Consider the following 61325-nt stretch of genomic DNA (forward strand, 5'->3'; position numbering starts at 1 on the left):
TTACGTAGGTCAATATTTTAGAAACGTGACAATATTTGTTTACCATAAATGTTGTGTTTCCTCCATAACTTTAATTTTAGTTGGCCAGGAGTTCTCCGGGTTTTTTGCACCCGTGTCCTCCACAGCAGAAATGCCAGACGGTTCTTTCGGGTGTTTCCTAGTCAGAAACTTCATCCATTTCACGCTTGGTTAGCTAAAGGAGCAACGCAGCTTTTTGACTGGTAGCAAATCAGAAAGATAATCATGGCAAATAGCATTTCCTTAACAGATTTTAACTTACATTTTGTAATGATTGAAAAATAGATAAAATTTTATTCTTACAAATTTCAATAAAAGTATGCTTGAAAAAAATATTGGATTCAGTTTTTTCCCCCCTCCATTATTTCTTCTAATCTGAGGGTTAGAGTTAATGCCCCTCTGGCTCCCCCTGGGGGGTCACCGCTTTAAAAAAAACAACAACAAAAAACACTGGTTTTCTTAAATAAATGGATAGTCAGGTGTTGGAATGGCGCAGTCCAGATCTAAATCAAATTGAGAATAAAAATTTGTAAAAGGAAGTTTAAAGATGCTCTACATTCAACCTGAGTTTATTTCGTTAAAAAAAAAAAAACAGTGAAAACTTTGGTCCTTTGAAACGTAGAAAACTAAGGTAGAGAGGTAAAGAATGCAAATGTTCATTTCCGAATTTTAATCTTTGTAGAAAATTTTGGCTTTGATGTATCGTTTTCCTTCCACTTCAAAGATTTATTGTTTTTCGTTAGTCTATCACGCACACAAAAAACACACAGATAACTATGTTGTTAAAACGTTATAATGAAAACAAAAGTTCAGAAGGCATGAATACATCACAAATGACCAAACAATCAGCGTGGATCTCTGAGCAAATGACGGCGAGTTAAAGTGTTTGTTGAAGGCTCTATCTATCGGTCCCCGCGGACCGAGGCTTGCGGAGCTGAATAATGTATGTCCGCTGCCGGAGTAATGAAGTGGAAGCGATGGGGAGGAATACGGCTGGCCTCCCAGGGCTCAACTCCAAACTGTACACACTCTTAAGAGCTGCCTGTAGCCTGAACCCGCCTCAACATCGTTCTGCATCTGCTTCTTTTAACACGCACACACGCAGACACCCGCGCGCGCGCACTGCGCAGCGGCTAAGAGGATTAGCTTGTCTCTGTTCCGGTGTCCTGCATCATTGATGAGGAAGACCAGGGCATTTATAGCCTCTCACTCTGGAGTCGGACGGCTCTACCGCGGCGCTCTTATTAGACGAGAGGGGGGCGGAGGCAGATGCTAGCATAGCTGCTGCTGCTGCTTGGTGGTCAGACAGGTTGCTCGGTGTTGGCAGGCTTGTTTGTGGAGCACGTTGAGGCTTCTTTGCACTTGCTCGCAGGTGTGTGCTTTCGTGGTTAACAAGAGGCCGTGTCTTGTGGTCGAAAGAAAAGAGGCTACTTTCATATCTCATTCAGAAATGGTTATATCTTTCTTAGTATATATATATATATAAATAGAGGATAAGTGTGGTCACCTCATGTTACCCCTCTGCTTCCTGGTGTGCGGAGTCATCCCATAAAACAAACATGCTTTGCTTCAGAGTCAGAAGTTTGTGAAAAGGTTGTAGCCTTTTCATAGAGTGGAAGTAAAAAGGTGCATCGGCAACGGGGATAATCGCAACCTCGAGAGGATTGTCAAGTAAAATCCATTCTAGAATTAGGGGGAGCTTCACAAGGAGCGGGCTGAGGCAGAAGTCAGCACATCAGTTCGCACAAATGAATCCTGAATTGGAACCAACATCAGAAGTTGACATGGGCGAAGAATAAGAACCGGGCTGTTTCTCGGTGGTTCAAAGTCCTCTTTTTCAGATGAAAGTAAAGTTAGGATTTCATTTGGCAATCACGGCCCCAGAGTCTGGAGTAAGAGTGGAGAGAAACACAATCCACATTTCTTAAAGGCTACAATATTTTCTTTAGGAGCACAGATGCCAAAAAAAGAAGCTACTTCAAAAAAGATACTTCTTATTTCTTTCTATAGAACCAAACATGCTTGGTTCTATAGTGTGGACGCTGACAATGGTCTTTTCCAGCGTCCAATCAGATCGTTTCATTAAGTAAAACTGAACCCCCAGTTGGCCAAGAGAAGGAGCTTTGTTTTTTGTTTGCTGATGTCGCTTGTGCATCAGATTTATGGCTGTACTAGAAACACACAAATACATGGGTTCCAATTGGAACCACTGTATGTGAAAACAAACAAACAAAACAAAAAAAAGTGAATAATTGTGTTAAAAAGTTTCATGTTAAAAATTATGCAATAACTGAATCAAAACCAACATGTTAAAGTCCCAGTCCTAGTTGTCACTTATACATAATATTTGATTATCTCAACTGGTTAGAACTAATACAAATTGTCCAGTTTACCATTACGAACAATAATAATAATAATTAAAAAAAAGAACTGCAAGAGGTCGGTTATGACCTGGACAGGGCTGCTGTCCATCCGGGGGAAAACCCAGACATTAAACAACTTCTCATCCACTCACACCCAAGGGCAACTTCACAATCTCAAATTAACTTGAGCGACTGCAGGCTGTGAGAGACACCAATATATTTGATTTCATTCTGGAAACAAACAACAACCAAAAAAACAATGAAAATAACCACTCCACTTTCCCTCTACTTTCATCTGTACCCACCTACCCCCATCCCCCCCTTTTTTTTTTTTAAGGTGAAATAGCTAGAAAACAAGAGAGAGGCTGAAAAAGCATCTACATGTTAAACAGATTAAAATTGCATAGATTTCAAACTTAAGGTAGGAAACGCTCAAACACGAAACACGCCGTGATTGAAGGAACTTGTGATTGGAGTTGTTTGGCTCTTTCCTGCAAACACTTTCCTCAGCGCTCATCCCTCCTCTGCCGCTCACATTAACACGCTTCTATCATTAACCCCCCACCTCCACCCCCACGCCCTCACCCTTCTGTATAATAGCTGGAGCTGCAGGACGGAAGAGCGAAAGAATGAGTTTCCTCCCTTTCCTTTTTTTTTTTTCTGTGGAGCATCTAGAATGAATGATTGATGTGAGGGGAGCGAGATCAGAAAGAAATAATCACGGTCTGACGAACGCAGAGCCTTAAGAAATATATACTAGAGCTGTGGCATAAATTTATAAACAGACCATATTTTAATATACAAGTAGTTTATTGAATATTCAGAAAGAGGGAAATAGCATTACCCGCGCACCTCTTGTGTGCTATGCGTGCATTATAGACCCTCCTTGGGCAGCAACCTGGAAGAAAAAAGATCAACTCCATCTACAGTCTGTTTGCCTCTGTAAACCTCACAAGTTATTTCACCATAAACACCAGCGAGATAAAGATTAAACCCAATCATGTTCATTGTCAGCGGCTAAACAAATTGCCATTTTCTTTGAATGACATATGTTTTTGTGTGGAGACGCGCAACGCCAGCCCAGGGAGATAGCTTCATTTCCGAGCTTTGAGCACAGATGAGGGGGAAGACAGTGAGTCCATGTTCGGTATATGAGCACCTTTCACGGGACAAATGGAATGTCAATCAAGGACCGGTACACAGATGCGCCGTCCCCAGCGGGGGACCAAGATGCTTTCTGTTGATGCAGCTCTGTTGTTCCGCCCTCACTCTGGGTGCTCTGGGTATATTTTTGTCCTTTTACCTCTCCACATCCCCTCGCTCCATTTCAGATTCCCCCGGCTCTTAACGATTTCTTCGGCTCCCCAAGTTTGTCTCTTTTTACGTGCGTCCTTTTCCCTTCATCCACTTTTTAACTTTGGAGCCTTGCACGAAAAGCTCCTTACTCAACTCTCCCAAGACTACTCTTTTTGTTTGTCTCGTTGCTTACCCTGCATCCAGAGTTTTTGTCAGAAACTGCCACTGAAGTCCTACTTTTCTACTTTTTCAGAGGATAAAAAGGGTTGTGTTCACCATTTAAAGTTTGTGTGTAAAGAAATTAGTTTTCATAGATTCCCTGTAACCTCTCAACAATTCCTGTTAGTGTCCCAACAAGTGGAAGTATATGGAAGCCAAGTTTTGACTTGTCTTTCCATCCTAAGTGTCTGTCTTTCTAGAACTTGAGGACATTAGTACATTTGTTGAAAACAGGAAGTTGAGTGTGGGTCAACAGTCATCAGATAAATTATCCTTTCCTGTCTCCTTGTGATATTAGAGGTAAATTTGAATTGAGTGCCATAAACAAAATGCATTTGGCTACCAGAGAAATACATTTTCTTGATCCTTTGGAAGGTAATAAGGAGCTTGATCGTCTTTTCACAACACATCGTAGTGGTGAGTTGAAAGCTCCAAAATCTTCCACCCTTGAGTTCTCTGTTTTCAACCTACCAGTATGATGTGATATGAAAGGACTGATCAAGCTGCTAGAGCTAGTAAATCCTGTGTGTTGTTAGATTTTCAAAAGTCAGTGGCACAAATTCACCTACATCCAATGTGCATGGAATGCAACAAAGATCTTGAGCGTTGAAGATTCACGCAACTCTTGAAAGACTGAGGAACCAGCATTAGTAACAGACCAACATGTTTTGGCTTGCGCCATTCATCAGGGTCATTACAAAACTCCAGAAAGTTTGTGTTTAAGTAAAAAGGAGGCCATCGCGCATTCACCAAAGATTTGTCAAGCATTCACATTCATGGGGACGGTGCTTGTTGAGCCTAAGCCTAAACAGGCTCTGGGCTAAACCACATCAAAGTTAAAGGGGAAGTATCTAGAAGACAAGGTTAAAGTACACATAGATATTACAAGAACTCTATAACAGAATTTTAACTGGTTGGAAAAGATTAAAAAAAAACCCCAAACAAACTGAAAACAGCAGTATTTAGCTTTATTTGTGAAGGTCGTTTTAGAAAAATATACATTAGAACATCTAACCAATCAGAGAAACTCATTAATAGACTGATATTAATTTGTTCAATATTCAGTTAAACTTAGAAAATTGTGGCTAATACATACAGTGTTCTAACATTTTGTTGTGGCTTTAATATGCTTTGTTGAATTTCCTTTCCTACGAAAACCCCAAATTTCTACCACAGAAGGGTCTTCAGCGCTCCATCTAGTTCTCTCCAGAGATAGTCAGCTTTACTGTGTTTCCTTGAAATCTCTAACATTTTCTAAGAAGAATGTTTTATATCATTGGTGCGCAGACATTTGCCTTGGCTTATGATTCTCAGAACTCTGAACAGCAGTTTTTACTCAGGGTTGCTTTGGAGAGTCACCTTTGAGTCCATTATAACCACACTACAGAAATAATCCTACTACCTCCTGTTGCCCAAAAAGCCACACAGGAGTGTTGCATTGGTCCATAATTGGAAGTAAAGAGATAAAAAAAAAAAATAATTCCCACCATAAAATACAACAGAGCTTCAGGAAGCTGCTCCATCTCCAACTGGTTGATTGATTTTATAAAAATCAGGTGTTGAATAAAAAGAATATGTTGATTCAACATGTTGAATCAAGATATTCTGCCACCATTTCATTGAAATGTCACCATTTATGACTCACCATAACTGGTAAACTAGAAATTACCAGCAGAGGCGGGAGTCACTTCTTCTGAGGTTTCTCTGCACAAGAAAGTGATGATTGCTGCCTCCAGGTCGGCGGTCAGTTTCTGTCTCAATGAAGGAATTCAAGAATCTTGGTGCCTTGTAACAGAAATTATGGTAGGATGAAGTAGGAGACGGATAGATGTGGTTCATATCTGCAGTCATGTGGCTTATTTTCAGATATGATCTGGCGAAGAAGGACCTGAGTCAAAATGCTCTTGATTTACAGGTCCATCTAGATTCTAATTGCCTCCTTGAGCCCATCAATGGGGAAGATGGGCTCAAGTATTGAAATAGGCTGAGATGTGTTCCTTCAAAGACCTAAAGTTCCCTTTTAGCCTGTGATTCCCTAAGGACTCTCCAGAATGAGGTAGAGTGTTTCTGCAAAACAATATTTAGGTTTTCACAACAACCGATCTCATAAGTGGAACGGGTTGATTGTTCTTAGCTTTTACCGAGCTAAAGTGGGGTATTGTAACGTTATTCCCTCATCACAGAGCGTCCCTCTTCCACTCAGTTCCTTCAGACTAGCCAGCAGCAATTAGCAAACACCTGATGGAACTGCACATCTGTTGAGCTCTTATGAACTTCTTCACAGTACAAAGCTCCTAAGAATGGCTGTCAACGGCATCATGGACAAACATTGTGATGACGTGCTAAACGCAAAGCGTTAGAGCAGAAGCTTCTTAAAAAGACGCAGATTTCAAGGCGTCAAATTGCAAAGTCAAATTTCTTTTGATCCTCTAATGGTCTTAAGAGACGGGGTCATTTGAACCCCACAAGTTTTTTATTGTGTGTATGGGAGGAGCTGCACTGATCCTGTGTGCGCTTTTGCTAGTTTTTTTTTTCCTCTCTTGGCGAGTGGTTTTGGTAACTGACGGTCTGACAGGACGATCCTCCTCCCCCATTGCTTCCCGGCTGTCTGATCGACATTTGCCTAAACGTTGTACTAGAACTGTGGGAGGGCTAAGATATGTGTGATATTTACAACAGCTGAAGGTAACAGCTACTTGATTGTGCTATAAAATGGCACTATGGGCCTAGAAAATACATAATACTGCCCATTTAGAATATTTCTACATAGTACAACACATATAAACAGACTAGCCACTTGGAATAACAGTTGGCTGCTACATCTACTCTATTTAAATAACTTTACAACTCCCCAAAATTACCTTTTATAGTGTCTAGCAAAAAAAGAAGCTTAATAACTGCTGTTTTGACTTAGTTTCTCACAACTTGCTTTGTTTCCCCTTATTTTATCCACAGGATAGCTCAATTATATATACACGTTTTACAGAATATAAACATTGTTGCATTTTAAATCTACCAATCTGCCCATTTATCTCCTCAATTCTCTAAGACCAAAAAGGCAACAGACTGAAGAAACAGCGTTCCCACTTCCTCTAGCGCATCTTAAGACTTGGTTATTAAAAACATGACAAGCCATTCAGCTGCTAAAGGTGCTTACTCAAGGGAATGCGTGGACTGTTCATTGTTTGATTAATTTGCTCGGGGGAGACCTGAAATTCCCCCCCTCCCTTTCCATTCCCCACTCATGAATATGTGGGTGACAGCGAGATTTCTCCGCGGTGACAAGTTATCTAAACTACAGAGGCAAAAACGATTATGCTAATATCAGGTTGTAGTCATCAATCATCCCCTGTCAATGTGGTGTCAACGCATCACCGTCCCTCTCCTCCGGAACGCTCCTCTGGCCACGCGAGGTTGTAAAATGTTTGTAGCGCGTGTGCAAACATCGCAGCTGTGGGTGTTTGTTTGGAGAATTGATCAACGCGCTCTTTGCGCCCTGGGGGGACTGGATCTGAGAGGATCTGAACTGTCCTCTTGGACGGAGGGGCTGAAAGGAAGCTAGGAGGGAATTAATTGGGCGCGTTTCTTCGTCCTGATGGCCACATCGGGCTGACGTCAGAGGAAGACGCGCCTTAAAATCTAAAGAGCGCATCAGGGGGAGACGCGTGCTTAGATCACACACATACACACACACACACGCACGCAAACCAAAGCTTGATGGTTGTAAGAGAGCGGGGAGGCTGTAGAGAGCTGCGGCAGCGGAGAGAGTAAAGCGGAGAAGTTGCTTCCTGAGGCGCGCAGGGATGACAGTTGCGCGTAAACGTCTGCGCGCCACGACTTGGGTCAGAGCGTTGATGATTTTGTGATCTTAAAAAAAAAAAAAACGGAACGTAAAAGTGTCTCTGAATTAGTGTCCGTGGGAAAACAAGCTGCGGGTGGTACGGATGCCGTTGGACGTGCCCACGCGGTTTTCTTCCAGATTTTGCGTTTTTTTCCTACTTTGAACCATGGCGTATTCGCAGCTGGGATATTCCTACTCCACCACACCACAGGTGAGGACTGCTCGTCAAAAAGTTGTTTGGATTTATTAGCTTTATTACTACGTTGATGGAGAAAAATGAGAAAAGTTCTTTTTGTACGTTCATTTGAGTAAATAATGCTTCGTTTATATTTCAAAGATTAAATAGAGTTGTGCAGTAAATCCCTCTATACTCACTTCACCGGAACTAATTGTTTTGTTTCGCATCTTTATTAGTTTTTAAAATTTCTTTCTATTATCTTACCTTTTCTGTTTATTTTCATGTTTTACTTATATTTGTTTTTTTTTTACTGGCCACTTTTGGTTTGACTTTATATTGGTTTGAAATAACAGTTTTGTGTTTATATCTTAGGCTTCATTGTCATGAATTTTCTGTAATTTGTTTAACTGGATTTACTAGTTTCCACGAGGCACTTTTGAATTTATTTTCTTGAATGATCAAAATGACAAAAGTGCAATATTATTATTTTTGAATAAACTGTTAGATAGCTTCTGAAGGTTTTAATTAATTAATTTATTTAGGTACTTTTTGTTAGAGTTTATGTAGATGTTGAATAATTGTATGTATTTGTTTTATTGTGATTAATGTAAATGTACGTTTTATCTTAATTTAGTTTTCACTGGAATCTTATAGTTTTGACTTCATATTGGTTTGCGTTTGTGATCAATCAACTGTTAAAAAATATTCACAGGACTTAGTGGTTTACTTTTTCCCAGGCAATTTTAGCTTGACATTATGTTGGTCATGTTTTATCTTTTTTTACTGTGGTGATTTATAGCTTTTATATAGCAGCTTAAATGACATGCAGATTTTAGTTTTTCACTTTGCAATTGCTTGTGTTCTTAGTTTGAACCTTGTTACCTGGAAGCTCTCCTTAGAGGTGTTATGTTTAGCATCGGTTAGTTCATTTTGTCGCTTGCTGTTGTTTGGATATGAAAACTGTTAATGTAACTGAAAACAAATTGATTGGTTATTAGTAGTTTATGCCATTGTATTTGAACATTTGAATAAAAATGACTGATGCTGATTTCTCCATAGTTTCTGATGACCTCTGGTTCTCCTGCGTCCCACCCGGTGCTGCGCTCCCCGGGTCACCAGCTTCCTCCTGGAAGCGGCATCGGGGTCTACGGCGGCGCTTACCCAAAGAGCCAGAGCTACTACAACACGTGCGCCAGCGACGCTTCCTCCCTCTATTCCAGGGTGAGTGCCAGGCCTCACTTTTATGCTTTTAGCACTGATACAAATGGAAACCACTTTGCACAGGTCAGGAACGAATGTAGGGAAATTGTATATCTGATATTTAAACTTTAACACTTTTAGGGGCCACTAGATCCCAAAGAAACTGCACCCGTGCATTTGGGGACATCTCAGAGCGCCGCCTATTATCCTTATGAATACACATTTGGTCAATATCCTTATGACAGATATGGGTAAGTTAACTCGTTCTCTCAGCTTTAACCATTTACTTTACCTAGTAAATGGTTAAATGATTTTAACCATTTACTAGGTAAAACACCTGCTGCTTAATATATAATTATAATGCACTATATTATTATCATACGTGAACATTGTAAAACTGTCTGAATGTGTCCATGGACATGAAAACGTTTGATTGATGAATTTCAAGACTATTTTTTTTGTGCTAAATAGAAAGAAAAAAAAACAACAACATTTTTTACAATTTTCTCTCCGTTGCCCACGTCTATTGTCGATGGTTCAGGTATTCCTGTTCGGATAGCTCCTCCCGTCGTAAGAATGCCACCAGGGAGACCACCAGCACCCTGAAGGCCTGGCTGCAGGAGCACCAGAAGAACCCGTACCCCACCAAGGGGGAGAAGATCATGCTGGCCATCATCACCAGGATGACGCTCACACAGGTGGGCTTTTTATTCCCAGGAATGCTCAACACTTAATGGTTATTACCTGAATACTTAAACATGAAACAATTAATCGAATATATATATATATATATAATTATTTTATTTTTTTTTACAAATAATCTGAAGTCAACGTTCCAGTCCAGGTTGGAGTCATTATTAGATGACTCCAACCTGAGTCAAACATCTAAATCTAATGCTATAAAAGAATAAGAAAATGCTCCTTTTTCATGTTTACACAAAGAGTTTCTGTTCTGTGTAGAATCGATAAGTCTGTGTAGTTTTGACTTAAGCTATTAAAAACGCTAAAACACAGTCCAGATTCGCCAAAGAGCAGAATTAGGTTTAGCGCTGATGGTTATTGTCTTTAGTGACTAATGGATATTCTCACAATGCTGATAAAATCATTCTCATTGTGTTTTGTCTCGTCACCGATGACTTTCTGTTCTCAATTATCCAAAATCTTGCCCTCCAAACAATTTAAAAGGTGAATGCCACTTCAGCAAGAAATCTTGAAACGTTGACAATCAACATAATCGGACAGCTATTTGGAAAGGGAGTTGATGTCTTGAAAAATCTAAACTACTTGGAAAACTAACTTGGAAAGAAAAGATTCAATTTAACAGCTTTACTTAACCAGGCAAAGTGGCATACTGATACAATCAGGACTTGGATAGAGAAATACTGCAGTACATTACATCTCATAACACCTATAATGGTAATGCTTCATTCAATTTTTTTCTTAGCGCTCCACAATAAATTGAATGGAAGTTTGTGCAATAGTATGATTCCAAAGACAGCTTGGAAGCAATATTTCATGGGCTACTTCCTATATGTACCATTGATTCAAACCCTGCCAATTGGATGGACTTTCCCAATCCTGTGTACTTACACAAGATTGGGCCAAGACGTTAAAGCTTAAGAAAAAATGGTGTACATTTTTTCCCCAACATAAAAATGCTGGGAAAAGACTATGATAATACAGAAAATTTGGCAATATTCATTGCTGTGTTATGTTTTCTGAATGTCATGCAGATATTTTCTACTTTGGGTGGTCTTTTATTAGAATTTTCCTTCATCTGGAACTCATTTCAAGTGCCTCTCTATGTCCTTCAGGTGTCTACGTGGTTTGCCAATGCACGCAGGAGACTAAAAAAAGAGAACAAGGTGACATGGTCACCAAGAGCCTGTAAAACTTCTGATGAGAGAGGCTGTGATGAGGACAGCAGTGAAGCCGAGAAGCCGCTTAGAAGTAGCACACACCTTCACGGTAAGAAAATCCAGAGCCAGTTCCTCATCTTTTGGATGCAATTGGCAATCAGTCTCCCTGTTGCCTGAACTGATTGTCTTTTGCAGATCAACGATGTGGAGAACTGCAGAGTGACCTTGAAGACTTCGACATGGTGGAGTCAGATGCTTCTGAAAGTGACCCGAAGTCACATGTTCTACCAGAGGGCAAAGAAGCAAACTCAAACGCAGAACACCCACGTGGGCAAAGACTGTCTGCGGATTGCCCTAAACTAACACCAGTCAACCATCAAAGCAGCTCCTTCTACATGAATCCCAACCTTCAAAGTCCAAAGCCCAAAATCTGGTCTATCGCGCACACTGCTGTTCCCCCAGAAGCCGGCTCCCCACCAGACTACCCCCCATGCATGCTATCGTCGACCCGGTCCTCCTCTCCTGTGTACTCAACAAACATGGCGCTCACCAGTGTGGACAGGCAACAAGAGTCTCCAGTGGCCACACTGAGAGAGTGGGTGGACGGAGTGTTCCACGGTCCTCCGTTTCAGCAGCCTAAACCAGCGGAGGCGTGGAAAAGCCTCAACGACAGCGAGACGTCTGTTCAGTCCTTTGAACTCTTGCAGTCTACACCGTGTTTGTAGTCTATGAACATTGTAGCACTGGGACGTATGGACTAAAAACAAAAGTCTACATTTTGCTTTCCATGACGGAACGGAGGGACTGCAGTTCTCCAATACAAGGTTTCTTGCAAAAAAAAAAAACAAACAAACAAAAAAAAACTTTAGAGTCTTAAATGGGATTTGTTTTGCCACCATACTGTAAGTCATAAAGAGCTTAATGGTAAAGAAATTATTTTAGCTCCAAAGGAAAAAGTCAGCAGAATTTTCCTTGTAGCAGTGACACAACCTCCAGCCATCCTTGTGTCTGCTTTATACTGTAAGGCTGGTCTGGTCCTAAAACACTCCTACACTCTCCTCCCAAAAAGAAATTCAAAGTTTTGCTTGATGAAAACTGATGATAAAGTATGAATTACATTTGTAGTTTAGGTATTAAAATGAGTTTCTGTGAAGGCTTCAGCAGTAAAGCTCCCCTATGTGTATTCAAAGGGTTTTTACCTCAAATCTGAGAAAAAGTGAAGAAATCCTCAGACCGGTGAAAGGCTGATAGCTAGTCAGACGGGGGTCTCAGCTCAAGCTGATCTTGTCCATTTAAAACGACTCAGATTTATAAAACGTTATACTAGCATATGTTAGGTATCTACACATTTTCGCTTACTCAGCTTGTTTGTATTTAGCCAAATAGCATCACTGTTAAGCTAAAAGAATGGTGGTTAGGGCTGGTAGCTGTGTTAGCCGGCTTGATCAGTTTGCTCTATGTTCTCCAAGAACAGAGCAAACTTTTGGATTTCCGACCATCAATTGTGCGAGGTGTGTACGATAATGTAACTTTAACAAAGCTAAAGTTACATTGAGAAGCCCTGCTGGTTGTATCGATACATCAGCTGTGATTCAGCAGTCTGCTTTAAATCCACCTGGAGTGGCAGAAATTTTTAGAATGTGTAAATGGCCGTCGGGTTGGTCTGCAGCATCAAAGATGGTACATACCAAATATTGTACAAGCGACTCGCAACTAGGGGAAGGCTAGCAAGCTATTTACACAGACCCCAGTCTTTAGTGATTTAAGAAATTTAAGTCAAACTAACAAACACTAACTTAGCTAACATCAATGCAAGCTAAGCTATCTTAACAACCATTGATTACTTTAAGAATAGGACATTTTTAACAAACATTGCCTGTGTTACTATGCATAAATAAGCTTCTAGAAGCTGCTAGATATCAATCTGCCTGACTGGCTTATCATGAGTCTGGGCAGATAATTTCCAAGCTATAAAAAGCAAAGGAGAATACTATCTGCAATGTTATTGCGTAAATGAAGAGATAACCCCGCAAATCCTAAATTTGCGGGGTTAGAGTGGATTGAGTCTATGGTGGCGGGGCATATCAATACAGCTGGTGGCATTTGTTAGCGTAACTAGCAGATGCCTCTGCTCAATACCATGAGCGCTGTTCAGTTTGGAAAAGTTGGTAATAGTTAAAGCGTAGACACACAATATATCCCAATCGAGGATAACGTTTTAATATTCAATGATTTCAAATTGGTCATATAATCTAAAATGGCTAGCAGTTAGATCTCAATTTCTCTGAGATTTTTTTCACTTATGTCCAGACTTACATGCGACGTCTTTGACCTAAAGCTAAGGGAAATATTATTGCTATTTTAACTTCACAGAACATTTTCTTTTTTTGAGAAAAGCTCCTTTATAGGAAACAGTCAGTGAGGAGCACCTGATCCTATTTTAAAAACATAATAATCCTCGACTCTTTTATAACTCGTAGGCTCTAATGCACTTCAGCGACCAGAGTCAAATCCTGCACAGTTTCCACTCATGAAATGAAAAACACATGACTGTACACTTGCACCACGGCCTGCACATGCACTAAGTCACAAAAATAAAAAGTGTATCCTGTAGCATGGCAATGTTTTTGGTGTGTCCTGGCGTAGTAATGGAATCCCTTTAGATGATATAAAGCCTTCTCTGGAGCTGAGGGATACACCTCTGAAGCTTTGGCTAAGTGTGTATGTGCGCCACAGAGTTTGTTTGTGTGTGTTTGGACGGAGTGAAATGGGGCGGTGTGAGAGTGGGTGCAGGGGGGGGGGGGAGTGGGTGGTATTCAGCCGTGACTAATGGAAACACACAGAGGAGGGTGCTGCTAAATTGTTAAATCGATGCCACTTCCACCTCGGCTCCAGATATAGCTGCAATCAGCGATGCGTCTCTTTTCATTAGGCGCTTTTTGACTTTGTCAACCTTGGACAGCAGGAAGATCCTTCCCACAAATAGAGAAAAAAAAAAATCATAAAAGCATCTGGATAATACGAAGTGTCACACCTTTATCTGAAACATGATATTTTTTCTACCTTTGCAGGAAACAGAAATTGTTCAAATTCAAATAGTTATGTTTAAAGGCCAGAAAGTTTTAGCTTTTTTCTAAAAAAAACAATGAATAAAAACAATTCTCAACCACTGCATAAAGAAACGCAAAGAACTTGTTTTCCCATCTTTCTCCTTTTCCTGCTCCTGTTTTTTTTCTTCTTCTTTTTCTTATTTAGAAGCGGTAATAAAGTATTTATCAGAACAGAGGAGGGATCTGCCTGGGCTTTGTATGGAATTAACCATTTCAGATTAAATAATTCAGGATGAATTCAACCGAGAATTTTATTCTGTTTCTGCTTCATGAATAAGTAAAACTTAAGATGATAAATAATGGCATCTGTCTTCTTATTTCGATAAAACTTTTCTTTCTTCTGCGATCATCCTGACAGGACCTTCGCTTGTGGCTGGCTGCTAATTTATCTTTCATAGTTACGATGAATTTCTTTTTTCACTTTGTCTAAATTTAACAGACCAGGAACAACACAGTTTTGTTCCCGTCTTGGAATCAAGGCAGATTCGAAGCGGCGGTGTCGTTAAGAAACTGGCCTGGAGAGCCGTATAGAAGTTATGAGAAGTAAACTTGTTCTCACCTTTTGCTGTTTGGGTGACGCGCTTTTTTTTTAAAATTTGTCCAGAAAAGATGGAATAAACAACCAGTTTTAGATTTTTAAATGGTAGACAATGAAATAAATCTTGATTAAAAAACTCCCAAAAGTTTCTGATTTTGCCTATCTGACCACACTGGACATCAATAGATTTTAAGCGGTTTGCGATACCATGTAGGATAGCAGTACTATGCAGCAGAACTGCATTCTGGGTACAAAATAATCGTCATTTGCTGAACCGCATCCCGGGTGGAGGGTATTATGAGAGGAAACAGAACTGCAGGGTAAACAGTCTTCACCTACTTCAAAGAATTGGTAATGGTCGATTTACTGCAGAGTGCATCTGGAAAGTTTCCATGGGGGCCACCCACATGCTCAACTCAATCGGTCTTTCCAGCACCATAAGATGAGTCACCAAGACACATTGAAGTAGAGAAATAACTGGTCAACAACAAATTTCTTGCTGTTTTTGCCCCCACAAAGATATTTTTTGACACTGTTGATCATGACAGCTGAACAGAAACAAAACTGAAGTTATAATCTTTGGACCCAAAGAGTAACAATCTAGAGTCAGCAAGCAGCTTCAGCAGAAACTATTTGATCAGTCCCTGAATCCAGATGGACTAACATCTTCAGAGTCACATAAAGACAGCTGCAAAGTTGGCCTTCTACCACCTGAAGAACACTACCAGGATTAGACGACTAATGTCTCAGCAAAATCTAGAGAAACTCACTCATGCATTTGTCTTTAGTTGTATTGATTACCGCAATAGTTTCTTCACAGGTCTGCCCGATCCAAAATGCTGCTGCTCACGTTCTCACTAAAACCAGTAAAACCCCAGTCCTAAAGTCCTTCCACTGGATTCCTCTAGATCAGATAGTTTATAAATCACTGAGCACCACAACACATTAAAGATCTGCTGTTGTATCAACCTTCCTGAACCTCTCAGGCCTTCTGGTTCTGCTCTGCATCCCTAGAACCAGAACCAAACATGGCGAAGCAGCATTCAGCTTCTGTGCACCACAAATCTGGAACAAACTTCCAGAAAACGGCAAAACAGCTGAAACACTGACTTCCTTTAAATCCAAGCTACAAACCCACCTGTTAAGAGTTGCCTTGGATTAGTAGTAACTGGAACACTGATCAACATATTTGATGATTTTAAGGATGGCAAAATGTAATGTTTGTTGCTTGTTTCATAATTGATGACAGTTTTTATGACGCAAGGCACTTTGAACTTCCTTGTTGCTGAAATGTGCCATACAAAAAAACCTGACAACGTTCAAAGTGAAACAGGATGGATAAACTGATGGCGTTCCAGGACAGTTCAGGCCACGTTAGACCCAAAAGATAATTAGAAAGAGGTTTTTTTCTAAGTAACTCAGACTGGTGTCTGTTAGCTGTGTATTTTTTTTCTATGCTTTGAAAAAATTCTGATGGAATGTCTTAAAACAAAATTCTGACAACTTCAAATTACTCCCCTCTGCACTTTCAGTCTGACACCTATTTCCTTTCAACACCATCTGAGCCTCTGTTGCAAATCCAAACACGCAAACACACCCACTGGCATATATACACTCACAGTTCCAAGTCTCTTGTGTCGTGTCACACACACTTTGTTTTTTTTTTGTTTTTTTTTCCCGGAGCTATCAAAGCGCTGAGTGCAAACTCTGTCCTCCAAATACCGTCTCGTGTCGCCAGAGGTGTCTCGCTCCCCACGGTAACCCCCTGAGCTCTTGGCACAAGAACAAGTCATTATTTTCATGGTAAAGGTCAGAGGCTCTGTCACCTGACCAAAAGCTGAGCCGAGTGGAGTCGCCTCGAGACAATGACCAAAGGTCAGCTTTCTGATTTGCCTCTCTCGCAGCGAGCGTGGACTTGAGGAGGATGGGGCTGCTCCCAGATCTGCCCGTGAGCCCCCTTTCGGGTCAGGTTGGCTTCCGGACGTGGAGCCTCAGATAATTGGAGTTATGGAGCTCCATAATGAGCCTGGGGCTCTGTAATGTGACACATCTTAAAGTAGAAATATTTTAATAGGGCAATTACAGAGAAGAGGAGGATGTTTTGTGTGGAGTGAGTGATTGTTGTGCGCAGGACTTTGTATTGAGGAACTCCCTGGCATTTAACTCCATTATCTATTGCTCTGCGTTGGGGACATTTCTAATGTGATTAGTCTCATTTGAGCGTATCTTTTTCTGATTCTTCTGACCTGGCAGTGCGGGTCAAACTACAGGCAGAGCTGTATTTGCAATTACCCTCTGATATTATGCAGAGGGACAGAGGTGGGCTGGATGTAGTGGTAGACCCTGCGCTGATTTAACCACTCAAAAAACCAAACCCTTCAATGAGTCCAACCGCAAATTGGTTGAATGTACAATTATAACCTGGACTTACTTGACACATACACTGTTGGGGAATACGATAATATACTGGGTGATGAGTCTACAGCGTTCCTACACATTCCTAATGCCCAAATTCCAAACTTTTCCGGCATTGAATTAGCCAAATTCCCATCCCATTTTAAATCTCCTTTGACCAAATATAAGCACAAAAGTTGAGAGAAAATTAACACCTGACATTTCAATACGAAAGTGGCAAATTGAAATGAATAAAATTTGCCACCAATGAATGAATGATGGTGGAATAGACAAGTGGAACATAGACAAATTAATCAAATGAGTGGATTAACGATGGACACACTGATGAATGACGGACAGATGGACGGTAGAGAAACCGATGGATGGATGAATAGATCGATAGATAGAATAGATACTAATAATGAATGGAAAACAGACAAAAGGTTGATGAGAGACAGACAGATGGAACGACAAACGCTTGGGCAGTTGATGGGCAAAGAAAGTGATAACTGATGGACGAAAAACAGATGAATGGATAGACAAATGGACTGGTAGACAAACATATAGGTGGATGATGGACACACGGATGAATGAATAATACAGCAAATGACCAACTGAAAAATAGGTGGAAAGGTAGAGATAATGGAATAGGCCGATGAATGGATGAATATTGGGAAAAATCTATAGATGGGGAGACATGGATAGACAGATAAATGTAGAGACAGAACTACGGATGACAAACAAATGAGTGGACAGAAAATGGGACGGATGAATAGATAAACCAGGTGCAGAGATATAAATACTCCTTAAACACCTGAAAATACTTCAATGATTCCAGACTTTTCCAGGGTGAACAGAAAGCATGTTTAATACCAGTGAATAATTTAAAGGTGCAGCAAAACGTAGCATAAAAAAAAAAAAAACACTACTCTGTCATTCAGCTCATCTCGCTCAGTTTCATCGGTAAGACTTTGCTGCCGGCGATGCCTACAACTCAACCACCCGTCACCTCCGAATCAACCAGACGCACTGACCGCCAGACCAAGCAGTCGTCTCCCTGACACCGACCCGGCTCACATGCCTCGATTTAACAATGCACCCCACTCCCTACCCCTTCAATCATCCACTGTGGTCTGCCTGGAGATGAGGTTAACTACAGCATCAGGCGTACTTCCAGGAGCCACCAGGGCCAATTATATCAGCCTGACAACTCCCGCCCCACCCGACCTGAGCCCCGTGGAGTGGAAAAATGCAGTTCCACTGGCTGCATCACCAGGGACCGAACACACCAACAGTGTCTGGAGCCTGAGCCGAGCACGGGCCAATTTGGCATGCAGGGGTCTATGGAGAATAAGACCTGATGAAATATATATATGATCTTCTTCAAACATGTATCGTTCCGCTCTGCTGTGTCTCTGCAGGAAGGGCCCGGAGTTTTCCAGACAGATCATACGAGAGGAGATGCATTATGAAGCTAAAGTTCTCTCTGCAGGCATGAGCCTAATCTCTAATAGACAAGATTAATTTTGAAAGTTCAGAAAATGTTGTGAAAGCAATGTAGATTAACATATGTTGTTCTTTTATTTCATACCTATCCTTTTAAAAAGCAACAACAACAAAAAAGCTACAGTTTGAAGCTAAAAAGCAATTCACTGTTTGGACAGTCAGCTGAAGTACATATGTAGCACAGCACTGACCTCTGTTGGTCAAATACTAGAACTGCATTAAACAGAATCCAGGAATCCAGTAAAATTCAACCTCTATTTTTAAATATTTATAAGTATCACATTCCATTTTTTCCCTCGTTAAAGAGAAGCTTTGTTTTTTGGGGTTTTAAAAAAAAAAAAAAAAAGCTCTCCCCGTTAGACAACATAATTTATTTTATACAGAGAAGCAAATACAGGGCTGATGCTTCAGTGATGATGCTTCTGCTTGAACTGCAGTCCACAGTAGCCACACGTCCCCACCTTTGTGTCCTTATCCTGAGTGGAAACAACAAGACGCCTGTATTAGTGGAAACACTGTGTGGGCCATATACATTTACGGTGCCATACACAACAATCTTTGCAGATTTTTTCCCCAGACTCGAACACATTACAAACACAAACTTCAAAAGATTTTACTAGGGTATCCACTACGAGAAACTAGGACACGTCGATACCGGGAAAACACTTCATTGCAACACGGCATTCTGAAAATTACAATAGTTGCATTGATTATGATTATTAATCAACATTAATGACATTTTTCTTTCTTCACAACAACACAATGTCGCCATTTCGGGCATTAAATATAAGCATCAGTGGTGGCCATTATACAGGTGGCTGGAATCCATCCAGCTGGCCAAACATCCATTAACGTCTGGACTAGGGCTGGGCAATAAGTTAATTTTATCAATAGCTGAAATTTGGAAAATCGGGATTTTATTTTTCTTAACCAATGCACTCATTGGGTTTCCATAGTTCAGAGTGATGTCAATACGCTCAGTGCCAACCATTTTGTTCGACAAGCAGGTTTCATAACTTCTATTTATTTTGACTTTGAATTCTGGCCAACTTCACAATGAAATGCAACAGGCTAAATGTTTCTTCTCTTCCCGTTACAAGAATAAAGTTATAACATTATAAGAATACGGTCATAGTAATTCAAGAATAAAGTCAGATGACAAAAAAGTCAAAATAGGATGAGAAAAAAAGTTGTAATAATAGGAAGAATAAAGTAGTAATTTAATGAGAACTCCAACAAAGAAAAAAAAACCCACTAAATCATCCAACCTTTTCTCTAATTAAAACAACTTTTTTCTCATAATTTTAAGACTTTCTTCTAGATAATTTACGTCTTTATTCCGATGATATCTTGACTCGTAATCCAACAAAACTCTTGTAGCACAACTCAGAAGGGATGACTGAAATAAAAGCCATTATTTAAGTCATATCGCCCAACCCTCGTGTGCAAAGTATAGAAATGCTTCAGTAACATTTAGTTGTTAGCTTTATATAAGAAATTAACACATGACAAAATGGAGGGTTGTTGCGAAGACAAAAAAAAGTGGATCATTCCTCTACTGTAATTTACGGCTGTTTGTTCCTTAGAATTCACCTTTTCTTTGGTGGAAAACATATTCCTTGTACTTATTTCACACAATTTTTCATTATATTAGCAATGACATACATAAATCTTACCAAATTGATGTAGACTTTGGGATGTCCAAGTGCTCCTCCGCCTCCATCACAAGACACCACTCTGGCCTCCAAGTGTGTCACTGGCTCTTCTGCCACAAGGTTGATGGCAAAATTCTTATTCACCTTAACACAGTACATAAATAAATAGAAGAAAACGCTACAAATCTCCAAACAAAGCCACCAGCATATGTTTTAACTGCCCAGAAGCAACATTGGGGGTTTTATTTTTTTCTAAAATGTAGTTCTTATGATGAGAAGAAGTCATTAAACAGAATATAAGAATAGAAGAGATGAAATATTAGTATCAGTTCAAACAAGTTATATTAAAAGGAAGTTGAGAGCAAATTTTCTATCAAGATATTTAAAGAAATATCTTTTCTTTTGTGTTCTTTTGTGTATGCATATTCACATAGCAACCAAAAATTACTACAAATTTGCCTTTTAACCAGTACCTAGTTAAATAAAAGGGCAACAAATGAATAAAAATATTCAGTGACACATTTCTGGTATTCTTTACTTTGGATTTTCTGGCTATATATATATATATATATATATATATATAAATTAAAACACTTCACAGCAGCCATGACAAGCTATATGTATTTATTGATTCAATACAATTATAAAATTACAAACTTTTCTGGGACCTCAGCTAAGTTATTTTAATGAAAAAAGAATAATCCTGTTTGCGCTCATGCAAGTTTATGGTCTTTTCCATTTATGTAATTAAATTTCATATCCCTGTTTTAGATCTTATCATCTGCAGACACATATGTATTTCAACATGTCCATTTAAGTATCTAGTGCATCTCATTTCATGTGATAGTTTGTTGCAGGTTGTTGCATTGACTACTTGCCTCTTTCTGTCTTCCGACAAACCGAGCTCTTCTTGGGTCTTTATCATCAAACACCTAAAGGAAACGACATTCCAGTCAGGCTTTACATTGATTTCATCGAAGTCATCTATATCACACGCTTGGAAATTGAGATAAAATGCAATTCTTTTAGTGTTTAATGAATGTTGAGCAAAATAAGTAGCCCATATCCTATAGCAAAGGTGCTGTCCGATAATGGAGCTATAGCAACATTTGAACTTGGCTAAGGTGAGCTAACAGTGGGCCTACGTTAAAGCACTAAAAGCAGGGGACGTTTTGAACCTACCTGGCCGGTATGAGTGATAGGCTCGCCGGTACTTGAAACCTCCACGCTGTATCGGTGGACGGGTACAGCAGTCAACCTCACTGGCTGAACGAGCACCTTAGCGTTCCTAGTGAAGGACAGAACTCTGCACACAGCGGCCGCCATGTTTACAACAGTCAAGCTCCTGTGGTTGGGGAGGAGACTTTGGAATATTTTTCCCGGGGTACTGCCTGTAAGGTACAAGTACAAACTGGAGGCTACAAATACATTTCACTGAAATTTGTGCATTTAAAACACTACATTGGTAAAATAAGAAATAGAAACTAACAAAGAATTATTTTAGAGCATAATAAACCTACCGTTGTTTAAAAGCCACGCAGTTAAACAACCTTAAAAATCAGACTGCGGGAAACAATAGTCACCAACACTTAACCCGGAACCGTACATTGAGACACAAATGCAAGAGTAGCATTGTGGTCTTGTTTCGACGTTTCAAAGGCAAATATCGGTGCTATAACGCATGCTTTGAATCTACTCAAAATTATCAGGTGGTGTGTTTTAATTTTTGACTTCTTAAATGAATAGCGTTATGTGCGAGTTTATGTTTAAGCCTTATTTATCCAAACTCTGAGCCGTCTGGTTTACATCGCGTAGCTGTTTATGCACGTTTTACAAATACTTAACATATAGTTATACTAAGGGGAATTAATTTATGTATGGTTGTGTTTTATATTTAACCCTTTAATGCTGTGTTGAATAGTTACTTCCACCCCTTCCCTTTTCCCGTTTTGTCATTGGAAACACAGACTAACGTGTATTTTATTGGATTCAATGACATTGACAAACACAAAGTAGCGCATAATTATCATGTGGAAGAAAAAGAACCTCAGCATCCCATGGATTAATGCTGCCATCACCGTGTTTTACCATGAGTTTGGCATGTACACGATATTGTTGCCATTTGCAATGCAGTTTGTTATCTAACGGAACAGCTATACATGCTATTCAGGAATGAAATTATCTACTGAAGGCTGTCAGAATAAATTGTGTTGAATCCAATGAATGCATGCCACACTTTACAGTCTTTTTTTTTTCTATTTATTTTTTTTAACTGTATTTTTTTTTAGCTACCTCTACAGTTATGTGCTCTGTATCGGTCTGTCGCACAAAACTCTTTTAAAATACATTGAAGTATACTAAACGTTGAAAAATTCAAGGTGTAAAATGTCCATATTTTTTTCAGATAAACCGTATAGTCGCCTAAACCGCGTTTAACCTTTTTCACTTCTAATTTTCCTCATGAATATCTCTGCAGCCTCTGTCACCATGGGTCCCCTCTTGCTGAAGCACCTGGCTGCCTCGCTGAGTCGACAGGTTCTCCAGATGAGCCGTTTCAATCCCACCGTCTCCACGGCAGCGGCGAGTGCGTACAGGTGTCTGTGGACGGTCGCGGCCGCCCCGCGCTCGATGCTCCTGCTGGCGGCCAGAGTTACGCCTCTTCCGTCGTCTGTCCTCCCGGTCCAGGGCGCGCCGTCCCTGCTGCGTCTTCCCGGGGCCCATCCCTCGGCGGGGATGAAGACCAAGTCGGCCCTGAAAAAGCGCTGCAAAGACTGCTTCTTTGTCCGAAGGAGGGGGCGCTTGTATGTGTACTGCAAGACGCACCCGAGACACAAGCAGAGGCAGGGCTGAACTGTTGAGAGCGTGCCGAGAAATGTACGAAGGATTTACCGAATCACTGCTGTCATAATAAATTGTCACAATGTTGTCATTGGGATTTATGTGACTTCTTTTAAAACGCAACAGAGGAGTCGAATATATTCACATTTTTTACATAAAGATGACTAAGAAAACAAATTAAACACTCATTAAATAGAAAATATGAAGGTTTTCTGTAGGAAACTTATTTTTCAATTTATGTTTCAGATTTGGAAGCCTTGAGATTCGCTTTGAGAAACTATTTGCCCTGTCAGACATTTCTCCCATTTTGTTTGCCCCTCCCACACACACACACACACACACTTCAGTGTTCCACTTTTGAAAATTTTTGTAACCTCATAAAGCACTTTTTGAAGTTTTTTTTTTCAGTCATGAGGAGGGAGAGAAGCGCCAGCATGACTGACAACGCTAATTCCCGCCTCCTGATTGATTGTTTCCAGCTAGCATTGAGAAAAGGTTGAGGAGCTCCAGTTATTCACAGATTATCTGTTTCATATGCTGTCACAACATAGTGACAGTTTCAACAAATATATATATATAAATTAAATGTTGCAGCTTTCAGTGTAACAAAAATAGCAAAAGCAGAAGAAATGTGCAAGGGACTATTTTTTTTACATGGGTTTATGTCACTGTTAATCCACAAGGGGGTGCCAAAGTCGCTTACATATCAACCCAAGACGAAATTGAAGGGGGCGCAAAAAAACCCATAAAGACGGTCTTTCTTTTACTCTCTTCTCTTAAATGGATTTTCTTTTGTTATAGTAATGTAATAAATCATTTGTTTATCCTGAAATATTGTAGCTGCACCCACTGCCAGTTGGTGTACACTGAATGGCATTGAACCTTCCTCAGTGTGCCAGCAGCCAGGTTGAGCTCCAGCGCTTCTTAATTCCAGTCCTCAGGCCACCCCTGCTCTGCATGTTTTAGATGTACCTCTATTCCAGAGCAGCTGATTCAAATGATTGCATGACCATCAAGTGCTGCAGAAGCCTGTTAATCACTCGTAGATTTAATCCAGGGGTGTGACAGAAGGGAAACACCTAAAACATGCATGGCAGGAGGGCCTGAGGACAGGAATTGAGAAACACTGAGCTAACCCAACTGGCTACAAGATGTTTGGTGACAAACGAGAGTACACATGGCTCTGCTTGAATGAATTTCCAAACGGTCACTATTTGCTGATGGTGGAACACAGAACAATAAAACAGTCACATGAATAGCATTACATATGAACACACAGCAGTAGCTGGCTACCTTTTAGAGACCACATTATGGGGGAAATTACAAACCTTTGAATGAGTGAAAAAGCGTTAAAATCCCCCGTGGGATGCTAATTAACAGCCTTGCAAGTTGAGGATGTCTTTTTTTTTTTTCTTCCTTTTTTTAACTGGCTGGTTTGACTCCACCTGTAAATACTGACTGATGCCAACTTTTGATGTGGAGCCGATGACCTGGTCCGCTAAGGATTTCATTGTAGATAGCAGCCATCTGTGGCTTTGAGGCTCAAACAAAGTCTGTTTACATGGACAGTTGCTGCCGTCTAGAAAATAAAAGAGAGCTGAAATTAGTGGGCGGATCAAATGTGGAATAAACAAAGCATCAGATAAATGTACTTCAATGAGGGCCAATCACCTGGAAACATCTACAGCGCACATCCTCAGCTTGTTAGTGAGGCAGACTTTCTGGTTGACTTGAAAAGCCACTTTCCCACAACAGCAGACATGTTGTTTTAGAGAGGACGAGTGTGCGGCTGTTTATGCATGTGTCTTGTGATGCAGGCTTTTATACTCTTACCTGTCTAATGTTTCAGTGTTGCTTTTCACTTTTAATCATTTGAAAAGTGAGACAAGATACAAATTTGGGGTGAGGTACGCTGGATGTCTAGAGTGTACTCTCTCACGTTGAAGGGACAGTGTTGCGTAAAAGCTTTTTTGAGCTTCACATCATGTTATGAAGTTATTCCCTCATCAGAAAGATACCTGGGAATCTTTGAGTCTCCCATGGCAATCATTCGGGTTAGTAAAACGGTTGCTCCTTCCAACTAGCAGCAATTAGCAAACATCTGCTGGAACTGCGCATCTGCTATGCTTATTTTAAGAACCATTCTCAGTCCGGTGGTCTGACAAATGCCAGATAGAGAAATGTTGTGCTCGCGTGCGGAAGGCAGAACTTTGGAAAGAGACAGAGGCCCAGTTTCAAGGCAACACGCTGTGAAATCGAATTTCTTTTAAGTCATGTTTGACATATACAGCATTTACACAGCAACTGAATGTGACATAATGACTTGACTGTGCTATAGAAATGCCACTATGTGCCTGGAAAATACATAACACTACCTCTTTTTTAGCACTGTTGCCTTGCAACAAGAGGAACCTGCATTTGAATCCCAACAAGATCCCAAAAACATGCATGCATGCGAGATCAATTGATTTGTGAATAAAAAAAAATAAAAAAAGAGTACTGTCTCTTAAGAATCCATTAGTAAACTTGATGCAAATGTTCTCCAAAGCCTTCTGACCTAAAATTGTCTGGACATGTGTTGTCCACTGTCCTCTTCATGTAAATCCAGATACTTTGTCAGATTATGTTCTGGATTCTGGCTCGGATGGTTCCAAAACGTCTGCTGTTGATTTAGATGTATGACTGTCCTGACAATCATACATCCAACAGCACACACCTGGTCTGGTGTGTGCTGTTGGTGATGGGTGGTGTTGTTCCAATCCCAAACAGTTCTTTTGGAGAAAATGGCTTCTAAGTTCAAGTTTGGCTTTGTAAAATGTTACCACATTCTTCCATAAAGTTTTGGGAGATTTTAGTCAGACCTTGACGTGTCCTTTGGAAGAAAAGACTGTTGCCTTGTAACTTGACTCCTAAGTCCAAATAGGACAAATACCAGAAATTATTGTCACATGTAATACAACACCAGCTCTGGGGAATTCCTGCAGTTCATTCAGTGTTGCTGCATGGCCTATTTGTTGCCTCAATAACAATTTTCTGTTTTATCTTTAAATCAGTTTTGGCGAAACCTCCACTTGTGATGGGCTTGATCCATATTTTTCCCCAACTATTAATTGCTGTCTACACTGTTCAGTGTACATCAAAATAGCTCTGTAGGTCATAGCTAATAATAAACAAGCTCCAATGTATATCAAGGTGAAATTGCTAAATATTTTCCCAACAGATAAACTTTAAGTGTTACTCTTGGTCCCGACGGTTTCTGAAAGTAGATCTACCAGTTTTCCACGTCTTCTGCTGTGAAATGAAATCCCAGGCAGACACACCGTCTGTTTTTAACTCTAGGCTTCAAACTTTCCGATCTCTGTAGTTGTGTTGCTGTAACCTCAGACTGCTACAGGCAACGTTGACCACTTTTCCTCAGCTTGCTTCTTTCTCCTACTACTCTCCAGTAGTAGGAGTAGGAGAAAGCTGAGCTAGTACTGCCAACTGACTGTGTTTACTGTTTGTCATCCTATTGATTTTATGACAGGCTGGGAATTTGTTTGCAGCCGAACCAGTTCTTCTGTGTATTTAATGGCTCTGTGTACATTTATCTTTTTCTTTTTTTTTTCTTTGTTTTTGTGAAGTTTTATGTTGTAAACATCTGTAGTGAACTGCCATTATATGAGGGGTTTGCAACCTGCATCCCCTTTAATGACTCTTAGTAACTTTGTTCATTAAAATGTAATGAACAATTATAAACAAATCAAACTGAATAAACATGAAATAGCATTTTTTAAGCAGGAAAGAAATAATTGCTGATGAACATCACTATTCATATCATTTGTAACAATCCAATTAGTCACATAATGAAGGATCATTAGTAAACTCTTTGCAAAGTTGAACTCTAATCTACTTAAATATTAATTTCTATTGGTTGAAGATTATAGCAGGTTCACATGTTTGCTTTAATTATTAAGCCAGTTCTCGTTCTCTTGCACCTGAACCTGCAGTCTGTTTCTTTCCTGCGCAAATCTTATCTCTTGTCTGGAGCTTGGAAACATGATGCATAATTCCCACGCTTGGCCTGCAACGTAACAAATACGCAAATCATATCAAAACGCTTTCCACCCAGAGGAAAAACTGTAATCCGTCAAAATTCAACTCTGACATCAAGCTAACACAGCGAGTTGACCCCGGCCGTGAACGACTATCAACGTCAGCTTAAGATGCATTTTAACTTTTCCAAATGGAAACCAACTGAAGCTGGTTGAAAGAGACAGAACATGTAAGAAATAATAATTAAAGTGACTATAAATAAAAAATCACAACTAGCTCCAGCAGGTGGACGGTAAACATAGAAGATATAAAAACTAGTAAAGCTAATGTTATAATCTGGAAATAACTAAATGTACGTGTGTGTGCCTTAACAGTGTATTTAATAATTCAGTGTGAGCAACAACAACAAAAAGAAAAAAAACCTCTCAAGCACTTTCTGACATTATTTTACTTAAGAATGATTAATTATTAATCCACACAATCAGGATTTTAAGACTTTTCTTCCTAATGAGACGATTAAGAGCAGAGAAGTAAGTGCATCTAGGTCATGTAATTTTAATAATGCCATCTGTAAGTTGTTCACAGACTTTTTATTTTGAATATGGTCCTTTCTCGTTGCTTTCAAAATAAAAGCAGGCTGATATTTGCAGTCGTTTTAAAATTATTGTAGCCTGTTGCCGCCTTTGTCGCACAAATATACGCATCTCGTACATTTTTAAAATAGCTCTACTCAGTTACACATTTTTATTTGAGTATACTATTTTTTATAGCGGTAAAGTATTATTTTTTCCTTTGTTGTAAATTCGCCCTTACAGTCCGTCCAATTCATGTTTTCTGCTTTTATATTTTTACCTTAGTTTGAATATAGATTCTTCTACTTACTTATAACTTGCTATTGGCACACCTGAATTTTCCCACTGTCATATTTATGACAAACATTGCTATTAATATTATATTGAATTCTCTGTAGATGTTAGCCTAGTGTGGATGTTTTTTTTTTGTTTTTTTTTTTGTATAAACATAAAAGCAAAACAAAAAGAAAAAAAAACTGCAACTCCTTACAGTACAACTGAAAATATAACTGATATTACATTCAGAACAATTTTTTTGAACCGCCACTGATGGTGATTTTTTTTCGCCAGATAATGCGAAGCAAACCCGATGCTTTTATTTTGGAAGAAGTCAAACCGGAAGCGTGGGTAACGCCACATAACTTGTTAGAGGTGGACTGAATCCTCCCTGCTCTCCGCTCAGACACCATCAGTTACGGCCACAGTAGGCGGGGTGAAGCTCTCCGCTGGGTTTCGAGACATTCAGGACCGAAGTTTCCTTTCAAATATATATATATATATATATATATATATATATATATTTTTTCCAGACCGTATAACAATGAAGACTTCCAGCAGTCCGCCTGCGGGAACTGACAGAAATCCGTTCGTCCACGAGCTGAAGTTTTCCATGACAGACAAAATAAAGGTGAGACATTTTTTAAAAAATGTCAACTTTTGTTCCTATGCAGTTGGAATTACTCGATTGTTCCATGTTTTGTGTGTCAGTATGTGGTGATAGACACTTTGCGAGTAGTTTTGCGTGTCCGGTCACATTTTGCTGACATAAAATGTAAAGAAAGCTGAACAATATGGAGATTTAGACGAAGAGCAGTGCTGCATCCTTCTAGAAAATGTGTTTCCTCTGTGACAGCTGGACTCGCTGGATGTTGACAGCCAATAACTGTACAAATACTGAACACTTATAAAACGTTAGACTTTCTCTGCACTCTAATTTGTGCTAAAATGCATTTCAATAGTGTTAGTCAGTGGAAAAGGTTCGATTTTCACATAACTAATTTTTATAGTCAGTTTTACGGTACTTTCTTCAAGACGCTTAAGAAAGTTCCAGAATGAATAGAAAGATGCAGTGTTTTAACTGGACCTGTTGTTGACCATAGTCGAAATTAATTCAGTTACCAACAAGATCCATTAAAACAGATTCTTTTTTTCCCACAAACTGGTATAAAGTAAAACTGGAATGGAATATTACATACTCCATACTCCAAATAATGTCTTTTTTGTTGTTGTTTTCTTTTAAACTTGATTTATTCTGTAGGGGGGAGCATTTAACATTATTGTGAAAAATAAATCTTATGATGAGAATTTGGATAATGCCAAAAATAATAAATTTTAACAAAAACAACCCAAAAATGGCTGCATTCTTAGTTGTACTAGTTTTACAATTTTCTCCACTGTTGGTTAAAACGTAAAGCTCTATAAGTGCGTCATACAGGATGCACAGTTTTTAAGTTCAATAAAGTAAACAAGGTCTGCAGCTTCATGTGATGATAGGGATGAGCTTGTACTGTAATTCTAATGGATTCAAAGCTGCTACCGCTATCAAGTAAAGCACAGCTCACTAGTTTCTCTTTTATGCGATTCGGTCCTTGGAATAAATTGGAAAAAATAAATCTCAAGTTGCTCCAAAATAGAGTCGACATATCATCGCCAAAGAAACTCAGCGTGGACCAGGAAAAGCCTAATCGGTGAATCAAAGCTCACAAACTGTGCTTGGGAAAAAAAAAAAAAAAAAAGAAGCAATCTTAATTTGACAAGTCTAAGCATTACAGCCTGAAGGGGGGAAAAAGAAAACCTTTTACTACTCTGCTGAATCATGGAGTTTTCTCATGATTGGTGATAAATCCAGATAATAAAATCTACCTACTTTCCGATACTTTGAGGTAAATCTTTTTTCCTCAAGTGACCAAAATGATCAGGAAAAGGTTGGGGAGAAAACCCCCCCCCCCAAAAAAACCTACATTTTGAGTCTGGAAAAGTGAAAAATGCATCACTGTTACCTGGATCCACTATTAACCACCTAATACCTGTGCTGCTTCACTACTAGCTGCGTTTTTATGATCTGGTATCAGTAATTGGTCAGTCATAATCTAACTGCCAGAGTTTTATCTGAAACCTGTGGTTTCTCCGGGACCCCAGCCACCACTCTCTTCCTGGATGAAGGTACAACCACAGTTTAACATCAGTTTACTATATTTGCATCTGATTTTAACTGAGCACCTGCTGTAAATATCAACAGACTGACACTTTTAGCTTTATTAGGCTGACTTTTATCTGGAACTGTACCATCTCTTGAGTAATTCTCCCAGAAAATAACAAAATATCCAACTACCTATGCATCCATGTATAAGTAGACACCAGGGACACATCTTCTGTCTTACTTGATTCTCTCTGTTAAATGTCTCACTATGATTTTCAACTGAATAATGGAATGGCTGGTTAGGGAAGAATCTGAAGCTTGTTCCTCTAAATGTTGTTCCTGACAACATTTTAACGTCTGTATTTTATCTTTCATGATTTTTCTTCTAAGAAATCCTCAAACGACAAAGATCGTCTTCCCGGTTTCCCGTGTTGCACATTTTGCAGTGTCGCTACGGTGTAGCGATACCTAAAACTCACAAGACGATACACAACGTGCCTCTTCTGACCTTGGGATACTGCTTGACTATGCATGGTCTGCTGGTAAGGATAGTGAGCACTGCGGTTGTGATGTAGCTCAGTGTATCCCTAGACATCCAACCGTTGGTTGCCTCCTTCAGCGTCTGAACAACTTTCAGTGCTTACATGTTGTTGGTCAATAGTTTCGGCTGGAGACCCAGCATGCTCCCAGATGCTCTAAGAGTAGTCGGGGCATCTTCTACTACGGAGGAGCCACATGTTTCATGATTAACATCATGGGGCGACAGCACGCCGATCCCCAGGACACACATCATTTATGTGAGTTCAGTAAACGAGGAACTGCATCAGCTTCCATCCAAATTTAAATAAAACAGCCTTTTCACAGTTCAGTTCCTTTTAAAGGGAGAAATAAAGTTGTGCTTCAAGCTCAGAGAAGTTTGTTTTCCCTTTGAGTGGAATGTGTAAATGTTCAGCAAGTTGGCAGTAACGCTGGCAAAACCGATCCTTCTGCTGAGATGAGCAGAAAACCCTGCTGCAGGCTTTGGCCACTTCCCCTCCACTAGCAGGATGCTTTTCCCGCCCCTTTCCTCCGTTACTGCCAGGAATGGGTCGTTTTTCCGTTCAGATGATTGCTAACAGTTGACAGCAGCACCTCACCCATCACGTGTCTGCTTCACACCTTCCACCACCGGCTTTCTAAGGCTGTTTTTCCACTTGCCCACACGTGTGGAGTTGCATGTAAACACGCCTACACGGCAAAAACAAACAAGATGGTGAGGATAAAAAGAAGAAGCTAAACTTTTCCTCTTACCGTTTGCATCAGTTTTCATCTTTGCGAGATTACAGCCCTGTAGTTTGACCTTTTAAATGAACGTGCTTTTAATTTTGCCAGCTTGTTCCTTCTGACTGGAGAGACTCGACTTAAACCTGTAAGAGAACCGGTGGAGGCAGATTAGGGTGATGGCAGGGAGGCTTTCCAACCTCAAAGACCTGGAGCTTATTATCAAATATAAATCAAAAATCCGGGAGAAAGAAATCTAATTCAACGTGGCATTTAATATGAATAGAAAAATGTCAATTATTTTTCTAAATTTAAACTAATTTTTTATGCCTGTCATATTTTATATTAGAAACAAACTCTTTGGCTGAATGAAAATAATTTAAAATCTAAATTTTCCAGTTGTATTAATAACTTGGGGGTTAACTGTATATTTCTGTATTACCAACAGTCAAAACTCTTTGACCTACATACAAAACTCCATGTGGTGGAAAAGTAACACAGACAGTTATCCACCAATAACACACCAAGGTAAAATATGATGGTGGCAGCATCATACTCTGGGGAAAAAGAGGAATGTAGGTATTTTTTATTTCTAGAATGACCTAGTTAAAGTCCAGACCTAAATCAAAATGAGTCAAGGCAGAAAAATTATATATATTTATAGATGCTCTTGATGTAAACTGAGCCAGCTTGAGTTATCTGATGAAGAAGAACAGGCTAAAAACAGGACTGAACCTGCCAGAATTGACAGAAATAATAATTTAAAAAAATCAACTTAAAAATATAAAAACTAGATAAATGAGAAAATGACCTGTAAATAAACACATGAGGGAAATAATAATTGAATGTGCTGCTTTGCTTTGGTTGGTTTGATGAAACCCAGACTAAATAAATGGAGTTTGTGGTTGTGAAGTGGAAAAGTTAAATGCCAGGATGTCTTTTGTCAGGCGCTGAACAAGTGGGTGTAGAGGACACAGCGACCCACATTTGGAGGCCTTGAGTCCTTGACGTGGCCGTCGCGGGTTCGATTCCCGGACTCGGCGACACTTGCCGCATGTCTTCCTCCTTCTCCTTCCTCCTTCTCCTGTCAGCCTACTGTCATATAAGGGACACTAGAGCCCACAAAAAGACCCCCTGGTGGGGAGAAAAAAAAATGTGGACAATATCAAAAAAGATTTGATATGGTCGAGTCAATACACGATCCAGATTGTTCTCAGCTCATTGTCCTGGTCTTTGCTCCTCCTTCCCTGTCCAGATTAGGGAAAACTGAACGAGTTAAAGGGTTTCTAGACCTTAAAACTTCTTCCACTTTTACACAAACCTCTGTTTAACCTGGAGAAAACTAACCCCTGTGCATGATGCTCATACTATGTCTCAATGCGGATACAGTGATATTTAGGGATGTTTATGTCGTTTTCAACAAACACTCCTTCTATTCAGTTTCATCGGGGAATAACATGTTCTACTCAGGTTTTGAGAGATGTTTTAGTGTTTTTGGATGTCAGGTTTTTGTCTTGCAACCTTTCTTATTTGTTAACACACGATTGATGTTACGTGTAGATCACAAGAGGTCCTTTTAATTTCTTATAATATTACGCAAGAGAAAAAGGCATTTTAAAAAGCAGATAGCTTACATTATGGCCTACAAAGTCATGGGGAAGACTGCTGACTGGATAGTTACCCAACAGGCGGTCACTGTATTCCTCCTTTAGGAGCTTAAGCCACAAAAGGCGACCGCCAAATAATCTGGCTGATTACAATATGCAAAATGTGAACATGGTAATGGAAAGTTGAGTGGAAGGGAAAAAGACACTAAGGTCCCAGAGTCTAAAGGAAGAGCAGAGAGGCAGAGAATCAAAGCCTTAGTTTCATTGTAACGTTTCCTCTGTGATTTTGGGAGCCAAGCCATCTGTTGGTACCAGTGTGGGCCCAGAGTCTGAGATTGCCAGTGTTTACAGGAACTTCTGGAGGACTTGATGCTTCCTTTATTCCCACTGGAAAATAAATATCATCAAGCCAGAAAGGAAAGAAAATGTTTCTCACAGCTGGGCCCTAACCCTAATGTTGCTGTTGGGATTTGCAACATTAAACAGGAAAAAGCAGTTTTCTTGAACTTGAAACCCGACGTTCTGATTTTAATAGGCTGCTAAAAGTGCGTAAGTGTATTATTAGTGCAAATTTCAAATAAGCCTTTTGATATCTGTTCCCTATAAAATTCAGTTTCAATCTGTTCTTCCCTGGCTCATTCTTTTACCACCTCCAGAGAAAAAGTCAAGCGGAGCGCCCCAGACGGATTTGTCGAGCTCCAACCATGACGCACAACCGCAGGGAGCGGGGAGGGGTGGAGAGTCGGGAAGAGCGTTTGAGCTTCATAAATCAATCCGGTGGTGTTTATTTATTAATACAGCCCCGAAGCCCGCACCTGGGTCCTCCACATCCAGACATGCATCACGAAGAATGGAGAGATGGCAGAGGAAGGAAGAGGAGCTTAGATACAACTCCCAGGGGCGGTGACAACAAGCGCGTCATTCCCAAGTAGGAGGAGAGCAGCGTGATAGATGAACGAGTGGTGGAGCAGATGGAGATGGGGAGTGAGGGATTGATGGGCTGATGGTTGAGGAGAGGAAGACTCTGGGGACCTGAGATCCTTTAAGGTGAAAAGAGGGGAAGAGAGCAATCAGAGTGGGAGATGAGAAGATTGAACTGAGGGAGGGCAATCAACCGGAGGAAGCCAGAGATGTCACACGATCTGAATTTACTCAGCAAGCTGGGACTCTGGTAGTTTATCCACGGCACCATGTCTGTTTCATCACACCGAAAGAGACAAGGAATGACAGCTTAGTCAGCAGGTTTCTTCTACAGCTACTGCTTACGTCACGTTAATAAAGGCCTCACTGTGGGGGGAAAAATCACTGCCAGAGGGCCTGCCTTTTAGAAAAATACACCTCTTTGTTGCCTTGATATCGTGACAAGCTCAATGGAACAAAGGATTCATCTTTTTACTTATTCAAGTGATGTGAGTGTCACTTCTACCTGATCTTTTTCCGTGTCCCTCGAGGAGCACAGAGTACATCACCTGCTAGAAAAATATACATCTATGATAGCTTTATGTCCTTTGCAACCATAAAGTTTGCAGAGCTGAACTCTCTGTGGCAAGACTTGATCCTCCAACTTGATCACCCTGCCTTTGGGGATTGCACAAGGGATGTGTTTTAGTTCCCGATCATTGCTTGTTTCACTGTAATATGAAAAGTCTTCATGGAGCAAGCAGGCATTAAACTCAAAACAGGTGGTTTGCAAACTCTGTGGCTCAATTTAAATTAGTTTAAAATTGGGGAATGCTTTAAATCAAACGGAATATCAACATGTGCTTTTGGACAGTTGAAAGAGATATTTTGCTGTATTTCACAGTCCAGTCCTAGACAATGCTATTGTTAAAATCTGTGACTTTTCAGTAGGTGAGGGGAGGGGCTTCATGAGCTTGATACTTGACTTTCTTTTGCAAAGCTTTTAAGTTTAGCTCAACACATAGAGGTACAGCAAAGAGTTCATCTGTCCACTGTCTACAACTTATACAAGATCGGGTTTAGGGCAGTGTTTCTCTACTCCAGTCCTCATTGATCATTATCCTGCATGTTTTAGGTGTATCCCTTCTGACACACGCCTAACTTGAATACGTCGGTGATTAACAAGTTTCTGCAACACTTAATAGCATGCAGTCATCTGAATCAAGTGTTCTGGAACAAAGACAAATCTAAAACACTCAGGGCAGTGATCCCTAAGGACTGGAATTAAACACTGGTCTAGGGGATAGCAGGACCAAGATGGACACCCAGACACCCCTATTCCTGGCAACACTATGCAAATTAGTATGAGTGATCCCAAGAAGTAAGTTTAGATCTAGGATTAGTATTAATAGTGCATCTGGCCTTATTGCTTTTACTTACAATACTTTTTAGTGTACGTAACTGCAGTAACTTCTGGTAAACATCCTGGAAAAGAGTCAGGCTGAACAGATTGATGACATTTCTGAGTTACTAGCATGTTATCTGCACCAACAAGATTTAATGGGACTGTTATGACCTAGGGTTAAGCTAAATTTGTGATATACTTGAAAATCTGTATGCTCAAAACGTATGGTGTTAGAAGGGGCCTGTTGATGGATGAGAGTTTGCTCCTCCTCGCCCTCCAGGATATACAGCCACATTTCTCTGCTGTATACAAATATGTCATTCACATTTAGTTTGAGCTATTTACAGTCATTTGCAAAGGTCCTCATACCAAAAAAACACAAAAAGTTACACACATGACCAGAAGTGTTTGTTAAGTACCAAAAAAACCTAAAAGGTCACTGAAATAACTTGACATGAACAAAAGCAGTAACTCACTGGAAATTAACCAATGCAAATCAGACACTGAAATGGGACACAACAGAATCATTTAAAAAAAACAACTAATGAAACAAGTTTGGACAAAAATGAAGTCAACGTTTGAGGTCGTTTTATGACAGGAATGTGAGAAGTTCATCAGTTGTGAACATTGTTGCAGCAGTACTGCAGTAATTTGTTGATTATTTGTATTTTTGTGTCTTTTCTCTCTCGTCTCCAGATCGGAGTCATGTCAGTTACAGTTTTTCCAGTCCGCCTGCTGTTGGTCTCTTTCTTCATGCTGCTGGCGTGGCCTTTCGCCTTCACGGCTTCGCTGGGACGTTCTGAGCTTGTCCCCGATCCACAGTCATGGTGGAGGAGGTGTGTTGGGGCCAGTTGGTAGAGTAAGAGGCATTTATCAAAGGCGGGTTGTAACGTCTTCAGGTCTGACAAAAATAAATTAATGCATAAAACGTTTGCTTTGTCAGAATAATAGATCTTTGTCTTCGGGTCATTATGCGAGCCATGTGGTTCTGTGGTGGCTTCCATTGGATCAAAGTGAAGGGGGAGCGAGCGCCGCCTTCTGAAGTTCCCATCCTCACCGTAGCGCCGCATTCCTCCTATTTCGACGCCATCCCAGTCACCATGACCATGTGCTCCATTGTCACCAAGCTGGAGAGCCGGAGCATCCCAGTCTGGGGCAGTGAGTCACTGACATTTCCAGGCTTACAGTAGGAAAAATGCAAAAAGGGAAGAAGAGTGCAGTGTTTGCATGGAAATCTAGATGTCAAGAATCTAGTCTCTCAACACATCTACGTGTCCTTAGGGCTGCGACTAACGATTATTTTAGTAATAGATTAGTCTGCCAATTAATCGATTAATTGGATACAAAATTGGCACAAAAAAGCTTAAAACTTCAATAATTTTTCACTAGATATTAGAAACTTATTCGAATAGAATATACTTTATTGATCCCTGAGGGGAAATTGCTTATTTGTTGAAAGCTACTCCATCTTAGGTGATAAATACAAAGTTTGTAAAATATATATATACACCTAAGAGTGAATAATAAAGAGTGAATAGTTCAAAACGACTAGTTATAAACAAACAAATAATAAAAAGCAATCACATGCAATATATTAATCAATAAATAAATTTATTTTGATCAATAATTAAAGAGGCAAACAAACAAATGATTAAATTCCTTTTTTTTTTAAAAAATGAAATAAACACTTCATTGCCCAAACTGCAATAATATAGCTGCCCATTAATGAGCTAGAACTCCACTTGAGGAGTTTTGGGTAAAACATATTTACAGATGAAGGCGATTTTATCTTAAATGCAAAATGTATATGTCCATATATTCGTCTTAATCACTGCTCTGAATTAGCTTTTTTCAGCAATTGGCTTTTTTTTTTTTTGAGTTTGTACACTTCAGTTAAGAATTCATTTATTGTTAAATAAGTTGACCATTATTTCAATAATTGATGGCAATCAATTCAATTAATTGTTTCGGCCCTTCACACATAAATTCACCTATTTGCTTCTTCTGGCTTCATTTTGAGCGCCTCACCGATACTCAGAGGTACTAACTTCAGTTCCAGATGAAGACTGGAAGACTTGGGTGTGTTACTGAAAACACAGCCAAGTGTTTTCAGTAACTTGGATGGTGAAAAAGATTTTTGTCTATTATTTGTAGGAGTCAGCAACGAGGTAGCTCCCTAAAAACAGTCCTACAGTTTTGAGGAAACTAAACTCTTTCAGCGTTAAAGCTCTTTACCAAAGTGTTTTTTTAAAATAATAAGTACATCCCTGCTACTTTGATTCTATTATTTTTTAAGGTTATTACATGCTTTTGCAAAATTAGAAGTAGTTCTATGTATGTTGATAGGCTTTTGGTCCTTGCAGTATGTTTTGCTGCATTTTCTTACATTTCTAATCACATATTTTCCTTCTTAACAATTTTGATTTTGATTTTTTTTTTTTTTCTTTCTCTCATATTGGCTTTCTAAAATGCATCTCTTCCTCATGGCCTCCCCCAGCTCTGATCAGCTACATCAGGCCCGTGTTGGTATTCCGGTCGGATCAGAGCTCCAGGAGAAAAACTGTTGAGGAGATCAAACGTAGAGCCCAGTCTGGAGGAAAGTGGCCCCAGGTGTTGTATTCACACACACGCACACGCACACACACACGCCCACACACACACACACACACACAAGTCTAACGTCAAACGCAATCAAAGAAACTAAAGAATCTTTCCCCGTGTTTTTACCTGTATGCTATATTAATATTAAATTCCTTGTTCTAGATCATGATATTCCCTGAGGGGACGTGCACCAACAGGTCGGCTCTCATCTTATTCAAGGCTGGTATGTTTTCAGTACAAGACTGATTTACTCTTATCCATAGGAGTAAAACAGAAAATATTCCTCTCTGTTGTCAAATTAGAAGTAGGTTTTGTTTTTTCATCCAGAGCAGCAGGTGATGCATTTACTGCGCAAACCAAAGCAGAACCGTTTTATTTGGCGTTCCGGCCGATTTCCAATAATGGGTGTGTCCGCATTACAACAGACACCCTTTAATTTAGTTTGTTTGGGCTTTTACATGATTATTTGTGAATGGATTCCGACTCTGTTGCAACCAGCTCCCAGCGTTAATGTCAGAACAAATCAAACCCAGCAGGCGGGGACGTTTGGCGTCCTGCTGCTTCGTACATAAAAGTCTGACCCTTTGCTTTCTTTTATCAGACTTGTTTTTCCGCTAACGTCCGTGTGTATGTGTGGGCACATGAGGGGTGTTACGTGGTCAGCCATTGTCTGATGCCAGCTCGTTTTGATCCCCTTTTTTCCAGTCTGTTATTCAGTCTTTCCCAGTAAGCCCTGTGGGATGGTACAGCTCTCGTTGTGTTTGTGTATATGTGGGTTAGAGCCAACTTAATCTTTCTGCTGTGTGCTTCCAGTCCTCTCTGGACATGCCTCCTCCTGTTTTGTCTCTCGGTACAGTGCACCAGCTATGTGTGGAGTGTGTGTGTGTGTGTTTGGGTAGATGTGCTTTTGCTTTCTATGTCCTTTCCTAAATTCAAGAGGTTTTACTTCTCTTTCAATTGTTATTTCTTCCTACTTTAATTTTGAAAACCACTTCGTACCCATGGTGCACCGGTTTAGTTTACATAGACAAACAATACTTAAATCTGACATGTAATTTAATTCAACTGTATAGTATTAAAAACACATTTTGTTCTGTTACAATTTTTTATTTTTTTATTTTTTTTAGTTCTGACCCACATGTGAGGAGCTGGTTTGGACTCTCTGGTCCAGAACTTAGCTGGATCAGATCTTATGTAAAGAACAGGAACTACTTTGTGTTAATAAGCAAGTTCTCAAGGTTCAAACCTGTAATAATACAATTTGCTAAGAGCTGTAATGTGATGTAGAAGTAAACGTGGCTAGAAGAACACAGATTTGTTTATCAAAATGTTCGACATTACCCATAATTCTATTTACAAGCTAAATGGATATGGACATGCAGGGATGTCTGATTAGGACTTCAAGGAGAGAATCACCATTCAATGATTAGCTACCCACTGAGTTAGCTTAATATTCAATTTTTAGCATTTTGTAACAGCATAGTGCCGTTTAAACAGTTTGTTGAATCTCCAATCAGCTGCTCTACCAGGAACTATGTAACAATATTTGCCTTGTTTATGCTTTATCTCTCAACTGAATGCAATTCATGATTGCTGCTTAAATCATATTTAGTCAGATCTACCTGATAATAAAGCTACAGGCTTGAATAGGTTTAACAAATGCTTATGCTTTTTGCTTTGACCTCAGTAGTGAACAGAGAGAGATGAGGAAACTGTAGCTGTCTTGTTATATGAGATTTAGATTTAGGTGAAAAATGAACGTTACTGTATATCTTTTATTAAAGACCTGCAGATGAATTATACATGTAGCCTGTTTGACTGTTTATTTTCACATAATAAAGCCTTCAAAAGCCACACAGAGGCTTGGAAAGGTCTTTCCTCAAGCCATTAATACTGCATGTAGCTGTTGAGCTCATCTGTCATCATCTGGATACATTAAAGACCCAACAGGGAAGCCGTCTGCTAGTAGGTTAATCCAATCCTGTGTGGTTGAGGATATGTTTTTTTTTTGTGTTCTTACTCTTAATTTTCTCTCACTTTTGTGTTTAAAAGGTGCTTTCATCCCAGGACTCCCAGTGCAGCCAGTGGTGCTGCGATACCCAAACAAACTGGTGAGTGTCTTCTTTCATCCTTCTGTATCTCTGCCTTCAGAGCCGCGACCCGTTCTGACCGCGACCTCACGCTCCGTGCGCTCCGAGCCGCCTCTGATGTAATGGCTGCCGTTTGTCGTGTCAGGGTGCGTTTCCCCTCTCGTGTCGACTGACTTTGTGTTCCGGCGGGATGATATTTCACCCGTTTGTTTCTCGCCCCTCGCGCCCAGACTCGCAGTCGCGCACTGACAGGTGTCATATCTCCTCCCCCCGCCATCGCCTCCGGCGCCTCTCCTCACGCGCTCATAAATGATGCAGCTGGTATTACCGAGGTTTGCATGTCCGCTTCCCTCGAAAGTCTTTGTTTCAACTCCTCTGTTTAGTCACCGTTCTGACTTTCGAGACAGCTGCCAGCCCTGTTCGTTTATTTGCCTCGCTAATTTCGGCTACCATTTGCTGGTAGCATGCTAAATGTAGCAATAGGAGGAATGTGCTTTTCATACGTTTTGAATAACTAGTACAAAGTGATCAAAAATATTCAGAAAGGATCCTGTTGTATGTGTTGTAACATATTTCGTCCATCTCTGCAGGACACTGTTTCGTGGACGTGGCGCGGCCCTGGAGCGTGAGTTTCTATCTGTGCATAATGATTCCTGACAGACCTGTGTATAATCGGTTACGGAGCAAAAGTTTTCACACCTCTTGAACCTTTTTACAACCTGTGGCTCCTTTTACTTCGATTTTATGTGCCATATCAACCCCAATTTTGAGGTGGAAGTAAAGCTACACATTGTTTCAACATATTGTCCAAATCAAACCTGAACGTGTTTTTATTCACCCGATCAAAAGAGTTTTGCCATTGGTCTATCAGCTTTAAAAATGCAACAATCTTTTTCCTCAAATGTTTTTGTTTTTTTTAAGTTATTATTTGTAGAGCATCCGTGTACATTGGTTTTCAAGTCATCTGAAAGGATCTCATTTGGATTTAGGTCTGGACTTTGACTTGGCCGCCCCAACATATGAAATGCTGTGATTTAAACTATTCCATTGTAGTCTGCCGACGCTGTTTGTTCACTAATGTTCTCTAACAAACCTCTGAAGCCTCCAAAGAGCATTAAGTAGCACATTGTTGGAGTATTTGCAGTAAATTTCATTCGAATTCAAGGGACTTCATATAATCATACGCCACAGTTGTCAGATTTTTATATGCTAAAAAAACCCAGGACTTTATCACATTTCGTCATTAACGCTCTACTTTGTGACACATCAATTCCTAAGACGTCATTTAAGTTTGTGGTCATAATGTGACAAAGCATGAGAAAGGAAAGGGTGTGAATACTTTTGATGGGCTGTATTTATGATTAGAAACACTAGTAATCTGTCCCCTATCAAAATGAACACAAACACTACCAAACGTCAGTTATTTAGTTATGTTTTCTTCTCCTTCAGGTTTAAGATTTTATGGCTCACTCTGTGTCAGCCTCACAACTCCGTAGAGATCGAGGTGAGCGTTTAAAAAGTGGCAATTTTCTCGGTGTGCTGCGATTACACTGCGGCCCACCTCCTCTCCCCTTGTCCTGCAGTATTTACCCATCTACCACCCGTCAGTGAAGGAGAGGGAAAACCCTGCTCTGTTCGCCAGCAACGTCAGGAAGCTCATGGCCGAGTGAGTTCGCGTGCAGCCGTGTTTGCGCAAACACCCGAGGAGCAGGTCGTCTGAGTCAAGACTAAAACCCACTTTCCTTTTTCTTTTTGGTCCGTCTCATGTATGCTCAAATGTGTGCTCTGTCCTGGAAGGGCGCTGGAGGTTCCCCTCACAGACCTGTCCTTCGACGACCGGGACATCATCCTGTCACACGGCCCGCTGAGGATACACGACCGCACCAGCCTGCTGCACTTCAACCAGCTGCTGGGGCAACTGGGGTGAGTGAAGGCAGGGGAGAGAGAGAGAGAGAGAGAGAGCGGGCCTGTTGAACGGGCTGGGGAGAGGATCAAAGTGTAGAAACACTGACCCCTGCTGGTGGAAGGAGAGAGACACACACTCATAGGGCCATTACTGGAACTTTTACTTTTGCAAGCTAAATCTGCAGGTGTTTCTCGCCAAGTAATCAGCGGATCTAAGATGTACGTATAAGTAAAATATTGTGATGTAATGATGGTGGTTGTGTCATAAATTGAGGCGTTCCATGCACGTCTTGCTACTTGGTATAGCTTTAACTCATGAATGTGTTTATATACGTCAAGAGATGTTGTTTTTCCCCAAATATTAATATTATTATTAATGCCCAGGATACCATTAACTCACTTTGAAATGTAGGAATAATAATGTAATTCAAGACAAATGAATTTCATTTGTAAATTCATTTGTGAAATGAATTTCTATATTACTAATTAGAGCTTCAACTAACAATTTTAAAAATTGTTAATAATCAATAATTGGACAAAAGAATGGACACATTCTGCAGATTTTTTTTTTTAAATTACTTAAACTTTTTTTTTTTAAATAAACATTTTATTGCCTAAAATGCAACAACATATTGTTCTTTTAGTGAACCCCTTTACAAAAAAAACATCAGCATGTGATAGGTTCAGGTCTTTCTGCTCCATTGAACATCAACACAGAGTTGTGCTGATCGGTTGACTAATTTTTGTCGATTAAGCAGTTAATCATTGGATAAAAAAAGGTGCTTGATAGGAGATTTTCTTTAACACAGTTAGAATCGGGCGAAGTCACCAGGTATTTTTTTTTGGTTGTTGTTTTTGTTTTATCTTAAATGCAATATGCATATATATGTCTGTATGGTTTTGGCTGAATTACTCCTGTGGGGATGTTGTTGTTTTTTTTTTGACTGTTTACTCCAGGCAACAATTAATCCATTAGTTGAATATTTCAAATAATCCATTCATCACAATGACTGATAATGTCGTAACCAAATAGTCTGAAACAGAAAAAAAAACAGGCCCAAAAAGGTGTTTGTGTCAGAGCTTTCTCCCTCTTGTTCTCATCATGACAGGTTAAAGTCAGGGAGTGGAGGCGACCGGCCCCAAGAGGAGGCCAGAAGGGCCGCCAAGCTGCAGGGGGACAGACTGGGACTGGAGGACTTCGCCCAGTTTCTCAGCCTTCCAGTTACAGACACGCTCAGACGAGTCCACATGCTCTTCCATCAGGTCAGTGTGGAAGGACAGAGGCAACGTCGTCCAAAATTAAACTACTTCAAATATCAGTGGGTGTCCAGAATATCCAGAGGTTTTTTTGTAACTCAGGAAAATCACAGATTGGAGAATTTTCTCCCTCCTACCAAGAGTGAATAAAAAGGTTATTAACGATAACTAAAGCGAACGAAGTAACAAAATTGAAATGGAGGAAACATTTTTGTTAACTTAAATAAATAAAAACAATAATAGAAGGGGAAAAATTATTACTAAGTGGAACTATGTTGTGCGTTTATAAAACTAAGGATGTGGTAGTATCCTTTGTTTTCGTATTGATGAATCTATTTATTAAACTTTCAAACTAATGTGAAATTGCCAAAATGGAGGGAAAACACCAGGCAGTGGTTTTGTTCAATAACTGAAGACATTTTTTTGAAATTGGTACCTTCTGCTCAGTGTTCATTCCCCAATCGATGCACAAATAATCACCATACAATACTCTGACCTTTCTGAATTCTGCACCTAAAAATTTGGTGCAGAATTTCCAGGTGCACCAAAATTGTAGTTGAAAAACCTACAACTACTATTTTAACTAAACTAAACAATATTTAATAGAAACAAAAAAAAATAGCAAAAACTAACTAAAACTAACTGAATTAGTCAAACAAAAAGTCACAATGAAATCAAACTAAACCATAATGAAAAGCCCCAAACTATTACAACCTTGGCAAACAGACCGTTTGCACATCATCATAACGGAGTATTAGTGTGTTGCATTTTGAGGAAAGAGCAAAATTCAGAAAAAGGCTGTAACATATGATATGGAAAAAGTGAAGCGCTGTGAATACTTTCCAGATGTGCTGCACTGCCTGTTTTGTGTTTGACTAAACTCGTCTTTTATATCAGGATGGAGACGGAAAGATAGACGTCAGACACTATGTCACCGCTCTGTCTACTGTAAAGCGACCTCATAAACCCTTGGACACATTAAAGCTGGCCTTCCAGGTGAGAACAGCAGCCTCAGTTTGGTGCTGCTGGTATTTGTGTGGGTCGTTTGGGCCACTGCGCTGAAACGACCCGTCGTTGTGCTGCAGCTGTACGAGGACGACAGCGGGGGAGTCACAGGAGACGACCTGGCCGCCATCTTAGAAATAATGTTGGGAGTAAAGGAGGTGGAGCTCTTTCCTCTGTTCCTTGAACTTGAAGCTCAACACACAGCAAAGATCACTTATGGTGAGACTTTGTCATTTTCTGCCTTACAAATGATTTACTTCACTTTTTTTTTTATTTTATTGGGATTTTATGTAATAAAAGCCTCAGTGTGACTCTGGAGAGACTCGCACTGGAAACCTTTGACTGAATATTAATGCTAATATGTAGCATTTTCAGGTACATTGCATAATTGAAACCATGCGAGACGGTTCCTGTCAAGGTGTCCCCATGTCTTCATCTGAGCCGCCGCAGTAACTTAATGTTTTCTTGTCCTTACTGAAGAAGATAAATGCCATCTGCTAGGGATTTTATACTGACCACCTGCTATTTCTGCAAAGTAGTGTCAAAAAACATTAGTGCAATGTGGTGTTTCCATTAAATAAGAAACGCAATTTAAAATCACACGCGAATAAGTTTCTCCACGTGATAAGTCGATAAAAAAAAAACCATACCTTGCCATCATTCTATTACCACTTCCTGTCATCTTCATCTTTTCCCGCCAGTAGTAACCTCCAGTCGTTGATCACACAACTTGTGTGATCTGAAAATTCGTTCAGTTGGGGGTTTTTGTGAAATACGCCAATTTCGATGCAAAAACCACCTCCCTCTTCCTAGTGTAAAAACTTGATCGTGTCTCCCCTCCCAACCCCAAATTTGACGCCTTTCCACTCAGCTAATTTTTCTTTGTAATTCTAATTTGTGCAATTTTATGGTCAGTGGAAACGCAGCTACTCTTTTCTATCACGCTATAAATCTTGTTCGTCTTTAAAACTATCCAGAAAATGTGTGAAACAGAGACTCTAATCCGTTGATGTGAAAGGATCTTTGTTTATTTAGATGCTGTTACTTACTTCCTAAATCTCTGGAACCTGTTTTTGTCTCTTCCTGTTCCCTAGATGAGCTTCAGCGTCTCGTAGAGAAACGTCCACACTTCTCTGTGGATTGCCTCAGTTTTAAGGATCATCCTCGTGGCGGCTGCATCGGTCGACTCAACGGCTGCAATGGACACAACAAAGACGACTAAATAACAGGCTCCATGTTCTTATGCCTGGTTTGATGGTTCTATCAAGATGTTGTGAGTCGCCTGCCACTTCTGTGCCTTAAAGTGCAGGAAAAGAAAGAAAGAAAGTCTTCATTCAGTTTTCTCTGCCTTTTGTTTTAGAGCATACTTCGGTGTAAAGAAGCATTTTTTTTTAAAAAACCGAATATATATAAAAGATTAATAATTTCTTATACCACAATTCAAAATTTTAAGAAGTCAGTTTTATAGTTTCCTCTAAGTAGAAAGCTCTCAGGTCCACCAGCTCACTTATCTTTACTTCTGAATGACACAGCAACATTCCCAGTGACAGAAAAAAAACCTGTTAAATAGCAATGTTGTTGTTGCTTTACTGCAACATCAACTGCTCTATGCAAGGAGCAAAACTGGTGTGGTGGTTTTATTAAACGCTTAAGAAGGAGAAGAAGAGTCGTGCTCCTAGAACCGGTTTAAAACAAACAGAAAGAAAACTGTGAGAATGATAAACTTTCTACAGGGCTGCAGTAAAAAGGTAAGACGAAGGATACTGTTGAAAGAATAGCTCAGCTCTGTGGTCTTTTTCTCAAAGTCATTTTGTCAGATCCTTGTTTTTTTTTTTGTTTTTTTTTTCATTAGTCATGATGAAGACTTTTCCTACCCTGTGACTGCACTGCGTCACTGTTACGTTTCTCTGTTTCTGAACAGGGATCATTAACACAACCGTCAGATTCCAGAACTTTTATTATTGTTGTTCAATTAAAATTCTTTCACTTGTAGCATTGACAGTCTCTGTTTATGTCCACCAGGCGGCGCTTTGCTTTCCCTCAATCAAAATATGACTTCTCCGAAACCCAAAAGCAGAATTTAAACTTAGACCCATGTTGTGTTCATCATTTTTTTAAATTTTCTTTCTTACATTCTTTGTTCTTGTCTTTCCTTCCTTTCTCAGTTTTTTTTTCTCATCTTTCTCAATTTCCCCTTCTTTTCTCTCAATTATTCCTTCTTTTTTCAATTGTTCCTTCTTTCTCAAATTTTCCATCCTTTCTTCATACCTTCGAACAAATTAAGTTAGTTTGTTCATTTCTCATTCCTGAGTTTCTTCCTGTCTACCTGAGTAAATTACCTACCGTTATTTTTGGCTTCCTTCCTTTCTTGCTTACTTCCATTAGGCTTCAGTGAACATTTGTATTTACAATTTAAGAGTGGGATTAAAATGAAAGGAACTTCACAATCTGGAAAAAAAAGTATTAAATTTTTATAATGGGAAGGAACCTTGTATCTCAATGTGCTTATGTTAATTTCTTCAGAGATATGTAGAAAGTATAGGCAGTTTAGATTGTCATCTTGCTCTCCGTCCAGATGGTGGCGCTAAACCCCTGCGCTACACACACAAACTGAAGAGCCTCCCATGCTCCGGTGCCCACCTGATGGACAGGAAAAGCATTACCTCATCCCTTCCTTTCATTCCTTCAGGTAAAAATAGACAGATTAAGCCTGGGCTTTGATGCGCCAAACCTGCAGAGGAGGTGTGGAAGTAGGGAGAGAGGGATCGGCGTGGAGGAGAGAGACTAAATGGATCGTTCTGCTCCAAATCCAATCCCTAATAGCTTGAGGGAGGGAGGGGAGAGAAGGGAAGGAGGAGGAAGAAGAAAACAGTTAACGAAAGAGGAGAGGCAGACTGGAGATATCGCGTCGAACAATTAAGACCAGCCTTCAGGGGACGAGGAAGCAGCAGCTTTGTGGAGAACATGCAACTTCCTCTCTGCAGTCCTCCTCACATTCTCCTGCTTCAACAAAAGTGGCTCCAGAAAATCATAAGAAGGGCTTAAATCTGGTTGCGGCATTTAGGAAAACCATCTCCACTCATCTCGTCAAAGAAAAAAGGAAAAATTCTTTACGGTTCCTCCCAACCTCCGTCTAATCCCAGCCACTGCACTTTAGGAAACATTCAAACCAATCCACTGGAGATAACCGGTGACTTCTGGCAGGCAGGGCCGAATTCAGTACAGCTTGTTTGAAATTTGACAAGAATTGTAACGAAGATTTTTGGCATCATTGACTAGAAGTATTGTTTATTTATTTTATTTAATTTTTTAAAGCTTTTATTGGCTCCAGTGGCCTTTATTTGATAGTTAATTGACAGGAAAGTGGGTAAGGAGAGAAGGGTGAAGACATGCGGCAAAGGTCGCCAGGCCGGGAATCGAACCTGTGACGGCCGCGTCAAGGACTAAGGCCTCCGTATGTGGGTTGTGCTTAACCCCTGCGCCACCACAGCACATCCCAGAAGTATTGTTTATGATGGTGAATCTGTTAAAGCTTCCAGGAAGTGTGCAGTCTTATAACTTGTGATCCTCTCCAACAGGCAACAGTGTATAAACTGTGGATTTACTTAACTAGTCTTTAATTAATTAAAGTATGTGTGTATGTGTCATGGCGGGTAGTCTGGTAAAAATCTGCCCCTCCAACACATCATCCTCCAGTCTTTAGAGTTTGAGCGTTTCCATTAACCATAGGATTGTGCAAACTGAAAATGCAAACTTAAATTTGCTTAATGGAAACATGGCAATTGTTTTGGGGGGAAAAAATTTATTCCAAAGCTTTTAAGCTACGATGAGGCAGATCTTTGGTCGCATCCAAATAGAGGCACTATTTTCTCGTCACACGAGTGACGTAATCAATGGCTGGAAACCACACTGGCAGAATATCGACAAAGACCCGCATACATTCGTAACAGAAACACAGCTAGTGATTCAGTTTTACTATTAGCTGCAGGACTCTGGCCCTCGAACTGGTCTGGAGCCTCAGCTATTGAGAGACAATTGCTTGCTGAAGGCGTGGACACTAAGTTTTACAGTTTAGCCATTCGCTAACGTTTTGGCGTGACGAATGTAATGCACCATCCCGATACTATGAAGCTAACCATAAACAATCATCCTCCACTGCGAAGAAAGAAGGGCCATGATGGACGAGACGGCTATTAACGTTTGGAAGCGTGGCCAACACAGACCAAACAGCTTTGTTCATTTCCACCGCCAACACTGTTAAAACTATAGACAGAATACATTTCTAGCATGGTGTAGAAAATCGGCGTCACCGTTCACATCTTCTCCTTATCCTACAGGAAATTAGGTAAAAACGAATTGTGTTTTTTTTTGTGTTTTTTTTTTTTTTTTTTTTTTTTTTTACAATGGTTGTAATTATACGATTTAAAATTCTTTAAGCTTTTCGAGTCACCTTGAACACATCATACCAATAAAAACGTCAACGCGTTGTATCATCTTCCTTCCACCTCATGAATATTTTATCACATAAAGCCAAATAAAATGCATTGAAGAAAAAAAAAAGTTAAAGGTTTTTTAAAACAATTATGTTTAGTTTGTAAAAAAAAAAAAAAAAAGAAAAAAAAAAGCCGGTGTAGCACCACACATAATAGCTAGGTTATGTATCCTTGTGTTAAAGTCTAACTTGGAAGCGGGATAATCTCCTCTTCAGCTGTCAAATCTCGTCTTTTCAACTCTATTCAACCAGCGACCGCAGCGACGTCTTGGCTCTGATTTCGGAGCCATGTTCCTGTTGAGTTGGCGTTATTTAAATATTTCTGCTTCTCAACGGATTTAATCTGTGACCTGATTCTGTTAAACTATTCACTGTTAAAGAAAGAATATATATTATTGGAGGCGTGGTGCTGAGTTAGTGATTGATGACACAGAGGGAAAATGTCAACTTTGCTTTTGTTCTGCATCCTTCGTTGCCACTGGCTGCTTGTATTGCTGAGTAACTTATTACCCACTCACCCGATTGTCACCGATTTAATTTTATTGATCTTTACATATTGTGCTGTCTGTTAGATATTTATTTTTTTAATCATACCTAACTGGTTTTTCCTGAAAGCCCATTTTCACCAGACTAAGTGTGGCAAAAGTTCAAATTCAACCAGAATGTGGATGGCTGGTCCAACATTTGTGAGAATTCGTCTGCGGCAAATCATGAACCTGCGATTAAATTTTCACAATGAGAGTTTTCGAACCGTAATTCTTGGTGGAAGAATACCGGGGACTTGGTTTCTCTGCCAACATCTCTGCTTTCATAAACATCCATTATTTTCACATCTAAAAACAAAGTGCTGTACTCAAGCTAGTTTCATGTAGCAATCGGCATGTGCTAGGCAAACTATGGAATAAGCAACACCTCCAAATTGCACATAACATTCTCAATACTCCAGCACTTATAAGACTTCTCCTCCTTTAAAGTTGTAGTGTGCAACTTTTTTCATAATGAACATGTTTTCTTAGTAACATTTTTAGTAAGTGAGCTGAAATATAAACATATATGAAATATATACTTTACATATTTGCTAAAACTGTCACGTTGTGACAGTTTGTTATGAGACAGATAATCTGTGAAAAGATCGATCTCCACCTCCTGCCTGAGCTGCTATTGGAAGAAACACAGGTACACAAAATCAACCAATCAGAGCCAGGAGGAGAGGCAAAGCGCCACTAGTCAACATCATGTCCTCACTGCTAAACGTAAAGAATTTACCATTACAGGAAACCGTTTATGTGCTGTCATCGGTGGCTATGCTAACTAGACTGAGCATGACTATGTTAGCTGCAGTGCAGCAGAGTGCCACACGGGATTGTGATCGACCGAGTCAAGACCCGCACCTTGGCTCTGATTGGTTGTTTCCAACAAGCCCTGGGAGAAGGCAGAGGAGCTCAGATTATTCACAGATTTTCTGTTTTATGTCATACTGTCACGACATAGAGACAATTTCAACAAATATGTAACAAATATTGTTTATGAAAGTCACATACTGCAGCTTTAAGTGTTTTTTGATAGGAATGTCAGATGTTCAACCTCCACTGTCTTAATAACTGCTTAATAACTAAATACCAGCTGCCCTCTGATGGAACTGATTGCTTTGATGCAAGCCTCAAAAAGATTTAGAAAGCATTCCAGCACCAAGGCTGAACCTCTCGGCTCCCTTTATCCAGTAAGAAGGATTTTTTTTTTTTTGCGTTTCTGCTTTAGGGTTCATATAGATGAATAAACTCCAAGCCGTTCACGTCTGTTGGTTTTGCTTACGGAATATTTCCACATTCATACTTGTTTACAAATGTTTTTCTGGCCTTTTCTGTTTTCATCCGTCTTGGCATGCTAAAAATGCAAACACCAGCTAGCTGTGAATTAGCACAACTCGTCTTCACACTTAGAGCAGCAACGTTTTTTTTGTTTGTTTGTTTGTTTTTCTTTCCCTGTCCTCCTTTGTAGCATCTCTGCTCATTTAAGAAACGTTGCAGCGGTGCTTTCATTACCGAACAGCTTATTTATTTTTGATTAAATCCTGCTGATCTCTGGGGAGCAAAGGAACAAAATTCTCAGCACAGCTCGGCTCCAGTACTTCATTCACCGAAAACTGTGTGTTATTAACGGAGTACAAGAAAATGCGTTTTTGCTGCTGACCTCTGAGCGAAAAGCATATTTGTAGCCCGGCAGGTTTATAATTTTGCACCAAAGATTAGTAGACAAGAACTGTTTATGAAACAATTTATTAAATAAAATTATTAGGTATACTCTGCTGCATGCCGTTTTTTTACCCTTAAAATAAGTGTGTCGTGAAAGAGGGGTGAACCGTTTCGAGCTGTGTTGTTTTTTCCTCTTCTGTCCAAAGCGTGGCCCCGGGGCCAATTCTGCCCGTTTGGCCCCCCAACTACAGTTAAAAGAATGATACAACTTAGTCCTGTTCAGCCAGGTGGTTGATGCAGATGCAGACGTATTATTTTTAACCAGGCTAAAATTATTAGCGATAATATTCTTACAAGGGAAAATATGAAGTACTACACAAAGTACCGTATTCATGTTTTCACAACACAATTAAGCTTTCTCAGACGTAGAACCACGTTTATCCGGAGACTTTTACAACAACAAAAAAAAAAACGACTTTGCTGCACCCAAATCCGCTTTTATTTACTGTATCAAACAAGCGCTGTTTTTGTAACTGAAATTAAATTTACTCAAACAACAACAAATATTTGAAAACTGGATTCTTTTCTGTTAAAACAACAAATGTGAAAAATCTTTTGTTTTGGATCTACAATGAATAAACCCAAACCTACAAAAAGAAAATTCAGACTAATTCATTTGCTTGATTTTATTCTTTAATTTTCTCAGCCTGTGAGTACTTTTGACTCACTGATTTTGGCCAATGTGACAACAAATCGTTGGATACCCCCTCCCCACCCCGGCCCCAAAATGAAAAGAAATTATTGAAAACCCCCGTTTTCAGCAAAGCTTTCTACAGTATGTTGGGTTTAAAGTAGCGGTTGTACACGCTTACTCTTCATCTCCTCCCCTTCCCATTTTCCTTCCAATTTCAAAAACGGTAGGTGTTGCAAGATGAACGCATGTTCTGAATTCTTCTGAGTCACTTTCCGCATGTTCATGGTTCAATCTTCTCACTTTTGAACATCTATCCTGTCACATCCAACAGTATAGCTCTCTCTCTCTTTATATATATATATGTATTTCTTGTAAACATCAAATGTCAGAAGCAAGGAAATGAAAAAGAAATCCTTAGAAGGAGAAACAAGCCCCCTGCTGCTTTAGTCATAGCGATCCAATTACATCAAAGCCACGCCAAGAGGAAAGTGCCAAGGGCAAGGCTGCTTTTTCCAAGAACTCTCCTACCCTGTTACCATTGCCTGGGCCGGATTTTAGCAGGGGCTTACCGGGGCTGCAGCCCGGGGCCCCGGCATTTCGGGGGCCCCGAAGGATGTTTTATATTTTTGTGAATGGATAGTGTCAGAATTTAATCAATCACTGCATGATTTTGACAGCACCGATGAAAAATGTTCCAATTTGTTCTGGCAAACGTCCGTCTTGAATGCTTGCTTGTTATTGGTCCACTTTTGACGCATCTTACGCATTGGGGAGGAGGAGCGTCAAGGGAATATTATTTTACAATGGCGGACAACCGAAAATATGACAGCGGAGCGCAGAAAAGAAGGAAGAGAAAAGAAAAAGAGCATCGCGCCAAAGAGGCGACAATCAAAATGCCTAAACTGACAGGCTTTTTTAAACCTGTTAGCGGAGATGGAGCAGAAACCTCATTATCCCCGCTCCTCAAACCCTTAGCTATGCTAACACCGGCACTAAGATCCCGCCAGAACCTTTAACCGTGACTGAGTCGGTGGCTGGACTGGCGTCTGTGGAGTCAGAGTCGGTGGAAGCGGGATCTTCTTCCGCAGATGGAAAGACGACTGTGGATCCGTACAGTACCGATCCGGCGCATTTGGGGGGAAATTGACGAGTCCGTGCGAGCTTACTGGGCTGAGCGAGGACCGGAGAGCTGTCAAAATATGAATGTTGGCTTTCAAGCATCAGAACGGGTGTACAAGCATCAAAAGCGTCACTTCTCCAAATCTCACTTTAAACGCAAGATGTTAAATGGTGAGTATATCGAAAGACCGTGGCTGCTCTACTCTCCATCCACCGGAGCTGCATTTTGTTTTGCATGCCGCATTTTCAGCAATGCTAATACTCAGTCAAACTTTGAAACTGGTTTCAGTGACTGGAAGCACGCAACTGAAAGCAAATGCCTAAACTTTAAAAAATCCTTCAGAGGGCAGCACTTTGGACTTACCTGGGTCAGGATATTTTCTGAAAACTACAGTATGCCTGATCTCTTTTTTCTAGGAGATATTGTTTATATCCATGTTCTGTCTGACTGGCAGAGAAGCACTTTTTTGACATTTATTTCCTCCACTATTTACCAAGAACTTTAAAACCAAAGAAACAGTTTGAGTTTTGATATATTCCACTTGTACTTATATGAACTTGTAAATGCTGGGGATATTTGTATAAATATTGTTTTACTCGCTTTGCTTTGTAAAAGTATATTTGAGCATTGCACTTTCTTGCACTCAATCTGTTTTATAGTTTGTGTTGAAGTCCAGGCAACAATAACTATTCAGTGATTTTATTTTGTGATGCAAGCATCATATTCTAGTTTCAACCCCAACATGTGGTTTAGTCTTTCTAGAAAAGAGTTCAGAGTTGTTTGTAGTTTGTGACAACTGGCTTATTAAAGTTGTAGGTTGTCAAAACTTACTGTCTGGTCATTTTCTTCTGCTCATCCTCTAAAACAAAACAAAACATATATATATTTATATATATATATTTTTTTTTTACTCTAGCCCAGGGGCCCCCATCCTGACTCCAGCCCAGGGGCCCCCATCCTCCTAAATCCGGCCCTGCTTTTGGGTACATATATATGCCATGCATATTTAATTATGACACCCCACCGGGAGGTTTGTAGAGTGGGTGGGACTGCTGTATCGAGACATCTCCAGCAGAATTATGGTTAACGGGTTAACAGGTCTTTTCATTCGGACAGATAGCCTTTTCGCTCATGGTTCGCTCTCTTCTCTGCCGCTAAGCTTCATGGGAAAACACATAACAACATAACAGCACCCTCTAACCGCTACAATATTTTAGTAAATACGCTGAAGAACGGCAAACACTTGGAAGGCGACGCCTAACAGCTAAAGGCACTGGAGCCTCATCATGGTGGGTTCGTCCAGCTGAGTGACTTCCAAAACGCATGGTCCGCCGCCTGACCTGTTGGGTCTCCTGGACTCTATCATCTTGTCTTAATTCATCTGAAGAACTTGATCTCTCTAATAAACAAGTCGAACAAATAGGCTCAGAAGGGATCCGTTGGTCTTGCCGATATTTGTCAAACACATCGTCCTCAGTTTCTGAGAATGACAAGCCCAATGATGTACTCTCTGTTACCTCATCAGTTTCCTCAGATTGGCCAAAAGAGATGTTATAAAATTCACGATTGATGTCACGATTCTCTGCCTCAATGACAGCAGTCTCTTCTTCTGGAATTATTGTTTCCGCAGCAGCATCTCTGTCTGTTGTAAAAAATGTGTCTTGATTTTGCTCGTGTTGCTCCCTGACAGGAGTAAGGACTTCAGTAAGAATCCTTGTTAGTTTCTTTTCATCCACTTATTAATATGCTTAAATTCTGCGGGTCGTCTCGTCTGATCTGAGGTCGTAGCCGAGTGTGGTGCGGGGCGGAGGAGGGGGGGGACGCAGCCGCACAACCGGTTTCCGGCTGTGCGGAAACCGGGCCGGAGCCCGTTAACATTAATTAATTAATTAATTAATAAATAAATAAATAAATAAATAAATAAATAAATAAATAAATAAATAAATAAATAAATAAAAAAAGGTTGTGCCTCTAAAGTGAAACAAATTAAGTGGGAAGAGGAAGGAATTTTTTCAGCATTACATTTTCTTTGCTGCTTTCACATCACAAGAATTTCATTTCCAAAGAACTACAGTCCAGTATTCAGAACAACCAGACAGATTTGACTTCAACTATTTCTGAAACCAAAGTTTGGTGTTTCAGTTTCAGTTGCATGAGAACCATAACCACTTTATTTTCATTTTCATCATTCAATTTTTTAAGCTTTCACTTCTAATGACTAATGAGCCAATGTACTCCTAAAAACCTACAAATTACAATACTTTTATTTCCAGTTTACTTAAGGCACTAACAAAGAAAGCACACAAGCTTGTTTGGTCTGATCCAGACCAAATGCTTGTCAGACGTTTGGTCTATGGTCTGATATATACATATATATATGCTGGGCCGGATTTTAGCAGGGGCTTACGGGGCTGCAGCCGGGGCCCGGCATTTCGGGGCCCCAAGGATGTTTTATATTTTTGTGAATGGATAGTGTCAGAATTTAATGAATCACTGCATGATTTTGAAAGCACCGATGAAAAATGTTCCAATTTGTTCTGGCAAACGTCCGTCCTTGAATGCTTGCTTGTTATTGGTCCACTTTGACGCATCTTCACGCATTGGGGAGGAGGAGCGTCAAGGGAATATTATTTTACAATGGCGGACAACCGAAAATATGACAGCGGAGCGCAGAAAAGAAGGAAGAGAAAAAAGAGCATCGCGCCAAAGAGGCGACAATCAAAATGCCTAAACTGACAGGCTTTTTTAAACCTGTTAGCGGAGATGGAGCAGAAACCTCATTATCCCCGCTCCTCAAACCCTTAGCTATGCTAACACCGGCACTAAGATCCCGCCAGAACCTTTAACCGTGACTGAGTCGGTGGCTGGACTGGCGTCTGTGGAGTCAGAGTCGGTGGAAGCGGATCTTCTTCCGCAGATGGAAAGTCGACTGTGGATCCGTACAGTACCGATCCGGCGCATTGGGGGGAAATTGACGAGTCCGTGCGTGCTTACTGGGCTGAGCGAGGACCGGAGAGCTGTCAAAATATGAATGTTGGCTTTCTAGCTTCAGTACGGTGTACAAGCATCAAAAGCGTCACTTCCAAATCTCACTTTAAACGCAAGATGTTAAATGGTGAGTATATCGAAAGACCGTGGCTGCTCTACTCTCCATCCACCGGAGCTGCATTTTGTTTTGCATGCCGCATTTTCAGCAATGCTAATACTCAGTCAAACTTTGAAACTGGTTTCAGTGACTGGAAGCACGCAACTGAAAGCAAATGCCTAAACTTTAAAAAATCCTTCAGAGGGCAGCACTTTGGACTTACCTGGGTCAGGATATTTTCTGAAAACTACAGTATGCCTGATCTCTTTTTTCTAGGAGATATTGTTTATATCCATGTTCTGTCTGACTGGCAGAGAAGCACTTTTTTGACATTTATTTCCTCCACTATTTACCAAGAACTTTAAAACCAAAGAAACAGTTTGAGTTTTGATATATTCCACTTGTACTTATATGAACTTGTAAATGCTGGGGATATTTGTATAAATATTGTTTTACTCGCTTTGCTTTGTAAAAGTATATTTGAGCATTGCACTTTCTTGCACTCAATCTGTTTTATAGTTTGTGTTGAAGTCCAGGCAACAATAACTATTCAGTGATTTTATTTTGTGATGCAAGCATCATATTCTAGTTTCAACCCCAACATGTGGTTTAGTCTTTCTAGAAAAGAGTTCAGAGTTGTTTGTAGTTTGTGACAACTGGCTTATTAAAGTTGTAGGTTGTCAAAACTTACTGTCTGGTCATTTTCTGCTCATCCTCTAAAACAAAACAAAACATATATATATTTATATATATTTTTTTTTTTTTTTACTCTAGCCCAGGGGCCCCCATCCTGACTCCAGCCCAGGGGCCCCCATCCTCCTAAATCCGGCCCTGCTTTTGGGTACATATATATGCCATGCATATTTAATTATGACACCCCACCGGGAGGTTTGTAGAGTGGGTGGGACTGCTGTATCGAGACATCTCCAGCAGAATTATGGTTAACGGGTTAACAGGTCTTTTCATTCGGACAGATAGCCTTTTCGCTCATGGTTCGCTCTCTTCTCTGCCGCTAAGCTTCATGGGAAAACACATAACAACATAACAGCACCCTCTAACCGCTACAATATTTTAGTAAATACGCTGAAGAACGGCAAACACTTGGAAGGCGACGCCTAACAGCTAAAGGCACTGGAGCCTCATCATGGTGGGTTCGTCCAGCTGAGTGACTTCCAAAACGCATGGTCCGCCGCCTGACCTGTTGGGTCTCCTGGACTCTATCATCTTGTCTTAATTCATCTGAAGAACTTGATCTCTCTAATAAACAAGTCGAACAAATAGGCTCAGAAGGGATCCGTTGGTCTTGCCGATATTTGTCAAACACATCGTCCTCAGTTTCTGAGAATGACAAGCCCAATGATGTACTCTCTGTTACCTCATCAGTTTCCTCAGATTGGCCAAAAGAGATGTTATAAAATTCACGATTGATGTCACGATTCTCTGCCTCAATGACAGCAGTCTCTTCTTCTGGAATTATTGTTTCCGCAGCAGCATCTCTGTCTGTTGTAAAAAATGTGTCTTGATTTTGCTCGTGTTGCTCCCTGACAGGAGTAAGGACTTCAGTAAGAATCCTTGTTAGTTTCTTTTCATCCACTTATTAATATGCTTAAATTCTGCGGGTCGTCTCGTCTGATCTGAGGTCGTAGCCGAGTGTGGTGCGGGGCGGAGGAGGGACTCAGCCGCACAACCGGTTTCCGGCTGTGCGGAAACCGGGCCGGAGCCCGTTAACATTAATTAATTAATAAATAAATAAATAAATAAATAAATAAATAAATAAATAAATAAATAAATAAATAAATAAATAAATAAATAAAAAAAAAAGGTTGTGCCTCTAAAGTGAAACAAATTAAGTGGGAAGAGGAAGGAATTTTTTCAGCATTACATTTTCTTTGCTGCTTTCACATCACAAGAATTTCATTTCCAAAGAACTACAGTCCAGTATTCAGAACAACCAGACAGATTTGACTTCAACTATTTCTGAAACCAAAGTTTGGTGTTTCAGTTTCAGTTGCATGAGAACCATAACCACTTTATTTTCATTTTCATCATTCAATTTTTTAAGCTTTCACTTCTAATGACTAATGAGCCAATGTACTCCTAAAAACCTACAAATTACAATACTTTTATTTCCAGTTTACTAAAGGCACAAAAGAAAGCACACAAGCTTGTTTGGTCTGATAGCGTCAGACCAAATGCTTGTCAGACGTTTGGTCTATGGTCTGATATATACATATATATATGCTGGGCCGGATTTTAGCAGGGGCTTACGGGGCTGCAGCCGGGGCCCCGCATTTCGGGGCCCAAGGATGTTTTATATTTTTGTGAATGGATAGTGTCAGAATTTAATCAATCACTGCATGATTTTGACAGCACCGATGAAAAATGTTCCAATTTGTTCTGGCAAACGTCCGTCTTGAATGCTTGCTTGTTATTGGTCCACTTTTGACGCATCTTACGCATTGGGGAGGAGGAGCGTCAAGGGAATATTATTTTACAATGGCGGACAACCGAAAATATGACAGCGGAGCGCAGAAAAGAAGGAAGAGAAAAGAAAAAGAGCATCGCGCCAAAGAGGCGACAATCAAAATGCCTAAACTGACAGGCTTTTTTAAACCTGTTAGCGGAGATGGAGCAGAAACCTCATTATCCCCGCTCCTATATTTATATATATATATTTTTTTTTTACTCTAGCCCAGGGGCCCCCATCCTGACTCCAGCCCAGGGGCCCCCATCCTCCTAAATCCGGCCCTGACCATTGCGACTACAATGATTAGATGGATTATAAGCTGGGAGCATTCAAAAGCTTGATTAAGATGGTTTGGAGTTTGGGAGAAATGGCCTTGTTGACAAGCAGCTATAAAAGCCTTTCAACTCAGCCATTTGAAGGGGCAGCCACATAAAGAGCTGAGGAAAATGGCTACATACTCTGAGTGCACCATAGTGATGGTCGATGGCTTCCACTCATAGAATATTGCCATATCCTTTATGCTTCTCCACTGCGTTGCCTATATGAGGCACTGAAAAATGCATTTGATTAAAGGCCCCTCGGCACAAAAGACGCACTGTGGAGTCCATTAGCCACAGAGACAAGCAAGGAGGAAATGCTCGCGTTCGGAGACGGAGAGGCGTAAAAAGGAGCGAAACTGTGGTTGAAAGGTTCAAGGCGAGCACCGAGGAAATGAATCAGAACTCTATTTGATGGGATCGTCTGGGAGGAAGAGAGACGAAGAGCCCACGAGGCAGAGCGGGCTGTCGGCAGCACCGCCGAGCGGGTCGGACTCTCTGCCGAGGCGAAGCGGAAGCACAAGGACAATTACAGAGATGACAGATGCTGGGAACCAACATGGGACAGGATGCAAGCACACTGAAGGAGGGGTGGTTCAGACCATGCTTCTCTTCACGTTGTCGTTTGTCATTGATCCAATATGGCAGATTGTTGAGTCTCTATTTTCTATATAAAGCTGGCATATCAGTGTTAAGCATTGGGGAAGGGGCGTGTTTAATACAGGAGTGCAATTCATTAGGATTACATTTTGCTCTATTTACCAGATCACTTGACTCACTAGCTGCATTTCCAATACAAACTCTGTCGATATTCCACTAATGTTGAAAAAACTATTTCGCAATTGCAGTGTTTTAAAGAAATTAACACAATTTTTTTTTTTAAATCACACGTGAATAAGTTTGTTCACACGATGTTGTTAAAAAAAAGAAACCATGCATCGGCATCATCCTCCAGCCACTTCCTGTTTGGCGTCTTTGTGGTTTGCGCCAGTGGCGAACTATGTGATCCGGAAAAGGGCTTTCATTTTTAATCAAAATTAATTTTGATTTAAAAAAAAATCAAAAATCTTCCCATCCTAGCACCAAAACTGATATGTATCAAAAAAACTAGTTTGTTTTTTTTTTTAATTGCTTTTTCATTAAGCAATTTTTATTTTTATTTTTAAAGAAATGTCAGTTTGCTCAACTGCAGAGTCAACGGGAACACATCTGCTGCTACAATCTCCAACTTTCAATTCATTCTTGAAATCACCGCGAGTCAAATCAAGCGAGGATCTTCCGACGGCTGAATGAACGCAACACGTTTCCTCCTCTCGTTTCCCACGTTTTTATTGTTAGCTTTCTACACCCCGCTGGAAAACATCACTCCGACCGTCCTCTCAATCTGCTACTGTGTGCGTGGACAGGTAGATGGGGCCGATCAGAAGGCGCATGCAGGTCTAATTCATCATTTCCAGTTAACGCAATCATATCGCCATCCCTCTGGAAAACAAAAAAACAAAAAGAACAGACGGGTCGTCATTTAGCCTGCAGCCTTCTGTCCGGGGAGACCGCTGTGTGGCTGAATGTGCCTGTGAAAGCCTCCATCCTGCCTTCAGCATCGGTCCTTTTCACCGCTGCCATAATTACCCCTGTGTGAGGGTAACCAACAGTGGCGGGTCTCATTACACCATGATATGGGTCCCGTCTGCACATACAGGCACACGCACACCGCCGATTTACATACGAATGTATCCAGTTTTGAACGCACTCATCTAGCCGCCCACACACAACGCTATAGCATTTACATATAAAAGTGTTAATGTAGGACACACACACACACACACACACAGAGAACCACCCATTCATACACTCACCACACACATACGGGCCACTCATAAATTTAGACACTTCCGTCAGAAGGCCTTCACCAGCCGACAGGGATATGAACCCAATATAGCATCCCAGAGATAAGCCGGTGACTCTGGAAGCAGAACTAATATTATTTGCACGCTGTCGAACGTTTATCTGGCACCGCCTGCAAAGTGATGGTTCGGTGTCACTTTTGTTTAATAATGATGTGCCAATAGTAATATGCCTGCTGGCTGGAAACCTATTACAGTTCAAAAGATTATCCAAATACAATCTAATTTGGAATATTGCGTTTTGACAGGCTGTGACTGCAGGAGGTGGGATGGTAATGCGATATTTTCTTTCCTTTTTAAAAGATTCCAATTAACATTTTTAATGCTCAACAAACCGACGGTGACGGCAAAATATGCAGAGGTGTCTGACTGCGGTAAATCTCCTGACGGGATTCGGAGGAAGAGAGAGAGAGAGAGAGAAAAATACAGGAGCGAGAGAAATAACTTCCGTGCATTGCTAACTTTTGATTAGCTTAATGATGTTTGGACGCTCCCTGTCAGCTGACTTTGAGATTAGAAAAAAAACAAAAAAAAAAACAACCTTAACCTTCAAATACTGTGCAGGAGAGGAAAATGGGACCTTGCAAACAGAAAAGCCCTTACTTGTCTTTCGTTGTTTGAATCAGACATGGCTGCTGCCTTCTGCTGTTCGTTTTAGCTACCAGACAGCTGGGTTATGCTCCCTTACATCCCACATTTGAACCACAAACCACAAAGTATTTTATTTCCATTTTATCTTTTAGATTAGCCTAAAAGAAGTGCATAATTGCTATGGTTACACTTGTATGTTGCTGTGCTGCATCTCTGCTAGCTTTGCAAATGTAGAAACAAAATATCTTGTCAACGCTTCTTTCAAATGAGCTTAAACTCAGATTGGTTCGAGAGAACTCAGAAAAGCACGTTTGGATTTTCTAAGCACAATTTCTCAATTGGTTTCCAGTCTGGACTTTGGCTAGACCAGCTATACAAAGGAGTTTGCTTCA

At 40.2% G+C, this 61325-nt stretch overlaps 4 protein-coding genes across 6 annotated transcripts; 3 read left to right on the top strand and 1 right to left on the bottom strand.

Annotated features, from left to right (window-relative positions):
• Positions 1-7496: 7496 nt before the first annotated feature.
• Positions 7497-13725, top strand: irx4b (iroquois homeobox 4b). The gene is made up of 6 exons (XM_044137983.1): positions 7497-7948; positions 8975-9136; positions 9257-9366; positions 9657-9813; positions 10930-11083; positions 11170-13725. Exons 1-6 carry the CDS (start codon positions 7904-7906, stop codon positions 11697-11699), a joined length of 1158 nt encoding a protein of 385 aa, XP_043993918.1. The 5' UTR covers positions 7497-7903; the 3' UTR covers positions 11700-13725.
• A 5147-nt stretch (positions 13726-18872) lies between these two features.
• On the bottom strand, positions 18873-22713 carry ndufs6 (NADH:ubiquinone oxidoreductase subunit S6). 2 transcript variants are annotated; one of them, XM_044138209.1, is made up of 5 exons: positions 22615-22713; positions 21360-21568; positions 21056-21109; positions 20199-20321; positions 18873-18998 (listed from the first exon to the last, which is right to left on the bottom strand). In XM_044138209.1, exons 1-5 carry the CDS (start codon positions 22664-22666, stop codon positions 18930-18932), a joined length of 507 nt encoding a protein of 168 aa, XP_043994144.1. In that variant the 5' UTR covers positions 22667-22713; the 3' UTR covers positions 18873-18929. The 2 variants fall into 2 exon arrangements, with proteins under 2 accessions (XP_043994144.1, XP_043994146.1); XM_044138211.1 differs by lacking the exon at positions 22615-22713 and adding an exon at positions 21698-21787.
• On the top strand, positions 22665-23103 carry mrpl36 (mitochondrial ribosomal protein L36). Its single transcript, XM_044138212.1, has one exon. It carries the CDS (start codon positions 22665-22667, stop codon positions 23025-23027), a length of 363 nt encoding a protein of 120 aa, XP_043994147.1. The 3' UTR covers positions 23028-23103.
• A 5305-nt stretch (positions 23104-28408) lies between these two features.
• lpcat1 (lysophosphatidylcholine acyltransferase 1) lies at positions 28409-46063 on the top strand. 2 transcript variants are annotated; one of them, XM_044138500.1, is made up of 14 exons: positions 28409-28529; positions 35910-36049; positions 36157-36371; positions 37672-37823; positions 37977-38037; positions 39867-39925; positions 40495-40529; positions 41354-41408; positions 41488-41570; positions 41702-41827; positions 42919-43072; positions 43964-44062; positions 44152-44290; positions 45166-46063. In XM_044138500.1, the coding sequence occupies exons 1-14, from the start codon at positions 28443-28445 to the stop codon at positions 45291-45293; spliced, it is 1533 nt and encodes a 510-aa protein (XP_043994435.1). In that variant the 5' UTR covers positions 28409-28442; the 3' UTR covers positions 45294-46063. The 2 variants fall into 2 exon arrangements, with proteins under 2 accessions (XP_043994435.1, XP_043994437.1); XM_044138502.1 differs by having other exon boundaries at positions 37711-37823.
• The last annotated feature ends 15262 nt before the right edge of the window (positions 46064-61325 follow it).

This window comes from Gambusia affinis, linkage group LG14 (genome assembly GCF_019740435.1).
Source record: "Gambusia affinis linkage group LG14, SWU_Gaff_1.0, whole genome shotgun sequence".
Classification (NCBI taxonomy): domain Eukaryota; kingdom Metazoa; phylum Chordata; class Actinopteri; order Cyprinodontiformes; family Poeciliidae; genus Gambusia; species Gambusia affinis.

Excerpts from the sequence above, each read along its gene's own strand:
- irx4b (XM_044137983.1), top strand. The coding sequence starts at position 7,904 with ATGGCGTATTCGCAGCTGGGATATTCCTACTCCACCACACCACAG. Across the intron at positions 9,367-9,656 it reads TATCCTTATGACAGATATGG|GTATTCCTGTTCGGATAGCT; the intron begins GTAAGTTAACTC and ends TCGATGGTTCAG. Across the intron at positions 11,084-11,169 it reads AAGTAGCACACACCTTCACG|ATCAACGATGTGGAGAACTG; the intron begins GTAAGAAAATCC and ends TGTCTTTTGCAG.
- mrpl36 (XM_044138212.1), top strand. The coding sequence starts at position 22,665 with ATGGGTCCCCTCTTGCTGAAGCACCTGGCTGCCTCGCTGAGTCGACAG.
- ndufs6 (XM_044138209.1), bottom strand. The coding sequence starts at position 22,666 with ATGGTGACAGAGGCTGCAGAGATATTCATGAGGAAAATTAGAAGTGAA. Across the intron at positions 21,569-22,614 it reads GAAAATTAGAAGTGAAAAAG|GCAGTACCCCGGGAAAAATA; the intron begins GTTAAACGCGGT and ends TGTACCTTACAG. Across the intron at positions 20,322-21,055 it reads TTGTCGGAAGACAGAAAGAG|GTGAATAAGAATTTTGCCAT; the intron begins GCAAGTAGTCAA and ends TACTGTGTTAAG.
- lpcat1 (XM_044138500.1), top strand. The coding sequence starts at position 28,443 with ATGAAGACTTCCAGCAGTCCGCCTGCGGGAACTGACAGAAATCCGTTC. Across the intron at positions 40,530-41,353 it reads ACGTGGCGCGGCCCTGGAGC|GTTTAAGATTTTATGGCTCA; the intron begins GTGAGTTTCTAT and ends CTTCTCCTTCAG. Across the intron at positions 41,409-41,487 it reads ACAACTCCGTAGAGATCGAG|TATTTACCCATCTACCACCC; the intron begins GTGAGCGTTTAA and ends CTTGTCCTGCAG.